Source organism: Zea mays, chromosome 10 (assembly GCF_902167145.1).
Source record: "Zea mays cultivar B73 chromosome 10, Zm-B73-REFERENCE-NAM-5.0, whole genome shotgun sequence".
Lineage (NCBI taxonomy): Eukaryota > Viridiplantae > Streptophyta > Magnoliopsida > Poales > Poaceae > Zea > Zea mays.
The window spans coordinates 75,801,181-75,872,720 of record NC_050105.1 but is presented as its reverse complement, the minus strand read 5'-3'; the positions used below and the strand labels follow the sequence as shown (position 1 = coordinate 75,872,720).

Below are 71,540 nucleotides of genomic sequence, written 5' to 3'. Positions count from 1 at the left end.
CTTCGTCAGCGAGGTACTGTCCGAAACCAAGATCCGCTACCCACAAGTTCAGAAGCTGCTGTACGCGGTGATCCTAACGCGGCGGAAGCTGCGACACTACTTCGAGTCTCATCCGGTAACTGTGGTGTCATCCTTCCCCCTGGGGGAGATCATCCAGTGCCGAGAGGCCTCGGGTAGAATTGCAAAGTGGGAGGTGGAAATCATGGGCGAGACAATCTCGTTCGCTCCTCGAAAGGCCATCAAGTCCCAGGTCTTGGCGGACTTCGTAGCTAAATGGGTCGACACCCAGCTACCGACGGCTCCGATCCAACCGGAGCTCTGGACCATGTTCTTCGACGGGTCGCTGATGAAGACAGGAGCCGGCGCAGGCCTACTCTTCATCTCGCCCCTCGGGAAGCACATACGCTATGTGCTACGCCTCCATTTCCCGGCATCCAACAATGTGGCTGAGTATGAAGCTCTGGTCAACGGGTTGCGGATCGCCATCGAGCTAGGGGTCCGACGCCTCGACGCTCGCGGTGACTCGCAGCTCGTCATCGACCAAGTCATGAAGAACTCCCACTACCGCGACCCAAAGATGGAGGCCTACTACGATGAGGTTCGGCACCTGGAAGACAAGTTCTACGGGCTCGAGCTCAACCACATCGCTCGGCGCTACAACGAGACTGCGGACGAGCTGGCTAAAGTAGCCTCAGGGCGAACGACGGTTCCCCCGGACGTCTTCTCCCGGGATCTGCATCAACCCTCCGTCAAGATCGATGACACGCCCGAGCCCGAGGCACCCTCGGCCCAGCCCGAGGCACCCTCGGCCCAGCCCGAGGTACCCTCGGCTCAGTCCGAGGCACCCTCGGCTCGGCCCGAGGCATCCTCGGTTCAGCCCGAGGTACCCTCGGCCCCCGAGGGCGAGACGCTGCATGTCGAGGGGGAGCAAAGCGGGGTCACGCCTGATCAAAACTGGCAGACCCCGTACCTGCAATATCTCCACCGAGGAGAGCTACCCCTCGACCGAGCCGAGGCTCGGCGGGTGGCGCGGCGCGCCAAGTCGTTCATCTTGCTGGGTGATGAGAAGGAGCTCTACCGCCGCAGCCCCTCTGGCATCCTCCAGCGATGCATCTCCATCGCCGAAGGTCAGGAACTCCTGCGAGAGATACACTCGGGGGCTTGCGGCCATCACGCAGCTCCTCGAGCCCTTGTCGGGAATGCTTTCCGACAAGGCTTCTACTGGCCGACGGCGGTGGCCGACGCCACTAGAATTGTCCGCACCTGCGAAGGGTGTCAGTTCTACGCAAGGCAGACCCACCTGCCTGCTCAGGCTCTGCAGACGATACCCATCACCTGGCCTTTCGCTGTGTGGGGTCTGGATCTCGTCGGCCCCTTGCAGAAGGCACCCGGGGGCTACACGCACCTGCTGGTCGCCATCGACAAATTCTCCAAGTGGATCGAGGTCCGACCCCTGAACAGCATCAGGTCCGAGCAGGCGGTGGCGTTCTTCACCAACATCATCCATCGCTTCGGGGTCCCGAACTCCATCATCACCGACAACGGCACCCAGTTCACCGGCAGAAAGTTCCTGGACTTCTGCGAGGATCACCACATCCGGGTGGACTGGGCCGCCGTGGCTCATCCCATGACGAATGGGCAGGTAGAGCGTGCCAACGACATGATTCTACAAGGGCTCAAGCCTCGGATCTACAACGACCTCAACAAGTTCGGCAAGCGGTGGATGAAGGAACTCCCCTCGGTGGTCTGGAGTCTGAGGACGACGCCGAGCCGAGCCATGGGCTTCACGTCGTTCTTTCTAGTCTATGGGGCCGAAGCCATCTTGCCCATAGACTTAGAATACGGTTTCCCGAGGACGAGGGCCTACACTGACCAAAGCAACCAAGCTAGCCGAGAAGACTCACTGGACCAGCTGCAGGAGGCTCGGGACAAGGTCTTACTACACTCGGCGCGGTACCAGCAGTCCCTGCGACGCTACCACGCCCGAGGGGTCCGGTCCCGAGACCTCTAGGTGGGCGACCTGGTGCTTTGGCTGTGACAAGACGCCCGAGGGCGGCACAAGCTCACGCCCCCCTGGGAGGGGCCGTTCGTCATCGCCAAAGTTCTGAAGCCCGGAACGTACAAGCTGGCCAACAGTCAAGGCGAGGTCTACGACAACGCTTGGAACATCCAACAGCTACGTCGCTTCTACCCTTAAGATGTTTTTAAGTTGATCATATACCTCGCACCCACGCAAAGTTTAGTCATCAAGGAAGGGTCGGCCTCGCCTTGGCAAAGCCCGACCCTCCCTCGGGGGCTAAAAGGGGGGAACCCCCTCTGCGTCGAAATTTTCCTCGAAAAATGATCTTTTCTGCCAGAATGTCTTTCGTGCTTTTTGACTACTTCGAAAGTGGATCCTGAAAACGACGGAGTACACGTAAGCAGCCAAGGCTGACCGAGCCGAGGGACTCCTACGCCTCCGGGATACACATACCTCACTCATCACCTTCTGCGATAAGTAACTCACGTTCGGATAAGTGATTCCGCGGACCGAACAAGTCTACACGTTCGGAAGCTCTTCTGCCGAAGCGGTCCTCCGAGCCTCCTCGACTGCGTCGGTGACAGAGCCCCATGGACGGGTAAGAGTGCGCGTAAGCGGCAAGGCCGACCGAGCCGAGGGACTCCTACACCTCCGGGATAAGGATACCCCACTCATCACCTTCCACGAGAAGCAACTCTCGCTCGCACAAACATTTCTGTTACCAACAAAAAAGTCCAGATACTCGAAGCAAGAGGAAAAGAGACACAGCTTTACAACACGGTGAGGGTGTGTTTTGGCCTCGGCGGCCGCAGGAAACACACGCTACAAGACAATCCGATCCTGCAGGCTCGGGTCTTAACGCTGGAAGGGAGCAGCAGCACCCTCGACATCAACAACACCTTCGGCGAGGTCCGACCTAGCCTCGGACGACGACGCGGTCCGAAGGTCTCCACTCTGAAGGACGACGTCATTGCCACGCCCGGGCCATCGCTGCCAGGGTCTTCTCCGGGAATCCGGCCCGAGCAGGCGGCTCGGCCGGTCACCCCGGGGCCTCGGCCAGCTGTCCTCCAAGGACGTCAGCCCGACCCGAGGCCTCGGCTGGTCAATTCCGGCGTCGGTCCCGCTAACGGACGACCCGGCTAGGCTCCAGCCAACCAGGTTTTCTTTTTGAGCCAACTCCGCCTCTGTTCATGCTGACACCGCTACCCCTGGCCTCGGCTCATCGGAGAGCGGCCGAGGGGTTCCTTTAACTAAGCTAGAGAAGCCTCGGACAACAAGGCCGACCGAGTCGAGGGACTCCTACGCCTCTGGGATACGGATACCTCACTCGTCACCTTTACACGGGGCGACTCACGCTTGGTGAAGCGGTTCAGACAACCAACAGGCGAGTCTTAGCGCTCGAAAATGAGGAAAAAACACGGCTCCGTGCCAAAATTACATACATGTTCAGGCCTCGACAGCCACAATGAACAAAAACACTGGCATTCAAAGTTCCGTTACAAACGGAACTCCGGTTCCGTCCCCGCGGGTATGGACAACCTCCGCGCCGGGGAAGCCCGTGGAGCGACAAGCTCTGGGCAAATCACCAGCAAACGCGGGTCGCCCCAAAGCGCACCGACAGGTCCTCACTCCTGTCCTCGCCACGCAAGCGAGGAAGAGGACGGAATGTTGCATCCTAGCTGGACAGCAACAGCCCGCCTCCCCCAGCATGGCTGGAGGATGTCTCCTCTGCAGAACTGGAGGATGGTCTCCACCACCAGAAGCTGGAAGAGGAGGTGGTCGGCCGACCCGCGCGGGGGGCAGAGCACCGGCTCAGCCCGGCCCCCGCCCCAGCGAGGATGATGAAGACCAGCTAGGGGCGGGGCCAAGATCACAGCCCAGCTTGCTCCTCCCCACCCAAGGGCTGGTGGTCACCGTCTTGGGTGACCGCCGGCGAGGGGGAGCAGCCGGGCTGGCTGATGAAAATCCTTGAAGCCGAACGATGGCTGAAAGGTACCAACTCCCACGGAGTTGCGTTCTTCCAACAACAAGGCGAAAAGACGGCGGATATCCCCCATCCGGGCGCTTGGAAGGTGGAAAGACACGATGCATAAGGGAGCGCGAAGACATGGTCGCCTTCCAAGGGGGTTACCCTCCTTTTAAAGGCGGCTCTCCCTACTTGCGTCCCCAGCCGTCATGGGCTGAGTCTTCTCCAACACACTCCAAGGTCCTCCCCTACGGCGTGGGGGCTGGGTCCCACACGTCATGCAAGCCGGCTCAGAGCAGAAGAAGCCAAACCGCCGTGCACGGTGCGTACAACCGCCCAGCGGTTACAAGCGACTCTCCACTTTTGCCCAGACTAGCGGGCGAAAGGGCGGGCAGCCATGCAGGCGGCATGTAACCGCGCCAAGTGGGCGCATTTATCCGACTCCCAACACGCCCGGCATGGGGGCCCAGGCCCACGCGTCATGCAACCGGCGCGCCAAATGCTTCGTGCATGCAACTGCACCGCCACTTGCGCCACTACCGCGCCTCCTCGACTGCGGAACCAATACCGCGACTCGAGGCGACCCAGCGCGCGACCCAGCAGCGCCAGCCTGGCGCGACGATCAATGCGGCCAAAAATGGGCCGGCAGTAATGGCGGTGGCAGGCGGGCAGGAGCAGCGGCCCCGTCGTCAGCCAAGCTCACGTCCCATCCGGGGACAGCAAGAGAACCCTCTCTCACGGCGTGAAGACAACGCGCCCGTGCTCCGTTCCTCGAACGGCTCGCGCACGCGCAACGGCCGCCCCGCCAACCACTCGCCCCGTCGCATTAACTCCGCGGCGGGACAGGCGGTGCCTCTGGCAGGAGAAGCGGGCGACGCTTCGCCTTCGCCATAATGACCGCGTCAAAAAAGGTACGCCGCGTCGTTCGATTTCGTATCCTTTTCCTTTTTTCCTCTTTCTCTCTCTTGCAACAGGGACCGGGAAAGGGGGATACCCCGAAAAGGATCCTTCCCCGTGAAGGAACCAGGCTCCGAGCCCCCCTACTGATCAGAGGTTCGAAGGCTGGCCCCCCGGAAGGGTTCGACAGCCGCCTCAGATCGCGTGGGCCCTACACCCACTACTGGTCAGAGGTTAGAAGGCCGGCCCCTCGGAAGGGTTCCACGGCCACCTCAGGCTACTCGGGCTCCGCGCCCATTACTGATCAGGGGTTCGAAGGCTGGCCCCCGAAGGGTTCACAGCCGCCTCAGACGCCGAGCGAGGGATGACCATGGGTACGTTCGATACATAACCAAGGCTCGGGCTGCGCTCCCGAGGTACCCTAGGACATTTCCGAGACCAGCGGGAACGATCTTGTAACGGAATCCCATCGGAGGGTGGCATCGAGCCCTCGGACCCCGTCGCCAGGGGACAGGGTCCGACAGATCACCCGCAGGTACTTTTGGGCGTGCCTCTGGGCCCCTAGCCGACCCCCAACGAACGGGGCACAGACGTCCACTCGGATTACCCGCTTGCAGCTCACCGGAGACACCATGTTCGGCGCCCATCGAGGGCAACATGGCGCTTTCCCCCCTCCTCCTTGCGGAAAGGCGACGTAGGGGCATATGTAAAAAAGTCGAGTCTGTCCCTGATCGCCCTCTCGCCCCGTGCAGAGGCTCGGGGGCTGCTCTCGCAAACCCGGCTCCGGCCGAACCGTTGACAGCGTCAACATACCAGCCCGAGAACTTGGGACCCGACCGTGCACCCGGGCTACGGCCAGCTCGCTTGAGGGACGACCAGACCAGCCGAAGCATTACGCGAGGCATTAAGACCTCGGAGGAGTGAAACCACTCCTCCGAGGCCTCGGGGGCTACACCCGGCGGGTGCGCTCGCGCGCACCCACCGGAACAAAACACAACCGAGAAAGGCTGGTCCCCTTGCAAAAAAGTGCGACGAAAGCCTCCAAGCGAGTGCTCACACTCCCTTCGAGGCTCGGGGGCTACTGTCGGGGACCATAATTAGGGGTACCCTCAAGGCTCCTAATTCTCAGCTGGTAACCCCCATCATCATAAAGCTGTAAAGGCCTGATGGGTGCGATTAAGTCAGGGATCGGTCCATACGAGGGACTCGATCACGCCTCGCCCGAGCCTGGCCTCGGACAAGGGCAGCCGACCCCGGAGGATCTCCGTCTCGCCCGAGGCCCCCCCTCCAGCGGTGAACGTGTTCCCGGCTCGCCCGAGGCCCTGTCTTCGCCAAGAAGCAACCCTGACCAAATCGCCGCGCCGACCGACCAAGCCGCACGAGCATTTAATGCAAAGGTGGCCTGACACCTTTATCCTGACGCGCGCCCCCCAGCCGACAGAGCCGAAGTGACTGCCGTCACTTCGCCGCTCCACTGACCGGCCTGACAGAAAGACAGTGCCGCCTGTGCCGCTTCGACTGCGGTGCCACTCGACAGAGTGAGGCTGACAGGCAGTCAGGCCCGGTCGAAGGCACCATAGGAAGCTCCGCTTCGCCCGACCCAGGGCTCGGACTCGGGCTAAGTCCCGGAAGACGGCGAACTCCGCTCCGCCCGACCCAGGGCTCGGACTCGGGCTAAGTCTCGGAAGACGGCGAACTCCGCTCCGCCCGACCCAGGGCTCGGACTTGGGCTAAGTCCCGGAAGACGGCGAACTCTGCTCCGCCCGACCTAGGGCTCGGACTCGGGCTAAGGGGAAGACGGCGAACTCCGCCTGACCCAGGGCTTGGACTCGGGCTAAGTCCCGGAAGACGGCGAACTCCGCTCCGCCCGACCCAGGGCTCGAACTCGGGCTAAGTCCCAGAAGACGGCGAACTCCGCCCGACCCAGGGCTCGGACTCGGGCTAAAGTCCCGGAAGACGGCGAACTCCGCTCCGCCCGACCCAGGGCTCGGACTCGGGCTAAGTCCCGGAAGACGACGAACTCCGCTCCGCCTGACCCAGGGCTCAGACTTGGGCTCAGCCCCAGAAGACAACGAACTCCGCGCCGCCCGACCCAGGGCTCGGACTTGGGCTCAGCCCCAGAAGACGACGAACTCTGCTCCGCCCGACCCCAGGGCTCGGACTACGCCCCGACCGCAGACGACAGTCTCCACCTCGCCCGACCCAGGGGTTCGGACTCAACCTCGGCCACAGAAGACAGACTCGACCTCGGCTTCGGAGGAGCTTCCACATCGCCCAACCTAGGGCGCAGACCAGCCACGTCAGCAGGAGGCGCCATCATCACCCTGCCCCGAGCTGACTCGGGCCGCAGGGAATAAGACCGGCGTCCCATCTGGGTCGCTCCGCCAGATAGGCAATGATGGCGCCCCGCATACTCTGTGATGACGGCGGCTCTCAGCCCCCTTACGGAAGCAGGAGGACGTCAGCAAGGACTCAACCGCTCCGATAGCTAACCCTCCGTCAGGCTCCAGCACTCCTCCGACGGCCCCGACATCACACCAGCAGGGTGCCAAAATCTCTCCGGCTGCCACGACGGCATGTACTTAGGGCGCTAGCTCTCCTCCGCTAGACACGTAGCACTCTGCTATACCCCCCGTTGTACACCTGGATCCTCTCCTTACGCCTATAAAAGGAAGGACCAGGGCCCTCTTAGAGAGGGTTGGCCGCGCGGGGACGAGGACGAGACAGGCGCTCGCTTGAAGCCGCTCGCTCCCTCTCCCGCGTGGACGCTTGTAACCCCCTACTGCAAGCGCACCCGACCTGGGCGCGGGACGAACACGAAGGCCGCGGGATTCCCACCTCTCTCATGCCGGTCTCCGGCCGCCTCGCTCTCCCCCCTTCACGCTCGCCCTCGCGCTCGACCCATCTGGGCTGGGGCACGCGGCGACATTCACTCGTCGGCTCAGGGACCCCCCCCGGTCTCAGAACGCCGACAGGTGGTACACCGGACAGTCTGGTGAATTATAGCGAAGCGCCTCTGAGAATTCCCGAAGGTGTGGAGTTCAGCTTGGAGTCCCCTGGTGCACCGGACAGTCCGGTGCGCCAGACCAGGGCACCCTTCGGTTATCCCTTGCTCTTTTTGTTGAACCCTTTTCTTTGTCTTTTTATTGGCTTTTTGTGAACCTTTGGCACCTGTATAACTTATAGACTAGAGCAAACTAGTTAGTCCAATTATTTGTGTTGGGCAATTCAACCACCAAAATCATTTAGGAAATAGGTGTAAGCCTAATTCCCTTTCACAAATAGTATCAAAACCCCTCTTTAAAAGCATACCAAGTTCTTACAAATGCAAACTAGACCTCGCCGTGCGCTGGGCAGCCTCAACGGATAGCACCTCGGTCGTGGCTGAAATGGAAATGTGCCATTGGGCCATTTCTAGTTGTTTTGGTGATTAAGTGCTCAACACACCACCTTGAACTAACAATCTTAATGTGAGCATGAAAACATGTGGTTAGAAAGCAAATTGAAGCTATCAAGTCCAAATGAGTTGGATTACAAGACCAAAAAAGTGCAACCTTAGGCAAAACCAAAAAAACAGGAGGTTTAAGTGTTTAAATAACATGCACTTACTTTATGTTATGTTTCTTGCACTTCTATTTGGCTACTAACTTCGTGGTGCAAGTAAAGTGGCATTTCGGCTTGAGTTTAGGCATATTGCAAATCCTTATGGAAATGAATGAAAAAGGTATGATTCTAGCACTTAGCTAATTGTTTTGTGTGCTAACTATGTTTGTCTAAGTGCTAAGGATCATATCAAGTTGAGCCAAAAGAAGCCGAAGAAGTTTGGCACAAAAGAGAAGGAAGTGGGATGGTCTGGACAGCACCGGACAGTCCGGTGCCACCCGCCGGATAGTCCGATGTGCACTGGACAGTCCGGCGGCTATACGACCGAACTGCCTAGCCTCGGCCTTGGCTGGGCCTCAGCTTGCGCTCTCTTCTTTGCGTTTGTGCATGTTGTTGTTGTGTTGTGATCTTATGTGTGTATTCTAATCCCTCCCCTTACTCCGATTTTAATTATGATCACTTGTGTAAGGCGTGAGAGACTCCAATATGTGGAGATTCCTCACATACGGGAATGAGTTATAAAAAGACATACGTGACACTCAAGTTTGATCTTTGGATCACTTGAGAGGGGTTGAGTGCAACCCTTGACCAAAGGAGGTCACCACAATGTGGAGTAGGCATTGGCCGAACCACGGTTAAAATTGTTGTGTCTCTTGTCTCTTTACTTTATTACAATTATTGTCTTCTTGAGTTCTCATATTCAATTGGAATATTTTTCTTAGTTTAATACTCATCCCAAGAGAGCAATCAAGTGAAGAGTTCTCATCTCTCTTCCTCTGTACTCTCAAACTTGGTTTGAATTCACTCTAACTCATATTTTAGACCAAGTTTGTGATGTTTGAGTTAAGTTTTGTAGGATCACATATTCACTCCCTCTGAGTGCTTTCATTGGCCCAGACAGCAGGCACCCGGGACTCTATCGGAGTAGCAGTAGCATTCACGGGCTCTGGCACCACCGCACTAGAGGTAACCCTAGCCTCCGCATCATACAAAGTCCTTGCCAAATCAAGACAACCATAAGCATAAGAGATCATTCGAGCAAGCCTAACAAAAACAACAATATTTACCTGCTCTAGCTTCACCGTGAGGGTTGCTGTGTGACTTTGACGTCATAAGGGCTCCACATGTGGTCAAGCATCTCTTCTGCAGCTTCGCTTGCAACCACGCTAACCTCGCTGTAAACATCACGGTTATAACAAAGTCTTCCGAGGTCACGCATACCACACATGGTTGCATCCCTCGCGAATCAATGCCTCAAAAATGCTCTTGTAGGTAATGAGGGAAGAGAAGGTCATCAATCCGTAGATGACGTCGGGAAGCCCTTGCATCTCAGTCCGTAGCTAGTTAGTCCAACATTCGAAGAGGTCGTCGCCTTCGAACTCCAGCAGATAGTTGACTGCCCCAATGACTCGTACACTCGGCGAAAGTCTTCGAAGACTATCCGAGTGTCCGTTTGCACACTTTGCTCGAAGCCCTCCGAGCGAAGACGTTGGATGGATAGTTCCTTCAAAACGGAGTCCTTCTACGACTTCAAATGGTCCACCTCCTTCCAAAGAAATTCAACCTCAGCCTCAGCAGACTTTGCTTTCTTTCGCTCGGCTTTGGTCTTCCTTAACGCCAGCCTCCTCCTGCCCTCCACACACTCTGCCTTGGCAATAGTTGCTTCCTCCCGGACTCTTGAATTGGGGCTAGCGCCTCTGCAACAACAGCAAGCTAGCAGTGAATCAACCTCGTTATCACAACTGAGACAAAAGATGGTGACTAAAAACAAAAATACTCATTGCCCAAAGGTGTGAAGTGGTGCCCCTCAAGGCACTCTCTAAGATGTCAGAGTCGTCAGCCCGACCCTTTGCTTGGACGGAGGCATATGTGGCCTCCCAAGCCCTCGGTATTTGATCCCTCCGCAATCAAAGACACGTGGGCATCCATTGCTCCCCTGCGTATTGCAACATACGTTGATAAAAAATATAATAATAATAATAACAACAACAATAGCAACAACAACAACAACAATAACAACAACAACAACAACCTGCCGGCGATCAATTCTTGGCGATCTCAGCACCAAGTCAATGCTGGAGATATCGTAGTCCTCGATCAAAAGTGGCGGAGGGTTGACACCCACCGAGATCAGGGCCACCATCCTCGCCTCGACTGTGTCACAGCCGCCATTTTAATGACACGAGCTTTCATTTTTCTTTGACCGTGCCATCATGTCCACAACACCATAGACCAGGACATGTGCCTTCCCCTTCAGATCCATTATGTCTACAACGACATCTCGAATGTTATGCGAGTATGGATATATAATTAAATCTCTCGCTATTCTAGCTAGCATATCATCCTCACACCCGCACAAAAAGGCATATCCCTAAAAACTCATCGTTTAGCACTCCCCGAGCCAACGTTCATCAGAAACATCTCCTTTCCCAACTTACCCTTGGTAATATTCTTGGAGTAGTCCACCATGGCCCTAGATTCCACGTCAGACATCGAGCCCATGGGTAGATCACAAGTCTCTGCCAGCTCAATGGTGAAGGCTGCGGATGCGAACCCTGCATCCACCTCTCTCGAGCCGACTGACGCAGTATCCATCGACATCTTAGACTAGGCAGGAACCCAATCAACATTTTACTTGTCCTCCTCTTGAGGTGCACCTTATGCTCCTCATACACCAACCCCATTTGACTAAGAACACAATTTAGGCTGACTTTGCCTCCGCGTAGCTCAATGCCCTTCTCAACCTCATGTTCTGACACTGGACCAACCAAATCTTTCGCTTCCTTTTCAACTTCTGCCATGAATATATCCCTTGGACGGTCACCCAATGTGACAGAACCTCCCAAGTCATTAGGCCCACCAACAGTTGTCATTGTCCAACGGACCTCAGACAACCCATTGCGTGTTATCTTATTCTGGTATTAGTCTGCCCGAGGCAAAGCTTACCCATGATGAGGCATGTGACCAGTTAAAGGGTCCTCGATCATCAAGCCTACATCGAGAAGGTCCTTAATCAGCTCAGACAGAGACACTACACTGAGACTCTCTTCTCGTGCAAGTCACCCGCCCGGTCTCAGCTTTATCATTTCACCCAAAGTCTGGTATCTGGCAGAGGTACATCTTTTCCGATGTTGAACCCATCATGGCCATGATGGATCCACCATCAAATTTTGTTTTCGAAAACATCCCACCCACTTTGAAGCAATCATATTTTGTCAAAACAAAATGTTTTGTTTTCTAAAGCAAAGCTAAGCATAAGAAAAACCTTTTTATAACTCAGGGATTAAGGAGAAGTAATCAAGTCCAAGGAAGGAAATGCAGCAACTGGTTTAGCACACAACTCCTATCACATAATGCATCAAGTAAGTGAGAAAGATTTCAAAATAACAAGGGGGTGGCAAATGCACCGGGCTTGCCTTGTGTGATAGGTTAATCAGGCTCTGCTCCGTAGATATCAAAGTAAAAGCAGTTTCCTGCCTGAGGTTCTTCAGGTGGTGGTGGTGAAGTCCTCGCTTCTTCAACTTCTATTTCCTCCTTGCTTTCTAGATATAACCATATATAATCATGAATGCCCATGTAATGCTCATGAAAATGCAAAGATAATAAAAGTATATTATCTAATGTCTTGAATATAACTTTCCTTCACGGATCTCTGGGAAACTAGGGTTTTCGGAGTCTATAGTGAAGTTCATAGGGCATGGGGGGCTAGGGTTTTGGGTTCTAAGTACCAAACATGGTCCAAATCATACCAAACCTTACCCAAGGCTTCTAAATATTACTTAAAGCTTGTTTAAAAAGTTTGGTGATTTTTGGGATTATAAATTACTTTCTAAAATTCCAGAAGCATGGATTTTGGCTATTTTAAATGTCCCAAAATTACCTATTGGAACTAAAAATCATGAAACTATTTTTATTAAATACTATAGAAAATTAGGAGCCTAGTAAAATTGGTCTGGTATTTTTAGCATTTTTCTACAGTTTTCTAGAAATTCTTTAACCCTGGCAGAAAAAGAAAAGGAAAAACAATGAACAGTTCTGGACCGGAACTGGCCCAAGCTGGCCCATCTACAGGCAGAAGAGCGCGCGCCCGCGCCCGCGGTATTGACTTTGCGAATAGGCCCCCGACATTTTGAATAACTGGAAGCGGGGTCGCAGTACTATTCCTAGAGTCACTGACACTTTACAAAAACATCCCCTTAGTTCTATTTCTTCACAGACCGAAGTCCACGACGGCGAACAGCGCAGGGCCGAGCTCCGGTGAGCCTACACCGGCCGATTCACGCAATGTCCGGTGCTCTACATCGGCGCAGACCTAATTCAAGCCCTAACAAGCGTTTCCCCTCAACTAATTTCACTAATGTCGCTCTAACCTGCTCTATCCACGGTGACCGTATGATCAACGGACATTCTAATGCGTTCCCGGCGATCTAAGGTAGCGTAGCTCAATCGAGTTGGTCGAGGAGTATCAGGGGCACACAAGAACACTAAAACGAGAGGGCAGAGGGTATGAGCGGACCTGAGATGAGCTGGCCACGGCGAGGTCACATCGCTCGGTGTTCTTGAGTGATTTGGGGGAAATCCCAAATTAGGGAGCTCTAGTGGATGATTCGAGGCATGGTTTGCTTCACTGGTTGCACAACTACTTAGCAGAGTAGGTGGGGTCGGCAATTTATAGGCTCCCACAGCGGTGGCCGGTGAATTTGAGGGAGACGCGTGGCGACTGGAGGAAGAGGGGGTCACTGGCGCGCGCGATTGGTGGCAATTACCGTGGCAAGCTCCCCGGCGACCACCAGACGGGCTAACGTGAGTCACGGCAATGAGGTTAACGTGCCAAGGCACGTGGCACAAGGTTGCGAAGTGGCTATCTCCGGCGAACCTATCCAAATCAACCGTGGTCTGCTCGAGTACGGTGGCCAGAGTAAAATAGTGGCCGGAGTGTATCCACAGCGTGATATTTTCTTACCCTGGTGCTATCCAACTGATCCGAGCGTGAATCACGACGGCGAGCGCAAATCCGAATGCATGGCTCACCGGCGGCGAGGGGATCTGAACCTGATCCTATCTGTTTACTGTACCATGGAGTTCCTATTAAGTGCGCCTGACAGCCCAACTTGCAAGGCCTGGATCTCAATTTTCCATGTAGCGACTTACTAATCCATCTTTAAGAAAGTTTTTGTTCTACTATTCCGCTTCAATCTTGCTATAGCAATCACTCCCAAATTCTTACTAAATCGTGCTCGAGTCCTAGCTCAAAGATTGCTCAATCACACTGTCAGTCTGAATTCAGACTTAAGGAAGTCTGACAGCCTGACTTTGAGCTCATTTTTCTCCAAATTTTTCATGTGACCATGGTTTAACCCCTATAGAAAAGTTGTTCTCCTTTAGTATCTCTACAAACTTGATGTGTTGATTCTAAGCAAATTCTTAATGCTTTTGGATCTACAGAGCCCTAAAGTCAGCTCTATTTCACTGTTTTCAGACTTAACCAATTGAGCACTAGGGTGGCCTTTTGCAAATAAGACCAAAACTTATGGTTTAATTTGCAAATCCTTTCACATGTGAACCATATGAGTTAAGGTACCCTAATTCCATTATTTTTGCACTTAGGTCCAAAATGTGCACACTTTTACAGATAAACCCCCTAGGGTTTTAGTCCAGAGTTTTCTAGGGGTCTATTAGGATTTCTGGTACTTCTAGGGTTTGGATATCACTTATGTTCATTAATGGTGACATTTTATGTCTATGTCTAATGAGTTTTGAAGTTTCCTCTTATTAGGCTTTGTTTACTCTTTTAAGCCCAGTCTAGGGTTAAGCACTGTACCCTAGGGTTTCACTTATAACATGTCCCATCAATACAACTTGTTTGAACTTTTTACCTAGGGAATGCATTCTAAGTATAACAAACACATGATATGGCAATGCTTATGATGTTATGCTCAAGTTTTAGTGGCAGTAACACCAGGGGTGTTACACCCAAGTCCACATTAAAAGCTATATTTAGATTTTGCTTGAAGAAACCCGCGGAGTCCCTTCAAGTCACAAGTCCAACAGACCACCCCAACTTAATGGCCACACTCCACAGACCAAGTACTCCTCAACCAAGTCCTGACCACTACTCGTTATCGCAACAAAGCTGAAGACCTAGTCATCTCGATCTTTCTCTGCAACCTCATACCACAGAAATGCTTCATAATTGAACGAGGGACATTGCGCTCGGGCAAGGCCAACCTTCGCCATCAAGGCAACGCACATAAAACCAGTTATCTGTCCACCCATGCCACTTATTCTTGGCGCATGTAACTATCTCAACAACCTTCCTCATAGTCTTCCCCATCTTCGGGGTGAAAGTGTAGCTACCAGACTAGTCAATAAACCCATCCACATGCATCCCTCTTCTGCCAATGTAAACAGTAATGCTTAGCGAAGACCTCGACTGACGGAGTCCGCACAAAAGTGGTAGTAGCCCACACAAACTTGCTTAAGGAAACCATGACATTCAAAGTCAGATGGTGGAGTTAGACTCCAAACTTCTCTAATACCCTCAGCAAGAAATCATGGCATAGCAGCCGAAGCCCATCACTGAAAAAACTTTCGAAGACCACTACCTTGCCTACTGGCACCAGTGTAGTCTCCGCACGTGCGGCCATGTTGGTCCCAACCAAGAAATAACCAAGTGACTCCATCTGCATGACAATTCGCTTAGGTCCCGTTTGTTTCCTTTCATTTGAGGAATTGGAATCTTACTAATGGAATAGGCATTTTTTTAGAATGTGATATTCCACTACTGTTGGCGTTTCGACCCCGGGGGGTCCCTAGACCGATGAGTAAATTGTCGCTGCGTGTCCCAGCCCAGATGGGTCGGCGCGAGACAGGACACAAAGGGGGGAGAACAGTAAAGGGGAACCCGCGGCCTTCGTGTTGTCCTGCGCCCAGGGCTGATGGATGCGCTTGCAGTAGGGGGTTACAAGCGTTCGCGTGGGAGAGAGAGAGCCTTATGCGTCGGCCCGTTCTCCCGCGCGGCCAACCTTCTCGTACGAGAGCCCTGTACCTTCCTTTTATAGGCGTAAGGAGAGGTCCAGGTGTACAATGGGGGGTGTAGCAGTGTGCTAATGTGTCTAGCAGAGAGGAGCTAGAGCCCTAAGTACATGCCGTCGTGGCAGTCGGAGAGGTTTTGGCACCCTGTTCATGTGATGTCGTGGCCATCGGAGGAGAGCTGGAGCCCTGCGGAAGGACAGCTGTCGGGGCTGTTGAATCCTTGCTGACGTCTCCTTGATTCCGTAAGGGGCTGAGAGCCGCCGTCGTCATGGAGCACGCGGAGCGCCATCATTATTTGTTTACTGGGGCGAGCCAGATGGGACGCCAGTCTTGTTCCCCGTAGCCTGAGCTAGCTAGAGGCAGGGTAATGATGGCCCCCCTGGTGATGTGCCCGGTCCGGACCCGAGTTTGGGCGAGGTGGCGATTCCTCTGAGGTCGAGGTTGAGTCCGAGCCCTGGGGTCGGGCGAGGCGGAGTCCATCGTCTTCCGGAGCCGAGGCTGAGTCCGAGCCCTGGGGTCGGGCGAGGTGGAGTTCGTCGTCTTCCGGAGCCGAGGCTGAGTCCGAGCCCTGGGGTCGGGCGAGGCGGAGTTCGTCATCTTCTAAGTCGTGGTTGAGTCTGAGCCCTGGGGTCGGGCGAGGCGGAGTCTGTCGTCCAGCGTCGAGGTTGAGCCCGAGCCCTGGGGTCGGGCAAGGCGGAGCTTCCTATGGCGCCCGAGGCTGGACTTAGCTGCTGTCAGCCTCACTTTGTCGAGTGGCACAGCAGTCGGAGCGACACAGGCGGCGCTGTTTTCTTGTCAGGTCAGTCAGTGGAGCGGCGAAGTGACTGCGGTCACTTCGGCTCTGTCGACTGAAGAGCGCGCGTCAGGATAAGGTGTCAGGCGATCCTTGCATTAAATGCTCCTGCGATACGGTCGGTTGGCGTGGCGATCTGGCCAAGGTTGCTTCTCTGCGAAGACTGGGCCTCGGGCGAGCCGAAGGTGTGTCCGTTGCTTGAGGGGGCCCTCGGGCGAGATGTGAATCCTCCAGGGTCGGCTGCCTTTGCCCGAGGCTAGGCTCAGGCGAGGCGAGATCGTGTCCCTTGAGTGGACTGAGCCTTGACCTTAATCGCGCCCATCAGGCCTTTGCAGCTTTGTGCTGATGGGGGTTACCAGCTGAGATTAGGAGTCTTGGGGGTACCCCTAATTATGGTCCCCGACAGTAGCCCTCGAGCCTCGAAGGGAGTGTTGATACTCGCTTGGAGGCTTTTGTCGCACTTTTTTGCAAGGTGACCGGCCTTTCTCGGTTGCGTTTCGTTTCGGTGGGTGCGCGCGAGCGCACCCGCCGGGTGTAGCCCCCGAGGCCTCGGAGGAGTGGTTTGACTCCTTCGAGGTCTTAGCGCGTTTCGTGATGCTTCAGCCGGTCTGGTTGTTCCCTCATGCGAACTAGTCGTAGCCAGGGTGCATAGTCGAGTCCCAAGTTCTCGGGCTGGTATGTTGACGCTGTCAACGGTTTGGCCGGAGCCGGGTTTGAGAGAGCAGCCCCCGAGCCTCCGCATAGAGCGAGAGGACTGTCAAGGATAGACTCGGTTTTTTTCATACGCCCCTGCGTCGCCTTTCCGCAAGGAGGAGGGGGGAAAGCACCATGTTGCCCTCGGAGGGCGCCGAACATGGTGTCTCCAGTGAGTTGCTAGCGGGTGATCCGAGTGGACGCCCGTGCCCCATTCGTTAGGGGTCGGCTAGTGGCCCGGAGGCACGCTCCAAAAGTAGCTGCGGGTGATTCGCCGGACCCGGTCCCCTTTTGACGAGGTCCTAGGGCTCGATGCCTCCCTCTGGTGGGATTCCGTTACAAAATCATTCCCGTCGGTCTCGGAAATGTCCTAGGGTACCTCGGGAGCGTAGCCCGAGCCTTGGTTATGTATCGAACGTACCCAGGGTCATCCCTCGCTCTGCGTGCTCTGAAGCGGCTGTCGAACCCTTCAGGGGCCAGCCTACGAACCCCTGATCAGTAGTGGGCGCGGAGCCCGAGTGGCCTGAGGCGGCTGTTGAACCCTTCCGAGGGGCCAGCCTTCGAACCTCTGACCAATAATGGACGCGGAGCCCGAGTGCTCTGAGGCGACTGTTGAACCCTTCCGAGGGGCCAGCCTTCGAACCTCTGATCAGTAGGGGGGCTCGGGGCCCGCTTCCTTCACGGAGAAGGATCCCTTTCGGAGTATCCCCTTTCCCGGTCCCTGTGGCAAGAGAGAGAAAAAGGAAGTGGAAAAGGATACGAAATCGAATGACGTGGCGCACCTTTTTTGACGCGGTCATTATGGCGGAGGTGAAGCGTCGCCTGCTTTGCCTGCCAAAGGTGTCGTCTGTCCAGCCGCAGAGTTAACGCGATGGGACGAGTGGTTCGCGGGGCGGCCGTTGTGCGTGCGCGAGCCGTTCGAGGAATGGAACACGGGCGCGTCGTCTTCACGCCGTGGGAGAGGGTTCTCTCGCTGTCCTAGGAGGGGGCGTGAGCTTGCTGACAACTTGACTGCTGCTTCCGCCCGCCTGCCACCGCCATTACTGCCGGCCCATTTCGGGCCGTATCGACCGTCGCGCCTTCTCCCGCGGCTGACTGACCCGTGACCGATGTGCTCGGTTGGCACTGTCGGGTCATGCGCAGGGTCGCCTCGAGTTGCGGCACCGGTTCTGCAGTCGAGGAGACGCGGTACTGGCGCGAGTGGCGGTGCAGTTTCTCGCACGTAGTAACCGGCGCGCCGGTTACATGACGTGTGGGCCTGGGCCTACATGCTGGACGCGTCGAAGTCGAAAGGGTGTGCCCCTTGGTGCGGTTGCATGCCGCCTGCATGGCGGTCCGCCTTTTCACCCGCTGGTCCGGGCGATAGTGGAGGAAGGCTTGTAACTGCTGGGCAGTTGTGCGCACCGCGCGCGCCGGTTTTGGCTCCTTCTGTCCTGGGCCATCTTGCATGACGCGTGGGACCCAACCCCCTGTCGTAGGGGGAGGACCTTGGAGCGTGTTGGAGAAGACTCAGTCCACGCCGGCTGAGGACGCAAGTGGGGATAGTCGCCTTTAAAAGGAGGGTGACCCCCTTGGATGGCAACCATGTCTTCGTACTCCATGTATCGCGTCCTTCCACCTTCCGAGCCCTCGGATTGGGAGCACTCGAGTTGCTTTCGTCTTGTCGTCGTTGGAGGAACGCAACTTCGCGGAAGTTGGTACCTTTCAGCCATCGTTCGGCTTCAAGGATTTTTATCAGGCAGCCCGGCTGCATCCCCTCGCCGATGGTCACCCAAGACGGTGACCACCAGTTCGAGGGTGGGGAGAAGCAAGCCGGGCTGCGGCCTCTGCCCCTCCCTCAGCTTCAAGGATGTTCATCATCAGTGCTAGGGAGGGGAGTGCGCTGAGTTGGGGCCTGTCTCCGCGCGGGCAACGGCCCGCTCCTTCCCTCAGTGATTGAGGGGAAGGGTGTTCGCCGTTTGTGGCGCTGGCAGCTGCCGCGTGTCTGGCTCTCTGGCCTGAGCGACTTCGGCGCTGCTTCTGGTGCCACCTCCCACCGAGGCAACCGGAAGAGGTTTCTTTGCTGACGAGATAGCCGGAGTCACCCGCGGACTGACCTCCGACTCCACGGCCTTGGTAGCTTGTCCTCGCCCCTCGAGTGGGGTCGTGGGCGAGGGCCTTGTCACAGTTACGTCTACCCTGAGGTCATCGCTGCTGCTGTTTGGCCGCCCGAAGCGGAGGTCGTTGTCACTGCAGGCCGGGGCGGGCGGCGGTGAGCCACCTGTCGGCGTTTTGTTGTCCCGCAGGCCCTCCAGTGTGGGGGGTTGTTCGTACCTGCAGGGGTGGAACCGGAGTTCCGTTTGTAATGGCACCTTGAGTGCCGGTGTCTATTCATTGTGGCTGTCGGGGCCTGAACATGTATGTATTTTGGCGTGAAGCCGTGTTTCTTCCTTATTTCGAGCACTAGGACTCGCCTGTCGGCTAACTGAACCGCTTAACCAAGTGTAAGTTGCCTCATGCGAAGGTGACGAGTGAGGTATCCGTATCCCGGAGGCGTAGGAGTCCCTCGGCTCGGTCGGCCTTGCCGCCCGAGGCTTCACTTGCTTAGTCGAAGAAACCCTCGGCCGCTCTGCGGTGAGCCGGGGCCGAGGGCAGCGGTGTCAGCGTGGACAGAGGCGAAGTTGGCTCGAAAAAGGAAGCTTCGTCGGCCGGAGCCTGGCCGAGCCGTCCACTGGCGGGACCAGCGCCGGAGTCGGGTTGCCGAGGCCATGAGCCGGGCTGGTGTCCTCGGGGGACAGCTGGCTGAGGCTTCGGGGCGGCCGGCCGAGCCGTCTGCTCGGGCCGGGTTCCTGGAGGAGACCCTGGCGGCGATGGCCCGGGCGTGGTGCTGACGTCGTCCTTTGGAGCGGAGACCCTTCGCCTGTGTTGCCGTCTGAGGCTCGGTCGGACTTCGCTGAAGGTGGAGTTGACGCCGAGGGTGCTGCTGCTCCCCCTCCATCGATGTCTGAGCCTGCAGGATCGGTTCGCCTGTAGTATGCATATGTTTTTTGCGGCCGCCGAGGCCCAAACATACTATCGTCGCGTTGTAAAGCTACGTTTCTTTTCCTCTTGTTTCGAGTATCAGGGCTTGCTCGTCGGTAGCAGAATCGTTTATCCGAGCTAGAGTTACTTCTCATGGAAGGTGATGAGTGAGGTATCTGTATCCCGGAGGCATAGGAATCCCTCGGCTCGGTCGGCCTTACCGCTTACGTGTACTCTTGCTCGTCCGCGGGATTCTATTATCGACGTAGCCGAGAAAACCCGAAAAACCGTTTCGGCAGAAAGTCTTTTGAGCGTTAAGGCTTATTCGGTCAGCAGGATAGCTCATCCGAACGCGAGTTACTTCTCGTAGAAGGCGATGAGTGAGGTATCCGTATCCCGGAGGCATAGGAGTCCCTCGGCTCGGTCGGCCTTGCCTGCTTATGTGTACTCCATCGTTTTCATGATCCCACTACCAAAGTAGTCGAAAAGCACGAAAGATATTCTGGCAGAAAGACTTTTTCCGAGGAAAGCCCCCGAGGGAGGGTCGGGCTTTGCCGAGGCAAGGCTGACCCTTCCTTGATGGTTAGACTTCATATGTAAACGAGGTATATGAACGGCTTGAAAACATCTTAAGGGTAGAAGCGACGTAGCTGTCGGATGTTCCAAGCGTTGCTGTAGACCTCGCCTTGACTGTTGGCCAGCTTGTACGTCCCGGGCTTCAAAACCTTGGCGATGACGAACGGCCCTTCCCAGGGAGGCGTGAACTTATGCCGCCCTCAGGCATATTGTCACAGCCGAAGCACCAAGTTGCCCACCTGGAGGTCTCGGGACCGAACCCCTCGGGCGTGGTAGCGTCGCAGGGACTGCTGATACCGCGCCGAGTGTAGTAAGGCCATGTCCCGAGCCTCTTCCAGCTGGTCCAGTGAGTCTTCTCAGTTGGTCTGGTTGCGTCGGTCGTCGTAGGCCCTCGTCCTTGGGGAACCGTATTCTAAGTCTGTGGGCAAGATGGCCTCGACCCCATAGACTAGGAAGAACAGCGTGAAACCCATGGCTCGACTTGGCGTCGTCCTCAGGCTCCAGACCACCGAGGGGAGTTCCTTCATCCATCACCTGCCGAACTTGTGGAGGTCGTTGTAGATCCTCGGCTTGAGTCCTTGCAGAATCATGTCGTTGGCACGTTCTACCTGCCCATTCGTCATGGGGTGAGCCACGGTGGCCCAGTCCACCCGGATATGGTGATCCTCGCAGAAGTCCAGGAACTTTCTGCCGGTGAACTGGGTGCCGTTGTCGGTGATGATGGAGTTCGGGACCCCAAAGCGATGGATGATGTTGGTGAAGAACGCCACCGCCTGTTCGGACCTGATGCTGTTTAGGGGTCGGACCTCGATCCACTTGGAGAATTTGTCGATGGTGACCAGCAGGTGCGTGTAGCCCCCGGGTGCCTTCTACAAGGGACCGACGAGGTCCAGACCCCACACAGCAAACGACCAGGTGATGAGTATTGTTTGCAGAGCCTGAGCGGGTAGGTGCGTCTGCCTTGCGTAGAATTGACACCCTTGGTAGGTGCGGACAATTCTAGTGGCGTCGGCCACCGCGGTCGGCCAGTAGAAACCTTGTCGGAAAGCGTTTCCAACAAGGGCTCGAGGCGCTGCGTGATGACCGCAAGCCCTCGAGTGTATTTCTTGTAAGAGCTCCTGGCCTTCGGCGATGGATATGCATCGCTGGAGGATGCCGGAGGGGCTGCGGTGGTAGAGCTCCTTCCCGTCACCCAGCAAGACGAATGACTTGGCGCGCTGCGCCAGTTGCCGAGCTTTGGCTCTGTCGAGGGGTAGCTCTCCTCGGTGGAGATATTGCAGGTACGGGGTCTGCCAGTTTCGATTAGGCGTGACCCCATTCCGCTCTTCCTCGACGCGCAGTGCCTCACCGTCGGGGGCCGAGGGTGCCTCGGGCTGAGTCGAGGGCGCCTCGGGCTGGTCCGAGGGCACCTCGGGCAGGGCCGAGACCTTCTCGGGCTCGGGCGTGTCGTCGGTCTTGACTGAGGGTTGATGTAGGTCTCAGGAGAAGACGTCCGGGGGAACCGTTGTTCGCGCCGAAGCTATCTTCGCTAGCTCGTCCGCAGTCTCGTTGTACCGCCGGGTGACGTGGTTGACCTCGAGCCCGTAGAACTTGTCCTCCAGGCGCCGAACCTCGTCGCAGTAGGCTTCCATCTTCGGGTCGCGGCGGTGGGAGTTCTTCATGACTTGGTCGATGACAAGCTGCGAGTCACCGCGAGCGTCGAGGCGTCGGACCCCTAGCTCGATGGCGATGCGCAACCCGTTGACCAGAGCCTCGTACTCAGCCACGTTGTTGGACGCCAGGAAATGGAGGCGCAGCACGTAGCGGAGGTGCTTCCCGAGGGGCGAGATGAAGAGCAGGCCCACGCCTGCCCCTGTTTTCATCAGTGACCTGTCAAAAAACATGGTCCAGAGTTCCGGTTGGATCGGAGCTGCCGGGAGCTGGGTGTCGACCCATTCAGCCACAAAGTCTGCCAAGACTTAGGACTTGATGGCCTTCCGAGGGGCGAACGAGATTGTCTCGCCCATGATTTCCACCGCCCACTTTGCAATCCTACCCGAGGCCTCTTGGCACTGGATGATCTCCCCCAGGGGGAAGGATGACACCACAGTCACCGGATGAGACTCGAAGTAGTGTCGCAACTTCCGCCGCGTCAGAATCACCACGTACAGCAGCTTCTGAATTTGTGGGTAGCGGATCTTGGTCTCGGACAGTACCTCACTGATGAAGTAGACCGGCCTCTGGACGGGCAATGCATGCCCTTCTTCTCGTCTCTCAACCACGATCGCGGCGCTGACCACCTGAGTGGTAGCGGCGACGTAGATCAAGAGGGCTTCTCCGGCAGCGGGGGGCACCAAGATGGGCGCGCTAGTAAGGAGCGCCTTCAGGTTCCCGAGGGCTTCCTCGGCCTCGGGGGTCCAAGTGAAGCACTCGGTATTTCTTAAGAGACGGTACAGAGGTAGGCCTCTTTCGCCGAGGCGCGAGATGAAGCGGCTCAGAGCCGCAAGGCATCCCATGACCCTCTGTACTCCTTTCAAGTCCTTGATGGGGCCCATGCTGGTGATGGCCACGATTTTCTCCGGGTTAGCCTCGATGCCCCGCTCGGAGACGGTGAACCCCAGGAGCATGCCTCGGGGGACTCCGAAGACACACTTCTCGGGATTGAGTTTCACACCTTTTGCCTTGAGACACCGGAATGTCGTTTCAAGGTCGGAGAGGAGGTCAGAGGCTTTCCTCGTCTTGACTACGATGTCATCGACGTAAGCCTCGACCGTTCGACCAATGTGCTCTCCGAACACGTGGTTCATTCACCTTTGGTACGTCGCACCCGCATTCCTCAAACCAAATGGCATAGTAACGTAGCAGTACATGCCAAAAGGTGTGATGAAAGAAGTCGCGAGCTGGTCGGACTCTTTCATCTTGATTTGGTGATACCCTGAGTAGGCGTCGAGGAATGACAGGGTTTCACACCCAGCAGTGGAATCCACGATTTGATCGATGCGAGGCAGAGGGTAGGGAACCTTCGGACATGCTTTGTTTAGACCAGTGTAGTCTACACACATCCGCCATTTCCCTACTTTCTTTCTCACAAGCACTGGGTTGGCAAGCCATTCGGGATGGAATACCTCTTTGATGAACCCTGCGGCCATCAGCTTGTGGATCTCCTCGCCTATAGCTCTGTTCTTTTCTTCGTCGAATCGGCGTAGAGGCTGCTTCACGGGTCGGGCTCCAGCTCGGATATCCAGCGAGTGCTCGGCGACATCCCTCGGTATGCCAGGCATGTCCGAGGGACTCCACGCAAAGACTTCGGCGTTCGCGTGGAGAAAGTCGACGAGCACTGCTTCTTATTTGGGGTCGAGCTCGGAGTCAATCCGTATCTGCTTGGAGGCGTCGTTGCTGGGGTCGAGAGGGACGGATTTGACCGTCTCAGCTGGCTCGAAGTTGCCGGTGTGGCGCTTCGCATCTGGCGCCTCCTTGGAGAGGCTCTCTAGGTCGGCGATGAGGGCCTCAGATTCGGCGAGGGCCTTGGCGTATTCCATGCACTCCACGTCGCATTCGTACGCATGTCGGTATGTGGGGCCGATGGTGATGACCCCGTTGGGGCCCGGCATTTTGAGCTTGAGGTAGGTGTAGTTGGGGACGGCCATGAACTTGGCGTAGCATGGCCTCCCCAGTACTGCGTGGTAGGTTCCTCGGAACCCGACCACCTCGAACGTGAGGGTTTCCCTTCGGAAGTTGGAGGGAGTCCCGAAGCAGATGGGCAGACCGAGTTGTCCGAGGGGTTGGACGCGTTTCCTGGGGATGATCCCGTGAAAAGGCGCCGCGCCTGTCCGGATCGAGGACAGATCGATCTGCAGGAGCCCGAGGGTCTCGGCGTAGATGATGTTGAGGCTGCTGCCTCCGTCCATGAGGACCTTGGTGAGCCTGACGTTGCCAATGACGGGGTCGACAACGAGCGGATATTTCCCCAGGCTCGGCACGCGGTCGGGGTGGTCGCCCCGGTCGAAGGTGATGGGCTTGTCAGACCAGTCTAAGTAGACTGGCGCCGCCACCTTTACCGAGCAGACCTCCCGACGCTCTTGCTTGCGGTGCCGAGCCGAGGTGTTCGCCACTTGCCCACCGTAGATCATGAAGCAGTCGTGGACCTCGGCGAACTCCTCTGCCTTGTGATCCTCCTTCTTGTCGTTGTTGTGGGCCCTGCCACCTTTCGCCGGTGGCCCGGCCTTGTGAAAGTGGCGCCGGAGCATGACGCACTCCTCAAGGGTGTGCTTGACGAGCCCCTGATGATAGGGGCATGGCTCCTTGAGCATCTTATCGAAGAGATTGGCACCTCCAGGAGGTTTCCGAGGGTTCTTGTACTCAGCAGCGGCGACAAGGTCCGCGTCGGTGGCGTCGCGTTTCGCTTGCGACTTCTTCTTGCCCTTCTTCCTCGCGCCGCGCTGAGCGGACGCCTCAGGGACGTCTTCCGGCTGGCGGCCCTGGGGCTGCTTGTCCTTCCGGAAGATGGCCTCAACCGCCTCCAGGTCGCGGCAGGTGGTGCCGGCAAGGAACGCGCCGATGACGTCTGAGTCGGTGACGTTGGGCAGCTCAGTGCGTTGCTTCGAGAATCGCCGGATGTAGTCCCGGAGAGACTCTCCCGGCTGCTGGCGGCAGCTTCGGAGATCCCAGGAGTTCCCAGGGCGCACGTACGTGCCCTGGAAGTTGTCGGTGAAGGCTCGGACCAGGTCGTCCCAGTTGGAGATCTACCCCGGAGGCAGATGCTCCAGCCAGGCTCGAGCGGTGTCGGAGAGGAATAGGGGGAGGTTGCGGATGATGAGGTTGTCATCGTCCGTTCCACCCAGCTGGTAGGCCAGTCGGTAGTCCGCGAGCCACAGTTCCGACCTCGTCTTCCCCGAGTACTTTGTGATGGTAGTTGGGGTTCGGAACCGGGTCGGGAACGGCGCCCGTCGTATGGCCCGGCTGAAAGCCTGTGGACCGGGTGGTTCGGGCGAGGGACTCCGATCTTCCCCGCTATCATAGCGTCCCCCACGCCTGGGGTGGTAGCCTCGGCGCACCCTCTCGTCGAGGTGGGCTCGACGGTTGCGGTGGTGGTGCTCGTTGCCGAGACGACCCGGGGCCGCAGGCGCCGTGTTGCGCGTGCGCCCGGTGTGGACCGAGGCTTCCCGCATAAATCGGGAAGTCGCGGCGCGATGCTCCGAGGGGTACCCCTGCCTTCGGGAGGCAGAGCTTTCGGCCCGTCGGACCGCGGCATCCTCCAGGAGATTCTTGAGCTCTCCCTGGATACGCCGCCCTTCGGTGGTCGATGGTTCCGGCATCGCGCGGAGTTGTATTGCTGCTGCGGCCAGGTTCTGGCCGACCCCACTGGAAGCCGGTGGCAGCCTTGCCCTGACGTCGTTGGCAATGCGGTGCTGGATGCCCTGGGGTAGATGATGCGCTTCTCCGGCCGGAGCTTGGTCTGTCCATTCCTGCTCGATGTTCCGCCGGAACTGCTCAAGTGTTCCTGCTCCCTCGTCGAGCCTGGCCTGCATCTCGCGGATTTGCTCGAGCTGTGCGTCCTGACCCCCCGCAGGGACTGGGACCACAGCTAGCTCCGAAGGATGTCAACATGAGGCGCAGGCCTAGGGGATCGCCGTTTTCTGGCATACCAAGATGGTTGCCTTCGCCGGGACCCCCTAGATCGACGTGGAAACATTCACGACTTGGGCCGCAGTCCTCGTCGCCGAAGCTGTGGCTACCATCGGAACAATCGGAGAGGCAGTAGTCGCATGCGGTCATGAAGTCCCGCATGGCACTGGGGTTACCGAGCCCGGAGAAATCCCAACAAAAGTCGGGCTCGTCATCTTCCTCGGAACCCGAGGGTCCGTAGGTCGAGACGGCCGTCAGTCTGTCCCAGGGCGACCGCATATGGTACCCCGGAGGGTTGGTACATGCCTCTATGAAAGCTTCCACCGAAGCGGGATCGCTTGGTGGGTCGAAGCTGAATCCAAAAGGCACGAGATGGGAATCGGTTGGTACCTCTTGGTCGACGGGCGGTGACGAAGTCGCGTCAGGGGTGGACTGCACCGTTGTCTCAGGTACGAGGGCGACGCCCAGCAAGTCCTTCGCGAGAGTGCTGGCGTCGTTCGTCTGCTTGGCGTTGGCGTGTTGCGGGGAAACGGCGCTCGTCTTCGTCTCAGACGCAAGGTCGAAGCCCGATGTGTCCCCCGCTGGGGCGCCGGCGTCGTCGACTTGCTCGACAGCCGACGAGGTGCCGCCTCCTGCTTGGCCTTGATTGCCCCGCCTCCTCCTCCGTCGGTGGGGGAGGTGACGGGACAAACCCGGATGTTGTTCTTCCGCCATGTGGGGAAGACATCGTTGATTCCGCCGCCGGCGGGCGGGCTGACGGTCGCCATTGTCGCTGTCGCGCGGCGGAGGAAGGAGTATCATGTCATAGCTGCCGTCGAGGGACATGAACTCAAGACTCCCGAAACGGAGCATCGTCCCGGGTTGGAAAGGTTGCTGGAGACTACCCATCTGGAGCTTGACGGGAAGCTGTTCGTCAACACGCAGCAGGCCCCTACCTGGCTCGCCAACTATCGGCGTTTCGACTCCGGGGGGTCCCTAGACCGATGAGTAAATTGTCGCTACGTATCCCAGCCCAGATGGGTCAGCGCGAGACGGGACACAAAGGGGGGAGAACAGTAAAGGGGAACTCGCGGCCTTCATGTTGTCCTGCACCCAGGGCGGATGGATGCGCTTGCAGTAGGGGGTTACAAGCGTTCGCGTTGGAGAGAGAGAGAGCCTTATGCGTCGGCCCATTCTCCCGCGCGTCCAACCTTCTCGTACGAGAGCCCTGGACCTTCCTTTTATAGGCGTAAGGAGAGGGTCTAGGTGTACAATGGGGGGTGTAGCAGTGTGCTAACGTGTCTAGCAGAGAGGAGCTAGATCCCTAAGTACATGCCGTCGTGGCAGTCGGAGAGGTTTTGGCACCCTGTTCATGTGATCATGGCCGTCGGAGGAGAGCTGGAGCCCTGCGGAAGGACAGCTGTCGGGGCTGTCGAATCCTTCTTGACGTCTCCTTGCTTCCGTAAGGGGCTGAGAGCCGCCGTCGTCATGGAGCACGCGGAGCGCCATCATTATTTGTTTACTGGGGCGAGCCAGATGGGACGCCAGTCTTGTTCCCCGTAGCCTGAGCTAGCTAGGGGCAGGGTAATGATGGCCCCCCTAGCGACGTGGCCGATCCGGACCCGAGTTTGGGCGAGGTGGCGATTCCTCCGAGGTCGAGGTTGAGTCCGAGCCCTGGGGTCGGGCGAGGCGGAGTGCATCGTCTTCCGGAGCCGAGGCTGAGTCCGAGCCCTGGGGTCGGGCGAGGCGGAGTTCATCGTCTTCCGGAGCCGAGGCTGAGTCCGAGCCCTAGGGTCGGGCGAGGCGAAGTTCGTCGTCTTCTAAGTCGTGGTTGAGTCCGAGGCCTGGGGTCGGGCGAGGCGGAGTCCGTCGTCCAGCGTCGAGGTTGAGCCCGAGCCCTGGGGTCAGGTGAGGCGGAGCTTCCTATGGCGCCCGAGGCTGGACTTAGCTGTTGTCAGCCTCACTATGTCGAGTGGCACAGCAGTCAGAGCGACGCAGGCGACGCTGTTTTCTTGTCAGGTCGGTCAGTGGAGCGGCGAAGTGACTGCGGTCACTTCGGCTCTGTCGACTGAAGAGCGCGCGTCAGGATAAGGTGTCAGGCGATCCTTACATTAAATGCTCCTGCGATACGGTCGGTTGGCGTGGCGATCTGGCCAAGGTTGCTTCTCTGCGAAGACTGGGCCTCGGGCGAGCCGAAGGTGTGTCCGTTGCTTGAGGGGGCCCTTGGGCGAGACGTGAATCCTCTGGGGTCGGCTGCCTTTGCTCGAGGCTGGGCTCGGGCGAGGCGAGATCGTGTCCCTTGAGTGGACTGAGCCTTGACCTTAATCGCGCCCATCAGGCCTTTGCAGCTTTGTGTTGATGGGGTTACCAGCTGAGATTAGGAGTCTTGGGGGTACCCCTAATTATGGTCCCCGACAACTACTTTCCAAAGTTATCATATAAACCTATCTTAAATTATGGAGTGAGAGTTGAAAATTGATTCTATTGATTTACATGCTATTTTTCCAATGCACAACTTAAAGCAGACTCTTCTATTTGCTTCGCTACAATATAAATATATTATATAACTATCTCTCTCATATGATTTATGATAATATACAAATATATTACATATATAATTATATGAACTTAATTAGTTTTGTCTAAATTATAATTATTAAAATAGGATTTAATTCCAACGAAAGAAACGGGCCTTAGTGGTTTTTGACTGGCCCATCTCATAGGTCTTTTGGGCTGGCTCGCTAGAGCGTCCCACCCTCGTAGAAACCAAAGCGTCCCCTGACACAACTACAGCAGTCACGATGATTCCGCTGCTCGACGGTGGTAGCGATGGAGATGCCGCTAGCGACTGGCGGTTTTCAAATGCGAAGATTCTGCTGCTCGACGGTTGCAGGTGAGGAGAGAGAATGTGTTGGTTGTGAAAGCGAAGCAACAGCAGATCATGTCAGTGCACAGTGCTCCACCCGGAGGTGGTTCACCTGATGATCAGGCAACGTTAGGTTCGTCCCAGAGACCCATAAGGATGAACCACTCCCTCGGTGGCTAGTGTTGGGACGGAGGCCGATCCTAACGTTGATGACCTCGATCGACCCTTTGTGAATCCATCTACAGACTAACCATAATTGATTGTAGGGCTAGGCTAAATCAAAGACTTTGTTGGGCTCCCCCAGCAGGGCCTTCTCCGTGGTCTTTACCAACCACGGTACGAAGGCGATAGCTTGACTCCCACTATGGCAGACAAGCGAAGACCTAGACACAAAGAACATAGAGCATGTTTGGTTTGTGGCTAAATGTGTCACACTTTGCCTAAGGTTAGTCGTTCAAATTAAATAACTAACCTTAGGGCAAAAAGTTAGGCAAAATGTGGCAATTGAGGCAACGAACCAAACATGCCTATAGTCACGAACTTCACTGGCCACGACGTCACGAAGGGCCCAGGTGGATTACCCCATGCCTGGTGCAAGGGATCCTAAGAAACTTAGGCTCCACGATAGCGAAGGCCCGAAAGAAAAACCTTTGTCTGGTCGTCGATCCATTATGGGTCACACCGATAGTCCCACCAGTCAGTGTTGTAAGTTGGTAGATATTTGGGTGCATTTGCCCACCGGATGACACCATGCTGTAATTAACCTATGGCACGAAATATTCCTAGGATGTAGCAGGTAACCGCGGGCATAACTGTACTTGGGCTTACCTGCCCCCGCTGCCCCTATAAATATATTTGTCCTATATCGGGATGAGACATACAACTATAGTTCCCTACTTAATGTTTTGTCGTGCATCATACAGTTGTGTCTCTTATCTGTCCCTGAGTGTTTGGGTCCACCTGTCAGGACCCAACACCTATATATAATACTCATAATTAATATTTAAATATTTGATGTGACATGAGCTAAACTTTGGTTAGGAGAATCAAACATATATCCTCTACTATATAAAGCACTAGTTTTCATAGTTCTATAATTTTACGATCGTCGTGCATCACCCCATTTAAATAATAAAAGGATAAAATTATGTGTGTTGACAATGGTAGATCCATGCACTGGCCACCCTAGTCCATTGCATGGGCTCTACATTTGCTAATCCATTAGATTCTACTGTTGCTTTATTATTTTGTTGCGGATATAGCACCATTGATAGACCTACGAAGTGAAGGTGCACATGCTTGTAGAAGCTGCTGGGTTCGCCAGTTGGTTGTTGGCTTCAAACGTAGTAACCTACATTCATACTCACTTAACCAATATAACATACACATCTTTGTGTTTTATATTCCGTACTTAAGAAATCAAGCATAAATGGAAAACATAGCAACGTACGTGTACTTTGCTAGTCATCTTTTTATGTTCCAATTTTTTACCACCCTTTAAAGATTTCATCTCTCTAAGTCCTAGCTCCCGGAGTGGTTCTCTCTGAATACATCCCCTATACATAATACATCATATTCCTAATATATTTTAAATTAGATTCTTTTACATATGTATTTGTAATAGTCTAAAATGGTACATACATATTAATTCTATGTTTAATTCGTAGTTTAGATTATAAAAAATTTAGAGGGGAACGTAAAGAACAACCTAGATTTAGGGGTAGGGAAACATGTCCGTAAATTTAATGTGTTTTGAGGGGCAACCACTGCGGTTTTAGGTGCCTCTAAAGGTTTAGGGATGCTTTAGGGTCATCCCTTGTGGACAGTCTTAGGAGGACCCTGGTTAGAAATAAGAATGCATGTTTAGATTTACCTTGATTTAGGAGAGATTTTTGCAATACTGGCGTCACCATCGTTGTGTTTCGAAGAAAATGATACCATCAACACCTCATTTACCAAAATGGAATTATAATCATTTCTGATGGTTCCTTCTACGTTTAATTTATCTACCATTGTATGTATTTTCATATATATATATATATATACCCGTGCGTTGCAACGGAAACATATAATACCATGATAACTTATATACAAAATGTGTCTTATATTGTTATAAGAAAATATTCCATAATCCATTTGTGATCCTAGCCATACATAAATTTTGTTATTTTAATTTAGTTGTTTCACTACTACATTGCAACCATCAGTATCATGCAGACTTCGATATATGTCATGATTTGCATGGTCTCATCATTGGAGAGCACATGCCACACCTGCCGATAGAAATTCCATCGTACATCGTTAGTCATCAGGCACGCACTACCATACACGCTTGCTTAAAAAAATGCAAGTGTGTGTTTGCGAAGACAATTAAAGGCAGGCCGGCACAAAAGCTACCCCGACGATGGCGAGTGGACATTGTTGTCGGTCCTCCTCTGCTCACCTCCGACGCCGAGATGACGCCACAATCCTTGATATAGTAGTCGTCGAACGCGCGCGACATGGTGAGTACCGATGACTCTTGGCTAGGCTGCCAAATGAAGTGCACCCTGGGCTCATCAGCGAGGTAGTACACCTGGTCGTTGCACCACCGGATGTGCTACTCCTCTACATACATCTTGTTCGAGTACACTCACACAACAACAACAATGGCCGTCAGCCCAGCGCACAAGAATTCATGGCCGGTCAGTAGCGATTTACGTGGCAGGTTGGGCTTCAAGTGGATGATGAGCTAGACGACGTGATGGCGCCGTCATCGGTTGCGGTGCCCAGAACAACCCGAGAGTCGTCGGCATTGGCGACGACCATGAGGTCCCCATGTTTGACGATGGACAGCGCGGTGCAGCCGCTCTCGACCGCATCCAAGCGGCGGCTGCGCCGGAGCTTGCCATACACAGCGGCGCATGGGCCATGTAGGACTGCTTCCAGAGGTCGAACTGGCAGTCGCCAAGTTTCTTCTCGTCGTCGATGAGCAACGCCAACGCGAGTGCCTCGTGTTAGTGGTGTTTGTTCGGGGTTTTCAAGTAAGAAACATGGATTCATCTTTGGTATTGGTTTATGAAAATGACTTATAAGTCAGATCCATGGAAAAATATTACGGAGAATAAATGTCACACATGCAAAAAAAAAGGAATTTAAGTTGAAAACATTATTCAAACAAAAGAAATTGCATGCAAGGCTCTTCTTTAAATACTACTCCCTCAATTCAAAAATATAATTTAATAATCTTGGTGATATTTATCTAATACTACACATTGTGCAAGGGTAGCAGGTGAGTTTCGAGAGAGATGTAGTATATGTTTTTACTATAATAGATATAAACATAAACACACATGTGGTGTAGTGGTAGCTATGAGCATATTTACTTGAGGGGTCGTGGGTTCGAATCCCCTTGGGGCCTATTTTTTTAATTTCATTTTAGCTAGGCGTGGGATGTACGTGGGATTGGGAATGGGCTTTGTGGGGAGTGGAGAATGAGAAAGGAAACATGGAATGGTGACCGACTGTGCGCAGAGGGAATCGGAAAGCCAGAATGGACTGTGCGCGGAGGGGGAATCGGAAAGCCAGAATGGACTGTGCGGGGAGGGGAATGATAATGGCAGAACACGGAATGACAGCCTACCCCTTACTGTCTTAATAAGTGAGTACCCGTGCGTTGCAACGGGAACATATAATAATATAATAACTTATATACAAAATGTGTCTTATATTGTTATAAAAAAATATTTCATAATTCATTTGTAATCCTAGCCATACATAAATTTTGTTATTTTAATTTAGCTGTTTCACTACTACATTGCAACCATCTGTATCATGCAGGCTTCGATATATGCCACGATTTGCATGGTCTCATCGTTGAAGAGCACGTGTCACAACTGCCGGTAGAAGTTCCCTCGTACATTGTCAGTCATCAGGTACGTACCACCATACACGCTTGCTTAAACAAAAAAGCAAGTGTATGTGTTTGCGAAGAGAATTAAAGGCAGGCCGACCGACGATGGCGAGTGGTCATTGTTGTCGGTCCTCCTCTGCGTCACCTCTGGTACCAAGATGACGCCATAGTCCTTGATATATTAGTCGTCGAACGCGCACGACATGGCGAGTACCGATGACTCTTGGCTGGGCTGCCAAACGAAGTGCACCTCGGGCTCATCAGCGAGGTAGTACACCTAGCCGTTGCACCTCCAGATGTGCAACTCCTCTACATAAATCTTGTTCAAGGACACTCACATAACGGCAGCAACAGCCGTCGTCCCAGCGCACAAGAATTCATGGCCGGTCAGTAGTGACTTACGTGGAAGGTTGAGCTTCAGGTGGATGATGAGCTGGACGGTGTGACGGCGCCGTTGTCGGATGCGGTGCCCAGAACAACCCGAGAGTCGCCGGCGTTGGCGACGACCATGATGTCTCCCTATTTGAAGATGGACAACGCGGTGCAGCCGCTCTGGACCACGTTGTCACACCCGGTTTTAGAAGGCAAACCGAATGCGAACCATGTACGTGCCAGGATCAGTTATTCACGTACACAGCAGTTACATAACATGGACATCATCACACAGTGCTCAAAATAGTATTAATAAGGGAAAATAGTAGTCGATTACATCATACGTCTGAGACGTCCATATAGTCCTTACAATAAATCAAAGTGCGGAAAAGAAACGTAGATAACCGCGGCCTTCACAGGCAGCCGACTGGGGGTTGCCGCTAACCCACACCTAGAACTCGTCGTAGTCTTGGAACTCCTGGAAGTCTCCTTCCACAGCTTCATCTTCGCCTGAGCAGTGGTTGCAATGCTGACAACCTGGGGATGGGGGGGTTTGGTGTGTAGAGCAAGAGTGAGTACACATCAACATACTCAGCAAGTATCCTGTTTGGCTGTAGTGGACTAGCTTTATGTGGGGATAAGTCAAGCAGTTGCTTTTAGTTGGTCAGATTATTATTTACTAATAGAAAGCCAGGTTTTAGCATTAACCCAAGTTATTAGCCCGATGTACCCTTTCCAAACGGAAAGAATACCACTTACCAACACCATAGTCATAACCAAAACCATCGATCTCGTAGCCACCTGTACCATAATGTCTCTGATCAAGTACCACTAATCACTGGAGCTCCCTTGGCCGCTCATAACCGCGAGCACGGCTGATATATCAGTTTTCAAACACTCTGCAGAGGTTGTGCACTTTACCCACAAGCCGTGATTCCCTCTTGCCTCGGGCCGATCAAACCCTTAAACACTACTAAGGTGGATAGGCAGGGTCTCACTACGTAGCCTTTACAAAGATTCCCTGGGGCTGTAGCCGCCCGTTAGGTTTCCTAAATGTACCGCACTCCTCCCCAAGGGACAAATCAACCTTGGCAGAGCGAGCCGCATACACCGAGCCCCATTGACGGCACGACGGCGAAGCGAACTACACCCTGGATCCTCTAATTATTCAGCTAAGGGCACCCCATTCCACCCTCATGGTTGCACTGTTTTCCCGGGCGGTCATCCATAGAACAGGTCCTTACGGAGAGGCACTCGAGAAACCGCTCGAGCCCCCTTAAAGCCACAAGTACAACATCATAATAAGAGAAGGGAAAACAGCGTATCATAGATAATCTCATCATGTTCATTGATTAGAGTTAAGCAATAGCATAAAGCTAGACAATAATAATCCAACCCAGATAGGTAAACAAGGACATGGATAACAAAAGCTAGTCAAACCTTAGGTATAAATATGTAAAGCGGGAGGTGAATTAAATAATGAGTAGGACAGAGATAGGTCAAAGGACACTTGCCTCCACCAACTGACTGCTGCTCAGGGGCTTCTCCTGCGGGTTCTTCGGGTTCTCCGACCGGATCGTTCTCTATGCGAGCGCAAACATACATACATCCACATATTTAATACAAAAGAACAGTACACCATTTAATAGAATGCAATAAGTAAACAGACGTTCCACGCGGGCTCGCGAGTACGGTTAAGAGAGAAAGAGGAAAAGACAGTCGAGAAATGATCACGTTACATGATTATAAATTAACCACTCGCTTAATGGAAGGAAATTTAATGTAGACACTATGTTTAGCGTAAAGTAAAGTCATGTTTCATGTCTAGTCATTATAAGCAGGTGGAGATAAATAAAAAGGATGGTCGCGCGGCGAGACGCGCGACATAGCACTCTAAAACAAATTAAGAAGTTAACGACTCGTCGCGCGACCGGGCACGCAACGAGACACTTCGCCTTGGTTATGAGGAGACGTTAAGCATCGCGCGACGAAATGCACGACGGCATACGTCGACTAAACTGAGTCCAAAGTGGAACGTCGCGTGAATACACACGCGGCGTTACACCTTAAACAACCTGAAATTAAAATGGATCGCCGCGCGACGAAGCGCACGACGCAACACACAGATAGAATCTGAAATTAGACAATCCGTCGCGTGGCAAAGCGCGCGACGCAGCACGCTAACTAACAGAGTTTGACATTAACTATCGACTAACAAATAATCATCGCGAGCGCGGGCGAGCGAGGATACGGTCGGGCGAGGCCGAGACGGGGGCGGGGCGACCGGGCCGGGGCTGTTGAACCGGGGGGGGTTGAACCGGCCAGGGGCGGCCGGGTCGGCCGGGGCCGCGTCGGGGGCCGCGCACCGGCGAGCAGGGGCGGGGGCCGCACTGCGCGCGAGCAGGGGAGGGGCGGGGCGAGCGGGCGCCGCCACGGGGAGGGGCAGGGGGCAGGCGCCGCCGCGCCGGGGAGGGGGCGGGGAGCGCCGCGCGGGCGGGGAGCGCCGCCGCGGGCCGGGGGAGGGGCGGGGGGCGCCGCCGCGGACGGGCAGGGGCGGGGAGCGTCGCCGCGGGGCCGGGGGAGGGGCAGGGGGCGCCGCCGCGCGGGCCGTGCTGGGGCGGGGAGCGCCACCGCGGCCGGGGGAGGGGCGGGCGAGTGCCGCCGCCGGCGAGCAGGGGCGGGCAGGGGCGCGCGCGAGCAGGAGGAAAAAAAAGTGGCACGCGCGGGGGAGAGAAGAGGAGGGAGAGGGAGAGAGAGAGGAGAAGGGGAGGGGAGCTCACCTCGGGGTCCAAAATCCGGTGATCGCCGTCTCCAAATCCTAGGGCACCACGGGGAGAGAGAGGTGGAAGAGGGAGAGGAGAGGTTGTTGCGCGGGAGATCCAAATGAGAGAGAGAGGGAGAAGGGGGGGGGGGCGCATGGGGGTTTTGGGCGCCAGGGGCGCGCAGGGCTGGGCAGGGCTGGGCTGGGCTGGGCCGGGCTACTTCGCGGATCGAAAACCCACGACGCGCGCGGACCACTAAACGGAATTAAATCGCGAATCGAAATCTGGAACGGAACGAGACGAACATTCAACATCAGACAAAGAAATGTGCTTCGGCATGATGCAACACCCATGACACTTAGGTTTTGGTTTATACATGACACGAACACCTGTCACTATACTGGTTTGAAATTGGGAAGAATGAGCAAAACGGGGAAAGAGAAAAGAGAGTAACGCCCGAATTTGGTGAGAGAAAAGAAGAAAAAAATCTACCCCCAAATTCAGGGCGTTACAAACCTATCCCCTTTAAAAGAATCTCGCCCTCGAGATTCAGGGTTGGCTAGCAAAGAGCTCAGGGTATCTAGCCATCAGATCATCTTCACGCTCTCAGGTTGCTTCTTCCTCAGAGTGGTGATCCCATCTGACTTTGCACATTCTGATGGTCTTCCTTCGGGTGACTCTGTCTGCAATCCTCAAGGATTTGCACTGGCTTCTCAACGTAGGTCAAGTCCTCTTGGACTTCAAGACCTTCCACTGGCAACTGCTCTTCTGGCACACGCAAGCACTTCTTCAACTGAGACACATGAAAGACATCGTGCACAGCAGACAAATTCTCTGGCAAACTGAGCTGATAGGCCACTTCTCCTCGTCTAGCAAGAATCTGATACGGACCAATGTAGCGGGGTGCTAGCTTGCCTTTCACTCCGAACCTTCTGACTCCTCTGATCGGTGACACTTTCAGATAGACAAAGTCTCCGACTTCGAAACTCAGCTCTCTTCTCCTTGTGTCTGCATAGCTTCGCTGCCTCGATTGCGCTATCTTCATATTCTCTCGGACCATCTTGATGTTTTCTTCGGCTTCAAGCAAAATGTCTGGCCCAAACACTTGCTTTTCTCCAGGCTGATCCCATTGCAACGGAGTTCTGCAACTCCTTCCATAGAGCGCCTGAAATGGTGACATCTTCAAACTGGCCTGGTAACTGTTGTTATAGGAAAACTCTGCATAAGGCAATCGCTTGTCCCATCCGGACTGATCTTGCAACACACAGGCTCTCAACATGTCTTCAAGAATTTGATTAGTCCTTTCGGTCTGGCCATCTGTCTGCGGATGATATGCTGAACTGAAATTCAGATGCGTGCCCAAGGCTTCATGCAACTGCTGCCAGAAATGGGAGGTGAACTACGTTCCTCTGTCTGACACTATCTTCTTTGGCACACCATGAAGACAAACGATCCGAGACATATACAACTCTGCCAATACTGCACTGCTGTAGTTGGTCTTGACAGGTATGAAGTGGGCTGACTTGGTCAAGCGGTCCACTACTACCCAAATGGAATCGTAGCCGGCTCGGGTGCGAGGCAATCCGACTATGAAATCCATACCAATTTCGTCCCATTTCCACTGAGGGATCTACAACGGTTGCAACAATCCAGCTGGTCTCTGGTGCTCTGCCTTAATTCTTCGACAACTATCACACATAGCCACATGCTCTGCGATTTCCCTCTTCATTCCGTACCACCAGAATTTCTTCTTCAGATCCTGATACATCTTCTCACTGCCAGGGTGAATCTAATAGGCTGTCTCATGAGCTTCCTTGAGAATCAACTCCCGAATGGACTGGACATTGGGAACACACAAGCGGTCTTTGAACCATATCACGCCTTCTGCATCTTCTCGAAAGTCTTTGCCTCTGCCATCTAGAATCAGTCGCCGGATCTCACTGATTTTCTCATCATTCTTCTGCGCTTCTTTGATTTCGCGCTCTAAGGTAGGTTCCAACTCAACTGTGACTCCTCACGAATTGTTCAGAAATCCGAGACTCAACCTGTCGAACTCCTTGGCCAACTCATAAGGCATCGGACGAGCGACCATCAGATTGACTTGACTCTTTCTGCTCAAAGCATCTGCCACTACGTTTGCTTTGCCTGGATGATAATGAATCTCCAACTCTTGATCAACTCTAACCATCTTCGTTGCCTCATGTTCAACTCTGACTGAGTGAATATGTACTTCAGACTCTTGTGGTCTGTGTAAACATCGCATTTCTGTCCATACAAATAGTGCCTCCATGTCTTCAGTGCGTGAACCACTGCTGCCAACTCTAGATCATGGATTGGGTAATTCTTCTCATGAACCTTCAGCTGTCGGGACGAGTAAGCCACAACTCTTCCCTCTTGCATCAACACACATCCCAAACCTGTGTAACAAGCATCGCAATACACCGAGAAGGGCTTGTGCACATCAGGCAAGACTAGGACAGGCGTTGTAGTCAACTTCTCTTTCAGCGCTTCAAAGGCCTCTTGGCATTTCTGGGTCCACTTAAACTCAACTTTGTTGCCTAGCAACGCTGTCATTGGTTTCGCAATCTTCGAAAACCCTTCAATGAATCGCCGATAGTATCCGGCCATTCCAATGAAACTCTTGATTCCTCTAGCATCTATTGGCGCCTTCCAGTTCAAAATGTCTGCCACTTTCTTCGGATCCACAGCCAATCCTTCTTTGTTGATTATGTGACCCAAGAACAGGACTTCACTGATCCAGAACTCACACTTGCTCAACTTTGCATACAGCTGGTGCTCTCGCAATCTCTGCAATACCATCTTCAAATGATCTGCGTGCTCTTCTTCGCTTTGAGAATAAACCAGAATATCATCAATGAATACCACCACAAACTTATCAAGGTAATCCATGAATACACTGTTCATCAAGTTCATGAAGAACGCCGGCGCATTGGTCAAACCAAAAGACATCATTGTGAACTCATACAACCCATACTTGGTAATGAATGCCGTCTTCGGAATGTCCAAAGGTCGGATCCTGAGCTGATGATAACCTGACCTCAGGTCAATCTTGGAGAACACACTGGCTCCTCTCAACTGGTCGAACAGATCTTCAATTCTGGGCAAAGGGTACTTGTTCTTGATCGTGACCTCATTCAAAGCTCGATAATCAATACACATCCTCTTGGTGCCATCTTTCTTCTCCACAAATAGGACAGGGGCGGCCCAAGGCGAGGTGGTTGGCCGAATGTAACCTTTCTCTGATAGCTCATCAATCTGCTTCTTAAGCTCAACCAACTCTGGTCCAGATATTATGTAAGCTCTCTTGAAGATAGGGGCGGTTCCAGGAAGAAGCTCTATAGCAAACTCAACCTTCCGCTCGGGTGGCATACCCGGTAAGTCCTTTGGAAACACATCTGGGAACTCAGACACAACCCTGATACTCTCAATTGGGTCTGCCTCACTGCTATCGACAGCTATCTGATAACAACTTCCTTTCTTTGGCTCAGGCGGGACTAACTCGGTCACCACTTCCTCTCCTAGTGGAGACACCAACTTGATTGTCCTCTTATCACAACTGATAACTGCCTGATACTTATCTAGCCAATTCATCCCTAGGATGACATCTATTCCCTGAGTACCCATTACTATAAGGTTGGTGGGAAACGCTATCCCCCTTATCTCCACACTTATATTCAAACAAATGCTATCGGCTCGAATTCTACCACCAGCTGAGTCAATTTGAATGGGGTTGACATGGTAGTAATTGGAAGATTATGTGCTTCTACCCATGATGCAGTAATGAAAGAATGTGTTGCTCCAGTATCAAATAACACTTCTGTAATATGGGAGTCGACTGGGAACATACCTACTATCATGCCGGGGGTCTCCTGAACTGCTTCAGCCTCCAAGTGATTCAGCCTTCCATGATTGTAGCGTGGCTGAGAGCGGTTGCCTGCTCCAGGCTGAGGCACATTCTGCTTTGCTGGGGCATTGGGGCCTGATTGCTGCTGGGCTGCCTTCTTCGGACATTGCATCACCCAGTGGCCTTGCTCTCCACAGTGGAAACATGCTCTGTTTCCAACCTGAGCTGGTGCTGCCTGATTGTTCTGCTGGTTTGCTGGGGCAGGAAGGCGAGGTGTTTGCTGATTCTGCCTCTGAAACTGACCTCCTGACTAATTGCTCTGACGGTTCTGGTACTGGTGCTGAGGATACTGCCTTTGGAACTGCTGATGCTGCTGAGGTGGACGCTGGTTCTGCCTGAACTGCTGAGGTTGATTGCCTGAGAAACGAGGACGATTGCTGCTTCCAGGCTGGGGTCCACTGATCTTGCGCTTACGATCCTCCATCTCCTTACGCTTCCTCTCTGTCATGATTGCTCTGTCAATCAGGTGCTGAAATGTCGGGAAGGTGTGATTCATCAGCTGATACTGAAGAGGGTCAACCAAGCCTCTCAGGAAACGGTACTGTCGCTTGGCGTCGGTGTTGACATCTTCAGGAGCATAGCGAGACAATTGCAGAAACCTGTCCCGGTACTCACTGACAGACAATGGCCCTTGCTTGAGGGCCAAGAACTCCTCCTTCTTCACTGTCATCAGACCTATAGGAACATGGTACTGACAAAAGCTACCTCTGAACTCTTCCCAGGTGATGGCGTCAGGGTGGGCATGGGTGGCGAGGTAAGACTCCCACCATGATTGGGCTGCTCCTCTCAACAGACGGGGACCATACAGGAATTTCTCCCTGTCATCGCACTGAGTGGTATGCAACTCCCGCTCCACAGTGCGCAGCCAGTCTTCAGCATCCATGGGGTTAGAAGAATGAGCGAACGTTGGTGGATGACCTCTCATGAATTCAGCACGCTTGTCTCTGGGCATCTGAGGCATCTGAGGCTGAGGTGGGGCCTGCTGCTGTTGCTGCTGCTGCTGCTGAATGGCGGCCAAAGTCTGACCGATGGCTTGAACTGCCTGAGTCTGCATCAGAAACATCTGCTCGATCGACATCGGGGGCGGGGGCGGCAGATGCTGCTGCTGGGGCGCCTCCTCCTGTTGAGCGGCTCGCTCCTGCTGAGCACGCCTTCCTCCTCTGCGCCTGTTCTCTGACATCTGCAGAATGCAACCACACATCAGAACTGATCTAGCAAATCTTGCAGCATAAGAAAAGAGTATAGAATTCTTCAACAGCACTGAACAGATGAGCATCTTCACTGATCTCCAACACAGACCACACAGCTTCTCAGATAAAGAGGAAAGTGGAATAAAAGGTTTCCTAACTATATAACTAACTCCATTAACATAATAGGTAAACCAAAATGCAGGAGATACCCACACTCTGGTGACAGTCATTACAAAGATCCAAACCAAACATAGTTCATCATAACAAGCATAAATGCACAGGATATAGCAAACTACCCTGTCTAACTAAGACCAACTAAGACCGAGACTAACGCTAAGACTGAAGCTTCTATGTATATATATTTCGTATTAATTACAAGATCCAACTCTAACGAGCTATGGTTCTAGAGTTATCTTGGTCTTGCAGTCGGGATTGCCATAAGACTGGTGTCCACGCTGAGGTGAGCGGTACGGGTGCTGAGTCCCGACGGGAGCGGGGGAACCATCATCCAGGTGACGACGTTCCGCGCGCTCAGCCCGCAACAGGGCGATCTCAGCACGAGCCCTACTCAGCTCGTCTAGTGCATGGTCCAGCTCCGTGTTTAGCACGGCGGCTAGGTTGACTGTGCTGCTCAACCTAGGATTGCCCTCACCGACAGGTGAGACAATCACGCCTCCTGTGCTGCCAGATGGACGGCGGGGGTAATACTTCAGGTCAAGACCGTCAGCTACCCCACCGAAAACCGAGCAGTAGTGCGAAAGCGCACGCCGTGCAGCATCTTGCATGGCTGCCTCAGCTGAGTCCCGCTCAGAGATAGAATAGTGCTCTGAGCAGGCCTCCGCACCCTGGAGACTGTTCTCCGGACGGCGCACCAAGCAGGTTGCCTCCCAGCGGTCCGGGTAGACCCCGCGACTATGCTGGTAGACCACACAGTGATACTAGATGGACCAGGTACGCCGGTTAAGTGCCCGACGTAGCAGGGTGTCGAGCGCATCGTGGAAGTGACACCCGCGAGCAGCGTCGCGAGTGATGGGTCGAGCAACCCATCCTTCCGGCTCATGGTTAGCAGAAAGGTCGGTGTCGTGGCTCGAGCTGTCGTCGCCACCTCTGTCGTCTGGGTCTCCTCCAGCAGCTACTCCAGAAGCTGGGGCGCCCATTGGTGGTGCAGGGGGCGCCTCCAGAGGAAGCACGGGGGAGCAGCTCCTCACAGACTCTATCTCCTGTTGGAGCGAGAAAGAAGAGCCCTGCTGCTCCTGTCGTCGACGTTCCTGCTCCTCATGCAGGCGGTGGTGTAGTCTCTCCAAGTGGCTGGACTGTCCGGCCACGGGACGGCGAAGCGGACGCTCAGCAAGGCGGGAGGGTAAGAAGGGGATGACGGACTTTCGTGCAGTGTGTCTAAGTCGAGCCATCTACAAAAGACATCGCAAGCTAAAGGGTGAGAACAGAATCAATATGACCAGCAAGTAATGAATCATAAGTAAATGAAGGATTAGAATAAAACACAATTTTCAGCAAGGTATATTATATAGTAGAACATAGGTTTGGTCGGTATGACCAACTTTTGAAGGGATATCAAAGTCAAGGCAGAGACAGAGGTCTATAGTCCTTAGAACGACCATTCTATTCTAGGTTAGCGGTCCTACAGTCAGCATGGCTTTGATACCACTTATGTCACACCCGGTTTTAGAAGGCAAACCGAATGCGAACCATGTACGTGCCAGGATCAGTTATTCACGTACACAGCAGTTACATAACATGGACATCATCACACAGTGCTCAAAATAGTATTAATAAGGGAAAATAGTAGTCGATTACATCATACGTCTGAGACGTCCATATAGTCCTTACAATAAATCAAAGTGCGGAAAAGAAACGTAGATAACCGCGTCCTTCACAGGCAGCCGACTGGGGGTTGCCGCTAACCCATACCTAGAACTCGTCGCAGTCTTGGAACACCTGGAAGTCTCCTTCCACAGCTTCATCTTCGCCTGAGTAGTGGTTGCAATGCTGACAACCTGGGGATGGGGGGGTTTGGTGTGTAGAGCAAGAGTGAGTACACATCAACATACTCAGCAAGTATCATGTTTGGCTGTAGTGGACTAGCTTTATGTGGGGATAAGTCAAGCAGTTGCTTTTAGTTGGTCAGATTATTATTTACTAATAGAAAGCCAGGTTTTAGCATTAACCCAAGTTATTAGCCTGATGTACCCTTTCCAAACGGAAAGAATACCACTTACCAACACCATAGTCATAACCAAAACCATCGATCTCGTAGCCACCTGTACCATAATGTCTCTGATCAAGTACCACTAATCACTGGAGCTCCCTTGGCCGCTCATAACCGCGAGCACGGCTGATATATCAGTTTTCAAACACTCTACAGAGGTTGTGCACTTTACCCACAAGCCATGATTCCCTCTTGCCTCGGGCCGATCAAACCCTTAAACACTACCAAGGTGGATAGGCAGGGTCTCACTACGTAGCCTTTACAAAGATTCCCCGGGGCTGTAGCCGCCCGTTAGGTTTCCTAAATGTACCGCACTCCTCCCCAAGGGACAAATCAACCTTGGCAAAGCGAGCCGCATACACCGAGCCCCATTGACGGCACGACGGCGAAGCGAACTACACCCCGGATCCTCTAATTATTCAGCTAAGGGCACCCCATTCCACCCTCATGGTTGCACTGTTTTCCCGGGCGGTCATCCATAGAACAGGTCCTTACGGAGAGGCACTCGAGAAACCGCTCGAGCCCCCTTAAAGCCATAAGTACAACATCATAATAAGAGAAGGGAAAACAACGTATCATAGATAATCTCATCATGTTCATTGATTAGAGTTAAGCAATAGCATAAAGCTAGACAATAATAATCCAACCCAGATAGGTAAACAAGGACATGGATAACAAAAGCTAGTCAAACCTTAAGTATAAATATGTAAAGCGGGAGGTGAATTAAATAATGAGTAGGACAGAGATAGGTCAAAGGACACTTGCCTCCACCAACCGACTGCTGCTCAGGGGCTTCTCCTACGGGTTCTTCGGGTTCTCCGACCGGATCGTTCTCTATGCGAGCGCAAACATACATACATCCACATATTTAATACAAAAGAACAGTACACCATTCAATAGAATGCAATAAGTAAACAGACGTTCCACGCGGGCTCGCGAGTACGGTTAAGAGAGAAAGAGGAAAAGACAGTCGAGAAACGATCACGTTACATGATTATAAATTAACCACTCACTTAATGGAAGGAAATTTAATGTAGACACTATGTTTAGCGTAAAGTAAAGTCATGTTTCATGTCTAGTCATTATAAGCAGGTGGAGATAAATAAAAAGGATGGTCGCGCGGCGAGACGCGCGACATAGCACTATAAAACAAATTAAGAAGTTAACGACTCGTCGCGCGACCGGGCACGCAACGAGACACTTCGCCTTGGTTATGAGGAGACGTTAAGCATCGCGCGACGAAACGCACGACGGCATACGTCAACTAAACTGAGTCCAAAGTGGAACGTCGCGTGAATACACACGCGGCGTTACACCTTAAACAACCTGAAATTAAAATGGATCGCCGCGCGACGAAGCGCACGACGCAACACACAGATAGAATCTGAAATTAGACAATCCGTCGCGCGGCAAAGCGCGTGACGCAGCACGCTAACTAACGGAGTTTGACATTAACTATCGACTAACAAATAATCATCGCGAGCGCGGGCGAGCGAGGATACGGTCGGGCGAGGCCGGGACGGGGGCGGGGCGACCGGGCCGGGGCTGTTGAACCGGGGGGGCGGTTGAACCGGCCAGGGGCGGCCGGGTCGGCCGGGGCCGCGCCGGGGGCCGGAGGCCGCGCCGGGGGCCGCGCACCGGCGAGCAGGGGCGGGGGCCGCGCTGCGCGCGAGCAGGGGAGGGGCGGGGAGAGCGGGCGCCGCCACGGGGAGGGGCAGGGGGCGGGCGCCGCCGCGCCGGGGAGGGGGCGGGGAGCGTCGCCGCGGGCCGGGGGAGGGGCGGGGGGCACCGCCGCGGACGGGCAGGGGCGGGGAGCGCCGCCGCGGGGCCGGGGGAGGGGCAGGGGGCGCCGCCGCGCGGGCCGGGCTGGGGCGGGGAGCGCCACCGCGGCCGGGGGAGGGGCGGGCGAGCGCCGCCGCCGGCGAGCCGGGGCGGGCAGGGGCGCGCGCGAGCAGGAGGAAAAAAAGGGGCGCGCGCGGGGGAGAGAAGAGGAGGGAGAGGGAGAGAGAGAGGAGAAGGGGAGGGGAGGGGAGCTCACCTCGGGGTCCAAAATCCGGTGATCGCCGTCTCCAAATCCTAGGGCACCACGGGGAGAGAGAGGTGGAAGAGGGAGAGGAGAGGTTGTTGCGCGGGAGATCCAAATGAGAGAGAGAGAGGGAGAAGGGGGGGGGGGGGGGGGGGCGCATGGGGGTTTTGGGCGCCAGGGGCGCGCAGGGCTGGGCAGGGCTGGGCTGGGCTGGGCCGGGCCACTTCGCGGATCGAAAACCCACGACGCGCGCGGACCACTAAACGAAATTAAATCGCGAATCGAAATCCGGAATGGAACGAGACGAACATTCAACATCAGACAAAGAAATGTGCTTCGGCATGATGCAACACCCATGACACTTAGGTTTTGGTTTATACATGACACGAACACCTGTCACTATACTGGTTTGAAATTGGGAAGAATGAGCAAAACAGGGAAAGAGAAAAGAGAGTAACGCCCGAATTTGGTGAGAGAAAAGAAGAAAAAAATCTACCCCCAAATTCAGGGCGTTACACACGTCCAAGCGGCGGCTGCGCCGGAGCTTGCCGAACATAGCGACGCATGCGGCCACGTAGTACTGCTTCCAGAGGTCGAACTGACAGTCGCCAAGCTTCTTCTCATCATCGATGAGCGACGCCAAAGCGAGCGCCTCCTGCCAGTGGTGTTTGTTCAGGGTTTCCAAGTAAGAAACATGGATTCATCTTTAGCGTTGGTTTATGAAAATGACTCACAGGTCAGATCCATGGAAAAATATTACGGAGAATAAATTTTACACATATAAAAAAGAATTTTAATTGAAAACATTATTCAAACAAAAGAAATTGCATGCAAGGCTCTTTTTTCAATACTACTCCCTCCATCCAAAAATATAATTCAGGAATCTCGTTGATAATTATCTACTACTACACATTGTGCAAAGGTAGCAGGTGGGCTTTGGGAGAGATGTAGTAGATATTTTTATTGTAACAGATATTGACATAAACACACATGTGATGTAGTGGTAGCTACGAGCACAGTTGCTTGAGAGGTCGCAGGTTTGAACCCTATTAGGGCCACATTTGTGTTTTTTTAATTTAATTTTAGCTAGGCGTGGGATGCACGTGGGAATGGGAATGAGATTTGCGGGGAGGGGGGAATGAGAAAGACAGTGCGGGGAGAGGGTAATGGGAATGGTAGAACACTGGCAGAACATGAAATGGGAATGGGAATGGACTTTGCGGGAAGGGGAGAATGAGAAAGACAGTGCGGGGAGAGAGAATGGCAGAACACGGAATGACAGCCTACCCCGTGTTTTGTCATTCCCATTCCTCCCTCCCCACAAAGCTCATTCCTAATCCCACGTGCATCCCACGCCTAGCTAAAATTAAATTAAAAAAACACAAATATGGCCCCAATGGGATTCAAACCTGCGACCTCTTAAGCAAATATGCTCGTACCTACCACTACACCACATGTGTGTTTATGTCAATATCTGTTACAGTAAAAATATCTACTACATCTCTCCCAAAGCACACCTGCTACCCTTGCACAATGTGTAGTAGTACATAATTATCAACGATATTCCTGAATTATATTTTTGGATGAAGAGAGTAGTATTTAAAGAAGAGCCTTGCATGCAATTTCTTTTGTTTGAATAATGTTTTCAACTTAAATTTCTTTTTTATATGTGTGACGTTTATTCTCCGTAATATTTTTTCCATGGATTCGACTTGTGAGTCATTTTCATAAACCAACCCCAAAGATGAATCCATGTTTCTTACTTGAAAACCCCGAACAAACACCACTGGCAGGAAGCGCTCGCGTTGGCGTCGCTCATCGACGACGAGAAGTTTGGCGACTGCCAGTTCGACCTCTGGAAGCAGTACTACGTGGCCACATGTGTCGCTGTGTTCGGCAAGCTCCGGCGCAGCCGCTGCTTGGACGCGGTCCAAAGCTGCTGCACCGCGTTGTCCATCTTCAAACAGGGGGACCTCATGGTCATCGCCAACGCCGGTGACTCTCGGGTTGTTCCGGGCGCCGCATCCGACAACGGCGCCGTCACGACGTCCAGCTCATCATCCACCTGAAGCTCAACCTGCCATGTAAGTCACTACTGACCGGCCAGCGGCCATGAATTCTTGTGCGCTGGGACGACGACCGTTGCTGACGTTGTGTGAGTGTCCTCGAACAAGATGTATGTAGAGGAGTAGCACATCCGGTGGTGCAACGACTAGGTGTACTACCTCGCTGATGACCCCGGGGTGCACTTCGTTTGGCAGCCCAGCCAAGAGTCATCGGTACTCGCCATGTCGTGTGCTTCCGACGACTACTATATCAAGGACTATGACGTCATCTTAGCGCCAGAGGTGACGCAAAGGAGGACCGACAACAATGACCACTCGCCATCGTCGGGGTAGCTTTTATGCCGGTCTGCCTTTACTTCTCTTCGCAAACACATACACTTGCCTTTTTTTTTGTTTAAACAAGCGTGTATGGTGGTGCGTACCTGATGACTGACAATGTACGAGGGAACTTCTACCGACAAGTGTGGCACGTGCTCTTCAATGATGAGACCATGCAAATCGTGGCATATATCGAAGTCTGTATAATACCGATGGTTGCAATGTAGTAGTGAAACCGCTAAATTAAAATAACAAAATTTATGTATGGCTAGGATTACAAATGGATTATGAAACATTTTTTATAACAATATAAGACATATTTTATATATAAATTATTATGTTATTATATGTTCCCGTTGCAACGCACGGGCACTCACCTAATATATATATATATATATATATATATATATATATATATATATATATATATATATATATATATATATATATATATATATATATATATATATAATGAATTGCAAAAATGCTCTCAAATAACCTAGTCAAAAAAGGATATTAATAAACACTAATAAGAAAATAAGATTAGATTTCTATTCATCTTAATGTTTCCTATTATTATATATGCCCCTTTATTTAGGGGATTCTATGTCTAATTATTCAAAAAAATTGGATTGATTGATACGAGTTGATTTCCTGTTACAGTGGATGGAAGAAAGAATGGATAGTCTAATAGCTGCTTCAGCAGCTGCAAGGGCTATAACAAAAATTACGAAAATGCCTCCTTTTAATTGGCGACTATCAAATAGATCAGAAAATGTTACGAGCTTTAGATTAATTGAATTCAGTATAAGTTCAAGAGATATTAGAGCTCTAACCATGTTTCGGCTTGTGATCAATCTATAGATACCAATCGAAAATAAATAGACACTCAAAAAAGTACATGCTCAAACAACATTAACTAACTCCTTATCAATCTCGATTCATTTTAATATGAGGACAAGAATTCAACCGATTCAATTAATTAGAATAGAACAATTACGCAACAAAAGAGAAAAGAAGGTATTTGTTGTATTGGCAGTAGATGGGTTTTACTAAATCAAAATTGTGATTCTTTAGTTATTTATTTTATATTTGAAATTATATATATATATAGTGTTTAGAATTATTGTTCAATTTTTTAAAAATATTTTTTATTATTAGTGTCTTTTATAATTTTTTAACACTAATTTTTAGTCATACTAACTTAGCATATTAGCCAAGGTAAGTGCAAATACGTCTAACAGTTTTATTGAATAATATAAATAAGATATGCTAACAAGTAACATATGTTGGGGGAATGCCTATGCTGCAGATCCTCAAAACTAACTAATATTGACCATTCTACGATTTGTTTTAGGAGTCACTAATCTATGTTTGCGAAGGACATTAATACATGTCAAAAACAGTGGAAGAAGCTTCAGTTTAGGTGCTCAAACGAAGCGTGTTACCAGAACTGAAGCAGGCGACCTAGAAACCAAGGAGGAACTATCAACGCGTGCGTCGCCGCTCAGGGAAGAAATGACGATGCTACCTTTAGCAGTTTCCGTAGCTATATATAAGGTTCAAGACTATGGTTGTAATTTTATACAGAGTTGTATATCAGATCGTTCTTATAAACAGAGAAACAATGCCCATGCACATGACACGATTGCTCACATACTCGCGTAGCACGGGTTAACTATGTATACGAAGCTGTATTAACTCCTACCTTTGGACTACTATCTGGACCTCCGAAGGTATAACTATATTCATTTGTAATAAAAGAAAGATAATACAAGAAGCACAACCGTAAAGATTTTCTTTGATTGCACTTCTCCATTCTATTTCTTTTAGAATTATAATTGTAATAACTTTGTTCTTTCAATTTATCTCTCGGATCGAGATAAATTGAAGAGAAAAAGTCATATATTTTTAATTATATTGCCTTGTTTTGATATGCCTCACAAATCAAAACAAATAGTAACCAACATCGTACATATTTATTTGTATTCCAAAGAATACCTGTAATACCCGCTGGCGCAGCCCCTTATTGATCTATTCACCTGAATCTGGATACGCTTTTTTAGAGTTGTACAAATGCAATCACTTAGAGTCTATTTGGAACCACTCAGTTTTTAAAAAATTGGTTTATAGAAAATTTGGAACCACACATTTCTTAAAAACCAAAAAACTAGCTTATTCTAACTAAAAAAATAAAAACTTGTTTTTTAAATCGTTGCTTCCAAACAGACCTTTAATTACACTAGAAAAAATGGCATAAAATCAGGCAACCTATAAACAGTGAGTCCAAACGCATCATACCAGCTTAGCAAATACAGAAGCGATGCAACAGGCTATTTCTCAGTCCAATTTGAGTCACCGGGTTCCTCCGACCTGCGGCATCTGGAACACTGATCCGAACCATCGGGTACATGGGTACACGGAGCAGAAAGTCTGCATCGCCGTCATGAGCAGCAGCACGACGGCGGCGAGCAGAGTCAGGATCCGCCACGACCTGAACACGTACTTCTTCAGCAGCTTCTGCGCCCGCGCCGCCGCCCGCCGGTTCCGGTGCGCGTTCACCTCCCGAATCGCGGCGTCCAGCCGGGGCACCTTGCCCAGCCGCGTCGCCCGGCACATCCCGTTCCACATGTCGGCGGCCTCCTTGTCGCTCTTGAGGCGGTTCACCACCACGCCGCTCCGTCGGAGGATCTTCACGTCCTTGGGCGTGTCGATGATGCCGTTCATCAGCTCCGTGTACCGCGCCAGCACCAGCGGCCCGCGCACGGCCACGGCCTCGTAGGCCACCAGGTTGCGCAGGACCACCTCCGTGTTGCCGTCCAGCGTGATGATGGGCAGGCTCAGCGTCGCCGTCGCGGCGTCGAAGGAGATCCCCACGACGCCCTCGGGCGCCGGCGCGAACCGGACGCCCCACCGCTCCAGGGTCGCCACCGACGGGATCATGATCTCCTGCGCCAGCGGCGAGTTGATGATGCCCCCCAGGTTGACGCCCTTGAGCTGCGCCTCCACGTCGGTGGACGCCATCAGCCTGCTCACCAGCGGCGCCACCGCCGACAGCAGCGGCACCTTGCGCATGATCTTCCCCGGGAGGCTCGACGCCAGGCTCAGCGGCCGGGAGATGAGGTTCTTGCGGACGAACCGGACCGGCGCCACGTCGAGGCTGGACACCTGCATGCACGCCTGCTTCACCTTGTCGTAGTCCGGCAGCTGCTGCGAGGGGTCGAGCATGTCGATGGTGAACTCCTCGGGCACCATCGGCGGCGGCTCCCGGCCGCCGTCGCCGTCTCCGTCGAAGACCGTCGCGTCGGGCACGAGGAAGTGGTAGAGGAGCTCGAGCAGGTGCGCGTGCCTGGCGACGTCGGCGACGACCAGCTCGGCGGTGGTCTTGACGGGGGACACCTCCTTGATGAAGCGGTCGAGCACGGCGTGCAGCGCGGCGGCGGCGGCCTGCTCGGCGTCGGGGTGGCGGAGCGCGAGCGCCTGGGAGAAGAGGAAGAGCGGGATCTGGTTCTCCAGCATCATGGCGTCGCGCACGGTGGCGTTGATCCAGTTGGTCGCCGAGGACACCATGTCGGTGACCTCGTCGCGGTGGTAGCTCTCGAGGAAGTCGAGGAGGAAGCACGTGTCGATGGCCATCATCCATGCCAGCGTTTGGTCGCTCAGCTCCAGGAACCTGTGGGTGGGTGGTGGGTGCACAAATATTCAGTCACTAATGGGCCTGTAGTATCTGGGTTTTGCGTCAGCACAACAGCCCAACAAGCCGCTGAACTGTGGGCCTTGTTTTAATACATGCCCATTTGGGTCAAAGGGCCTATAAAGCCTATATAAGTTTTTTGTTCAAGAAACTGGTAAAGCTATCTTCAATCATCATCCCCTTATCCAACTCCTTCTTAATATACTTTCTGTTATTTCTTAATATCATAAAAGATTCTTCACTTGCATACCGACGAACAGCTTTCTCTATCTATCTCCTCCTATACCAACTAACTTTTATAAGGTGCCGTTTGAATCGAATGCCTTTATTACGAAGGAATTGAAATCCACTTAAGAGAGTAGGCCATTTAATTTGGAATTTGGCATTCCACTTGTTTCCAAATTTCAGATATAAACTTATCTAAAATTGATTTTATATATCTCGAGGCTATATTTATATCTCCTTGTATAGAGTGGAGGGATGAAAATTGATTTTATATATCTCCAGGCTATATTTCTACTGTACAATTTGTAACACGCTCTTCAGCTCGCTCCCATATAGTAGAAATATAGCACATAAATATCACTCTCATATGGCTAACAGTGGTACACAAATATATTCCATTTAAAACCATATTAGCTTAATTGATCTATGCCTCAAACGAGACGTAATTGAATTATTTATAATACCATATATATTAAACGACATGATTGGTTGCCTGAGCTACGGGCGCATGGCTCGACAAAGCCTGACCGGCCGCAAATGCGGTTTCCCTGCTTCTCCATGCATGCAATAAAAATGGCTTCATTTGGCCTTAGCTGCACTCGCACATGCAAGCGTGATCATGCACGTACAGGCATCCAAACATAAATTAGAGGACAGTCAACGCATGAACAGAAGCCGACTGCGGAGAAGCATCCAACCAATCATGAGGTAAATGACTGGACACAGTGCAAAACACGGTGCATCCGGGGGATGGAGCTCAACTGCTCAAGGCATCTATGCAGGAAAACTTCTCTCTCCTCACGAACGGGGACTCTATACTGGGAGCCGCTGGATATAAAAAACGTGTGTTGTAGCAACCGGACGTGTGGTTCGGGGAGCCATTCGGTGAACGTTGGAGAAATTCTTAAGACCATCGCTCCAAAAACTTTCCTTGCAAAATGTTGACTATTACTCCAACAACTTGTCAACTTCACTCAACGAGTAAGCTCATATAGGAAAGCCTGTAACACGTGCTCTTTTGTTTCGTTTCTAGGGGTAGGTACACCAAAACTTTGGCAGCGTCCGGCCTTGTTTTTCAACGCCAAATTTTTATCAAGAAATTCCATCAAAATGCATTAATGCCGTGTTTGGTTCCCAGGAATTGGGGAAAATATTAGAAAGTGAAGCACTTTGTAGATATTAGTTTCAACTAGTTAGTTGCTAATAAATTATTAGTTGAGTGCGAATGACGAGATATGTGATGTGGGGTCAGATAAAAAGTTTTCTCTCTCGATTTTTTCACGCTCATGAATCAGTGACGATGATGGAGGAGGTACTGAACTATAGATTACCAAATAAAATGTGTCTAGCGGGCCGGCCTAAGGCACGACCCATTTAACAGTGCCATGACCTGGCCCGATATAATTTAAAGTGGATCCATATATCGTGTCTGGATCGTCTTCTCGGTCCCTAGTGCCAACCCAATCCGATACCAAACAGATCCATAATCCTATGACTAGTACACTACCTGCACTTTGCAATGGTACACCAATCATATTTGATGGTATAGTGCAATAGGTGAACGACACGTGAGACCAGTGGTAGGTCAGTGTGATGGACCATCCCCACAAAAAATTAAAATTAAAGTGGACATATGACCCATATATCAGATATTAAACTACATATAATGCGCTTTATACTAGCCAAAAGATCGAGAAATATATGCGTTGAAAAGGAGACCTGTCCCCTTTTTATAGCTAACCCGACCACTCGTACTCCTTCAGCTAGCGAGGTGGTACTATCCAGGAGCGTTGCACTGCGTGCCCTTAGTTTCGTGTTGGGGCTAAAGTGTTTTATCACGATGCATCTATGATGTAACCACCCACATCGTCACTTGGTATGTTAGGTGAGAAACGGAGGAGAGGCCCTTCATGTGTGACACGATGTCGAAACTGGTGCCCTATAGGAGTAGAGATTTTATGTGTATTTAGGGATTGGTTGACTCAGCTGAAACCCCATTTGATTCAACCACGATTTTTTAAAAGTAATCGTGGACTGCGAGGTTTAAAATAGCGGGCTATAACGGCGCTATAGCCCAGCTCTAGCTTTTTGGTGGACTTAAAGCTACGATATTTCACTTTTAGGCGTCATTTTAGCTACAACCACTATAGTTCAATTTAACTCTGCTAAATGTCGTAGCTTTAGCGCTAAATACGGACACTATTTCTATTTTTCAGGGCGACCAAAAAATAATGAATGTAATTAAGAATGATGAGGAAGCTCACTGATATTAATGAATGCAATGAAGTTCAACCTGAGCTTCCACCATACGGAAGAAAATAAAGTACATGCTATTGACACGGATCAACATTCCTCAAGTGCTCATTCTTCTGATTCAGACAACTCTATACTTGATGAATAGAGTGCACTAGTAGTCGTTCACTTGCACAATAAGTTGTTTGTTATGTACTGTGTTGCTACCATGTTGGCAAGTTGGTAAGCTGTTTACTACCCTAGTATTTTATAACCAATCAAACCTAGTAATTATCATGTTGTGCAAGTACCTAACAAGTGGCTAACTGTGTTAGTGAAGTGGTAACCACTTCAATTACATGAATCATGAATTGTGTAATTTCAGTCCAAGTATATTTTCTCTCTCTCTCTCTCGGTTCTCTCTCACCTTCCCGCTCCGGCCTAGAACTTGTTGATGCTGGTAATACTCTATGAGATACTTGAGACTTATGTTTGTGAGTGTTGGAGACTTATGTTTGTGAAACTTGTTTGATGTGGTGACATTTGTGAGATATATGGTGTTTGTGATACATGTGTTGATTTTGCGATATATGTGATGTCAACGATATATATCTTTTGTTTGTTTGGATGTAATAATAAAAACAAATAAAAATGGGTTTTTTGGTCACTTTATGTCGTCAAAGAGGTACTTTGCCGAGTGCCATGACTATAGCACTCGACAAAGAAGACACACTTGAGAACCGATAAAGTTTCGTTACCAAGTGCTGTGGCCCAGACACTCGGCAAAGAAGCACACTTTGCCGAGTGTCTCCTAGTGCACTCGACAAAGAGACCGGCAAAAAGGTCTATTAGGGCTCCCTTTGCCGAACGCTAGTCCAGCAGGCACTCCGCAAAGAGGGAGACTTTGCCGAGTGCCTCCCGGAGCACTCAACAAAGGGATTGGCAAAGGGGTCTACTAAAGCCATCTTTACCGAGCGCTAGTCAAACAGACACTCGACAAAGATGGAGCCTTGCGAGTTTCATGGAGGACACTCGGCAAAGGCTCCATCACCGTCACTTGGCGTCGTGACGGTGACTTTACTTTGCCGAGTAATAGGTGACACTCGACAAAGCCCGATAAAAAATACTTGACAAAGAAACCGTTGCTGATGTATAATTCGACGAGACTTCTTTGTCGAATGTTATACTTGACAAATGGTTTGTCGAGTGTTTTCCAGGAGCACTTGACAAAACAATTGTGTCCGGTAGTGTTAGTTCTTAGCTTTTGGTCAAACAAAATTCAGGTTTAAGAGTCCAGAGCTGTCACTGCAGCAGGAAAAAAAACGTGATGTTAGCTAGGCCAGCAACCATCTCGAGAGACTGGAGGGCCGCAGGATGCATTAGTCTAGGCCAGCAGTAGAGACTAGAGAGCACCGCGCAATGTTTCGTCAACTGGAAGGAGAAGCAAGGAAAATTAGATGAGAGCGCATGGTGACGACGCGCGAGTGGACGTACGGCGTACACACGTACCTGTGGTAGGGCGCCCGAATCCTGTCCTGGGCCAGGAGCAGCTGCTGCACGAGGTGGTCGAACCTGCGGCCCCCGGCGAAGAGCTTCTCGGCGCGCTTGGCAGCGGCGAGCTTGTATCGCTCCATGTCCCTGAGCTCGGGGCGGCTGGAGTGGTAGGGCCCCAGCGCGAAGTGCTGCGGCAGGTACGCCTCGGGGCGCGTGGCCCTGAGCACGCGCGGCACGTCCAGCACCTTGGCCGCCGCGCCCAGCGCCTCGGCGGCCTCCCGCTCCAGGCTCTGCCGCACCCGGCTCAGCCACCGCTCCTCGTCGAAGCGCAGCCCCGCGCCCGCAGCCGCCGACTGCACGAACCACGCCCGCGCCTGGAGCTCCGACAGCGCCATGCGTGGTGGCCGCCTAGCTAGCTAGCTCACGGCGGCGGCGGACGGGCGATCTGGATCTCGTTGGTCGTCGACTGCGGCTCTCGTCGTGTTGGTCCGCTGGCTGAGCTCGCTGCTGTGCGGTGTGTGGTGCAGTGTGCACCCGTTTGTTCGCTCCAAGTTGCTTCGTCTTCGATGGCCCTCTCGCTGCTTTCTATAGAGAAAATGGAGCAGCTGGCTGGTCAGGTCACGCCATGGGGTGCGATGAGACTGTGGTGTGATGTTTAAGCGCAAGTGGGTGGTTACGAGATGGTAAAAGGGATTAGTTTGTAGGCATGCGTGAAACGTGACTGGGGAATAATGCGATATAGTATAGTCGATGCGTGCGTAAAGGTAAAGCTGGTCGTCGTCGTCGAGTGAAGAAAGCGGGAACGATAGAACAGAACTATACTATATTATTATTGCAATGATGAACTTGTGGTAACATGTCCAGAGTTTCCATTATGATGATGTGATCAATGCCTAATGAATATTACGTATCGTACTATACTATACTGTTGAGCTATAGCTAGCTAGCGCTAGGAGATGGGAGCATGCACACTGCCACAACAGGCTTCGTGGATAGACACTGCAGACGTGGAGGGGGCGCCGGGGCCCGGCAGGGGATGATCGGCATTGCTATGGATTGACGGTCGATTAGAGCAAGTGTGGAGGGCATGATGACGGCATGCCAAGGTCCCGCTCGGTCAAAAAAAGACGAATTCTGTACTCGCATGAAGAACCATTTTTCTCTAGTCCTTATATTTCTTTCTAATCAAATATATGGTCCACTATCGTCAAGTGACGTGGGATGTTATCTCATGGGTCGTGAGAAAACACTTAAGTCCAATACGACATTATGCTGCATGTAGCATAGCACTCCTGTATAGTACCGCCTCAATAGCTAAAGGGAGGACGTGTTGTCGAGTTAGCTATAAAAGGGCCGGCTATCCTTTACAACTCACAACTGTCTTGGTCTTTTGGCTAAGATAAAGTGCACTATCTACAATTTAATATCTAGTATATGGATCATGTCCACTTTAATTTAAAATTTATATTTTTTTGGTGAGGGTCCACTTTAATTTTAACTTTATTTTTTGTGGGAGGGTCCATCACACTGGCTTGCCATTAGACCATTGTGTATCGTATAATCGTTGCACCATACCATCAAATATAATTGATGTGTCATGGCAACATATGTGCATTGTACTAGTAGAGCATTATTAGCCAGGGTTTCCACCGTTTCCACGATTTCCATCATTGTCGTGCTCCTCCATATTTGAAAGATAAAAAGCTAAAATTATGCACAAATAGGGATTCGAACGAGGGTTATTAGCTCCAAACCCATATCCACAGCCACCTAACTAACAGAACATATATGTCTTTTGTCACACCCGGTTTTGGATGACAAACCGAATGTGAACCATGTACGTGCTAGGATCAGAACTCACGTACACAACGATTCAATAATTGGACATCATCACACAATGCTCAAAGTAAATAGCGGAAAAGTACTATACTTATATCAAGATGTCCAAGACATATATCCACAGAGTCTAATACATAGCCATAGTCTTCAACATTAATATCAAAGTGCGAAAATACGAAACGTAGAAGATAAGCCTACACAGGCAGCTGACTAGGGGTTTGCCACTAAGATAAACTAGAACTCATCGTAGTCCTAAAACTCCTCAAAGTCCTCCATGTTGCCAGCATCTCCTCCTGAGCACTGAGTACAGTGGGGACAACCTGGGGGTGGTTTGTAAAGCAAGGGTGAGTACACATCAACGTACTCAGCAAATGTCCCGTTTGACTAAAGTGGACTAGTTGTATGTGGAGTTAAGGTTAAGCAGTTGCTTTTAGTTGGTCAAGTTTTCATTACTATAAGTAGAGCCAAATTTTAGTAATAAACTCAGTTATTACCCAGAAGCACTTCCTCCGAGAGGAAATACCAGAGATCAAAACTATAACCATCATTGCTAACCATCATCATAAGAGTAACCAAAGTTCTTCTAATCAAAGAGGATCCCAAAGCTGCTCTTAACCGTGAGCACGACTGATATACCAGTTTTTAACACTCTGTAGAGGTCGCACACTTTACCCACAAGTCGTGATTCCCTTTCTGCCCGGGGTTCTAGCCTCCCCATTGATCACTACCAAGGTGACCTAGCAGGGTCTCACTATGTAGCCTTTACAAAGATTCCCAGAGGTCATAGTCACCCGTTAGGTTTCTCTAGTTTGATGAACACAGTACATCTCCCCAAAAGAAGGGTGACTAACAAAACCAAATCGAGAACCTCTGCAACTAGCCTCGGCAGAGCAAGTACTGTGCCCGGACCCCATTGATGGCCGTACAGCGAAGCCAATTACTCCTCTGGTTCCTCTAATTAATCAGCTAAGGGCGTCCTATTCCACCCTCATGGTTGCACTGTTATCCCGGTTTATCACTCCCCAAATAGGTCCTTATGGAGAGGTACTCAAGAAATAGCCTAAGTCCCCTAAAGTAATCACAAGAACATCATCGGGATAACATCATCGTATCATAAGTATTCACATCATGTTCATTGATTAAGTTAAAGCAGTAGCATAATGCTAATCATGATAACCCAAAAGGTAAACAAGGATAAGATAAATACATGCTAGTCAATCCTTAAGTTTTCAATAATGTAATGCGGGACAGTGAATTATAAAGTAAAATAGGACATGATAGGTCTGAGCACACTTGCCTTCACCAGGTCATTGCTCAGGAAGATCTTCGGCAACACACTCAGGAACCACAGACTGCTTGTTGTCTAAATAAAGCGATCATACATTCAATACATTTGGAAAGTGCAAATGAACAGCACATCAAATATGTACAAACATTGGAACACATCTCAAAAGGTATAGTATTAATTAAAGAAGGAGATCAAATTATAAAATGAACTAATCTTAATTAGGAGTTGATTACTCTTTAAGTGTTGTCCATGATTACATAATCTGATACTATTCATTTTGTTGAGACCTAAAGGTTAAACCAGAGATTAATTCTTATCTTACACATTATTAAACTCACAAGATTAAACATCCATTTACTCCTAGGGTTCTCCTTCTTATTTATTCTATTAAAGGAATAAATCTACATATACAATAATCTTATATTCTAGGTATAAAATCAAAGTGTACAGACTATAGATAAACATAATTTATTTGGACAGAGAATAATCTTATGAACATTTTGCAATTCGAACCACTAAATTTGGAGTTCATATGAAAAAGATATGAAACAAACTTTCTGAGTATAATCTTAGCTCTTGTTGGGATGCTCCTTGCGTCCTTTTAGCGCGGTCTTGAATCGCTTGATGATGAGGGCCATCTCATCTTCGTTTAGCCCGGCAGCTTCAACTTGCGCCACCTTGCTAGGTAGCGCCTCCCTGCTGCTGCTTGTTGCCTTGAGTGCAACGGGCTAGGGCTCATAGATGGGCATTGGGCCGTTCAATGCATCATCCACATATCTTGCTTCCTTGACCATCATACGCCCGCTAACAAACTTTCCGAGTATCTCTTTGGGAGTCATCTTTGTGTACCTGGGATTTTCACGTATGAGGTTCACAAGATGAGGGTCAATAACAGTGAAAGACCTGAGCATAAGTCGGACGACGTCGTGGTCCGTCCATCTCGTGCTTCCATAGCTCCTGATTTTGTTGACCAGGGTCTTGAGCCTGTTGTAAGTTTGCGTTGGCTCCTCCCCCTGATCATCGCGAACCTTCCCAGCTCGCCTTCCACCAACTCCATTTTGGTGATCATGGTGGCGTCGTTCCCCTCATGCGATATCTTGAGGGTGTCCCATATTTGCTTGGCGTTGTCCAAGCCGCTCACCTTGTTGTATTCATCCCTGCACAATGATGCTAACAAAACAGTGGTAGCTTGTGCATTCTTATGAATTTGTTCGTTAATGAATACAGGGTTATCCATACTATCAAATTGCATTCCATTCTCAACTATCTCCCAAATACTAGGGTGGAGAGAGAAAAGGTGACTACGCATTTTGTGACTCCAAAAAGCGTAGTCCTCTCCATCAAAGTGTGGAGGTTTACCAAGAGGAATAGAAAGCAAATGAGCATTGGAATTATAAGGAATATGAGAATAATTAAATGAAAAATTTGAATGAACCGGTTTCTTTTTCTCGTCGTCGTCGTCTCTTGGGGAAGAAGAAGACTCGTCGCTGTCGTAGTAGACGATCTTCTTGATGCACCTCTTCTTCTTCTCGTCCTTCTTCTTATGACTCGAGCCAGAGTCAGTGGGCTTGTCATCCCTTGGCTCATTGAAGATGGACTCCTTCTCCTTATCGTTGACCACCATCCCCTTTCCCTTAGGATCCATCTCTTCGGGCGATTAGTCCCTTTCGTGAAGAGAACGACTCTGATACCAATTGAGAGCACCTAGAGGGGGGGGTTGAATAGGTGATCCTGTAAAAATCAACACTAATTAGCCACAAAACTTGGTTAAGTGTTAGTACGGCTAAATAGCGAGCTCTTGCAAACACACAAGTAATCACAGAAAAGCAATCACAAGAGACACAATGTTTATCCCGTGGTTAGGCCAAGTATAACACTCGTCTACCTCCACGTTGTGGCGTCCCAATGGACGAGGGTTGCACTCAACCCCTTTCAAGTGATCCAATGATCAACTTGAATACCACGGCTTTTGTTTGCTTATCTCTTTTTCCCGTTTGTGAGGAATCTCCACAAGTTGGAGTCTCTCACCCTTACAACAAAGATCACAGTGAAAGCATTAGAGTAAGGGTGGGAAGTAACACACACAAACCCGCAGCAATACACACGCACACAAGCCAAGACTTGAGCTCAAAATGAAGCACAACGAGTTCACAGCTAGAACGGAGCTCAAATCACTAACACGGTCGATCAAGTGCGCGGAGACGGAGTGTGGAAGACTTAGAATGCTTGAAGTATGCTTGGTTAACTCCTCCATGCGCCTAGGGGTCCCTTTTATAGCCCCAAGGCAGCTAGGAGCCGTTGGAGGCATTCTTGGAAAGCAAATCTTGCCTTCTGTCGGGTGGCGCACCGGACAGTCCGGTGCGCCACCGGACAGTCCCTGTAGCTGTCCGGTGCGCGATCTCCTTCCTTTTCTAGCGCATCCGACCGTTGCAGATTCGTGGCAGTTGGCGCACTGGACACTGTCCGGTGCCCCCTGCCGACCGTTGGCGCGCCCACGCGTCGCGCGCGGATTGCGCGGCCGACCGTTGGCGCAGTCGACCGTTGGATCACCGGACAGTCCGGTGCACCACCGGACAGTCCCGTGAATTTTAGCCGTTCGCCATTGAATGTTTCCCGAGAGCGACGACTTCGCCGCGGACGACTCACCGGACAGTCCGGTGCACCACCGGATAGTCCGGTGATTTATAGCCGTACGCCGCCGTCGAGTCCCGAGAGTGGCCTATTCACGAGACTGGTATGGCGCACCAGACAGGTGTTGGAACTTGCTATTAGCCGCAAGAAGGCCAACAGGGGTGAACAGTGTAGACAGTAGGGTTACGCGTGAGATGGCAAATAGCTCTGTTAACCAGGCCTCTCACGGGCACTGTGCGGGGGTATTTATAGGTACCTGAACGCCCTGCGCCTTGAGTTAAGGACGCATGTGCCCTCAGCTACCTAGGTTATCCCCAGAATATTCCCATAAAGCAGGGTTACAGACTGTAATTACAGGGACGCCTTTACAAATTAGGCCCGTAACACGCGGCAGCTACGCAGGGCCCGTTACAATGGGCCAGATCACACGTGGGCCTCTGAGCTGGACGAGGCCGCACTGTGGGATGCCTTCGTCGCCGGTCTTCGTCTGGTGCCGATCAAGCGAAGGGTGTCCCTGCCTGCTTTGTCTCTGTCAGAGCAGCGGCTAAGCAGCGGAGACTTCGAGCGAAGAGTGGCGTTTCTGCCTTCGCTCCAACATTTGCCCTCCGAGGGACCAGTTCGACAAAGTCACCTGGTGCCGAAGATGTCGCTAGATGGCGGAGACGCTGCCCTCGCTCGAAGTGGTTCCGCGGGGGTTTTTGATGTGACCGTTGATTGACCGCGTACTGTTGGATTGCGGGTTTCCCGAAGCGCCGCGCCCTGTTGGATTACGGGTTTCCCGAAGAGCCGCGCCCTGCCTATAAAAGGGGGTGGGGGCCGGCGCTTTTTGAACTTTACTTTCCGCGCTCCGCGAAAACCCTTAGCCGCCCGCCGTCTTGCTGCTCGTCTGCCCGTCGTGCTCTTGTTCGCCGGAGATCTGGCGCGAGTGAAGCAGACTGCCCGCCGCCGCCGACTGTACGTAGCGATGCCGTCCTCCTCTTCTTCCGCTGCCGCTACGTCGCCGGCCGATTCCTCGCCGCCGGCCGCTGCCTCGTCGGAGGAGACGCTGAGTAGTTTGATGGCGGATTTGCGCGCCGGCGATTCTGTCGATTTCGGCGTGTCGCGCATGTCGTCGGCCCGCGTGGAGGATATGCAGCGGTTGGGCTACTTCGGCGGCGGAGTTGCTCGTGCCCAGGGACAGAGGAAGTCCCCGAGCCGGAGGGCGAGTTGGTTGTTTTCGAGGCGTTCTTCGCCGCCGGTCTCCGCTTGCCTGCACACCGGTTCGTCGGCGAAGTCCTGCGTAGGTTCAACGTTCAAATACATCAGCTGACGCCGAATGCCGTGGTGGCCCTGTCGAAGTATGTCTGGGCGACGACTTCATACGGCGGACAGCCATCGGTTGAAGTTTTTGTGAAGCATTATTGTTTACACTGGCAGAAGAGGATGATTGGGGACGAAGTTGCTCAGTTTGGGTCATGCACTTTCACGCCGAAGACTGACAAGACCACAATGCAAGTAGTGGAGTTGGTTCCATGCGCCCGCAATAAGTGGGGCAACTGGAATGAATTTTGGTTTTACGTTGCTGAGGGTACCGTCGAAGGCCATGAGGGACTCCCCGTGTCCGAGATGTGCTCTCATTTTTACTCAGCGTACCCGCCCTTTGAAGTGGCAGAGGAGGATGTGGATGAAGGGGCCCTTCGGTGTGCCACCGGCCAGAGCAGTGGGCGCGATTTAGTTGAAGAGTTCGTGTCGTACGGGGTGTGGCCCTTGGCGCATGGCTGGGCATTGGGCGAAGTGTGCCCTCGCCAGATGCCTTTTCGCGGTGGAAGGGTGGTGCGGAGTCCTGCCTTCGCACTGAATCTGCGAAACCGCGACCCGGCCGCCTTTGTGCGTGAGGCGGAGGATGGGGCGGTGCGGCTTGTTGGACGTTATGTGCCGAGGACAGAGGGCCAGCGCAGCTGGGAGATCCGCGGGTCGAATGATCGTCTGAACAGGGTCTTCGAATTGAACCAACTGCCATATGACGGCTATCCTGGTCAAGACGATGCGGACCGCCGAGGGAAGAAACCGGTGGTGGAGACGAAAGACGACCCTGCGCCGGCGGCCGCCCCATCCTCTAAGAAGAGGAAACTAGGTACTGCCATGGGAGGACTTGGGGTTTCCGATGGCTTCGCTAGAGAGTTGATGAGGACGTGCGCGGCCCCGGGGGAAAGGATGTCTTCGCCCGAGCTCCGGGAGTCTTCGGCTCGGATGCTGAAGGTTACCGGGGGTTGCTGGCCTAGGAATGTTCCTATCCCCCGCGCGGCCAGCGGGGACATTTTTACATCTCGTATGGTTCGCAAATGGAGAGTTTTTCCTTACGGGCAGAATATTGCTGCTGTTGTGTCGGCAGTGATGGACAAGGATCGCCAGGGGGCTGCGCAAAAGCGCCAGGCGGCTGTCAGGCTTGTTGACGCCAGGCCAAAGAGGCAGCGGGGGTCGGCGAAGGCTGCGGCCCCCGGCGGAGGCAAGCCGCCGCTGGCGGCGAAGTCAGGCGTCCCTGCATCTAGCAAGGCGTCAGAGACGGCGGCAGGCGCCGGAGGCTCCAAACCGGCGAAGGCTGTGCCGCCGCCCAGCAGGGTGGCGGAGGCCGCGAATGCGGCCCGAGCGTTGCCGTCGGCAGGCAAGCGTGTCGCCGACTTCGCCACCGACATTTGTGTGGAGGACTATCTTGGTGGTAAGTCGCTGGCTCCCCCTCTCTTTTTTTAATGTGTTATTATTTTTTCGTTGATACGTTGCAGGGTCGGACGAAGGCCAACTTGTTATGGTTGCGCCTGCCGCGGCGACAGCGGTTGCTGCCGCAACGCCGAAGGCGAAGGGCGGGGCTCTTAGCGCCGGAGGTGAGGTGGCGGCCCTCGCGGCTGTGAAGGATGAGGCGGGCGCTGCGTCCCGCCGGCTGAAGGAGGTGGTGGAGTCGTTAAGTCAGGTCCGCTGAGCGAAGGGTTTTTTTTAAATGGGGTCGTGGTCTTATGCGTGTTGTGCAGGTGGCTGACTTTGCCAACCGCACGGCGTCGGGGGCCCTCACGGCGGTTGTGTCTGCCGAAGTCGAGAGACTTCGGACACAACATGCTGACGCCGTCCGAGAGAAATCGGCCGCCGACAGCAAGTGCCGCAAGCTGGCGGACAAGGTGGCCACGCTGGAGGGGGAGAAGGCTGACCTTCGGCGCCAACTGGAGGGGGAGAGGAGGGAGACCAACGAGGCCCCGCCAAGGCGCAAGCTTCGCAGGCGGAGGCCAAGCTGGCCCGAGCGGAGGGAAATATTGCCAGGGAGCGCGCCGAGCAGCTGCAGGAGCGGCTCATCGCCCTGGAGAGCCGCGTGGAGCAGGCCGAGGCCGCGATGCGAGCGGAGGCCGAACGGACGCGCACACAGCTTGTGAGCACATATCGTGAGCTGGGTGCGCGGACCGGTGACTTCGAAGTGCCGGACCGAGAGTCCGGGCTTCGCTGTCTGGAATGGGTGCAGGAAGAACTGTAGGAACTCCCCGCTGTCGTGGGGGGGTTCATGTCGTATGCCTCCCTGGTCACCTGCGAGGGGGCGATGAACGCGCTCTCCCGCGAAGGGTGCCGGCACTTCGAGGTCTTCGACCAGGCGGATGAAGACTTTGATCGAGATGTCTATAAGGTTGAAGACCTCATGGTGAAGGATTCTCCCGGGGCCCTCTACGACCGGATGTGGGGTCCGCACGGTCGCGAAGTGGTCAGGGAGCGGGCGGAGACGGCGATGGCTTAGGTAACATTTTCGTTTGTTTGGCGTTTGTTGGATGTGGGGTGCGCGTGTGTTTGCTGAATTTTGCGTGTTTTGGCTTAGGCGTTGCGTGGCGAGCGGGTGGACGACCTCGGGGCGTTGAACAGCGCGCTGCCTGACCTGGAGCCGACCCCTGCGGAGGCCGTGTCCGGGGTCGCCCTGGAGCCAACCCCGGAGGCCGCGGAAGACGCACCGGATGCTCTCACATCCGCAGCGGCTGGCGAAGACCTGCCCCCGAAGGTGGTCGAAGGCGCACCTGATGCCCCCGCGGCTGCTGCGCCGAGTGCTGAAGATCCCGCGGCGGTGGCGGCGGAAACAACAGTGGAAGCAGCGGCGGAGCCAATGGCGGAGGCTTCCGCAGCGCCAGGGCCTTCGCAGGTGGCGTAGTGGGTGTAATAGGGTTGGGGAATTTTGGATATGTTGCTGAACTTTGGTTGCTGCGCAGGTTCAAGATTTTGGGCCTGCGCACGCAACCGCTACTACTGAATTTTTGGCGGCTTCGACCGCGGGAGGTGGTAATGAATATGGTGGATCTGCATATGAGTTTTTTGATTTTACTGACTCTGGGAGCTCGGTTGAGTGGACTGAGGAGTCGTCGGAGGAGGACTTGGACTATTTTGCGGCCTTGGACGTGGCTGCGGCGGAGGCCTCGCCACATGCCGCGGACGCGCAAGATGTGCCAGGTCCTAGCACCGGGCGCCGACGGCGAAGGGCAATTGCAAAGCGTAGAGTTAGCACGGAGGAAAGGGCTCGGCTTCGTGTGAGTAGGGCTGGTCGGCAGGAACTGTTGTCTTTGCCCACCGCCGCGGGTACAGGGGAAGGGGAACTGCGAAGTCTTTTTGCGGGTGAGGAGCTTAGGATAATGTTATTTAATTATAGGGAGATGGGAATTATTCCTAAGGTTGAGCCGACGTAGAGTGTGGCGCCCTCACTTGTATATGTGTAAAGGCTTGTACGATGAGGTCGTGTGCCCTCGCTTGCCTGTGCCTGCGAAGGCGTTGTGTACTTTGTCTGGTATGCTTTGTTATGCTGTGCTGGTGTGATTATAGTCGGTCTTAGCGCGGACAGTTTGATGCTGTCGTTTCTGCTGTTGTTGTACTGGTTCGGCTGCGCCCTTAGGCGGCTTCTGCGTGGATAGTCTTCGCGATAGACTTCGGGTTTTTTCGCACTTGTTGTGCTAGTCCGGCTGCACCCTTAGGCGACTTCTGCACGGATAGTCTTTGATAGACTTCGGGTTTTTTCGCACTTGTTGTGCTAGTCCGGCTGCACCCTTAGGCGACTTCTGCGCGGATAGTCTTCGATAGACTTCGGGTTTTTTTCGCACTTGTTGTGCTAGTCCGGCTGCACCCTTAGGCGACTTCTGCGCGGATAGTCTTCGATGGTCTTCGGGTTTTTTTCGCACTTGTTGTGCTAGTTCGGCTGCACCCTTAGGCGACTTCTGCGCGGATAGTCTTCGATAGACTTCGGGTTTTTTTCGCACTTGTTGTGCTAGTCCGGCTGCACCCTTAGGCGACTTCTGCGCGGATAGTCTTCGATAGACTTCGGGTTTTTTTCGCACTTGTTGTGCTAGTCCGGCTGCACCCTTAAGCGACTTCTGCGCGGATAGTCTTCGATAGACTTCGGGTTTTTTTCGCACTTGTTGTGCTAGTCCGGCTGCACCCTTAGGCGACTTCTGCGCGGATAGTCTTCGATAGACTTCGGGTTTTTTCGCACTTGTTGTGCTAGTCCGGCTGCACCCTTAGGCGACTTCTGCGCGGATTTGTCGCACGCGAGGGTGGCTAGTGCTTAGCCTCGCGGTGACCTCGAATTGGTCGAATGTCGAAGACCGTCGTCGCGGTCTTTTTTCGACGCATGTTTTTGCGGGGGATTTTTCACACATATATTACATGGCTCCGCCTCGTTAAAAACCTCACCCCCCCCGGGAGGAAAAGAGTGCGGGCCGGTACAAGATTGTTTTTGGCGAATTACGAGGGCAGAATCAGCCCCGATGAGTCAAACAAAAAATTTGCGGAGGTTGTCGATGTTCCAGGAGTGCTCCAGGTCCTCGCCGTTTGGCGTTGTGAGCCTGTAGGCGCTGGAGGAAGCTTTTGTCTTCACTATAAAGGGCCCTCCCACTTGGGCTCCAGCTTGCCCCTGGACTCCGTCCGAGCTGTTTGGACGAGTACGAGGTCCCCTTCGCTGAACTCCCTCGGGATGACTGCGTGGTCGCGCCATGCTTTGGTCTGGGCTTGGTATTTGTTTAGGGCCTGTAGGGCGAAGACCCGGTCTCCGTCAATGAGATCTTTTGAAGTTGGCTCATCCACGTCGGGGACGGCTGACGGAACTGTACGCGGGGACCCATGCTTTATTTCTTGCGGGGTCATGGCCTCCGATCCGTGTAGAAGGCGGAAAGGAGTGAACCCGGTTGCCCTGCACTCAGTTGTGTTTAGCGCCCAGACTGCCTCTGGTAACAAATCGGTCCATCTGCCTTTTTTTCATCGAGGAGCATCTTCTTGACAGCTGTGAAGATCTTCCCATTGGCGCGCTCCACGACCCCGTTGGACTGCGGGTGATAGACTGAAGCGAAGGCAAGCTTGGTGCCGATGGAGAAACAAAAATCCTTGAAATCTTGGCTGTCAAACTGCTTGCCGTTGTCAACTGTTAGCTCGGACGGTACTCCGAAGCGGCAAACAATGTTTTGCCAGAAGAATTTTTGGGCAGTCTTTGATGTTATTGTAGAAACAGCCCTCGCTTCGATCCATTTGGTGAAGTATTCGATGGCTACGAAGGCGAACTTGAGGTTCCCCTGAGCGGTGGGCAGGGGCCCGACAATGTCCAGGCCCCAGCGCTGGAGAGGCCATGTATGGGCAATCAGCTTTGTATACTGCGAGGGGCTGCCTGACCGAGGAGAAAACTTCTGGCAGGCTTCGCAGGACCTTGTGACCCGATTTGCGGCGCAGATCATTGCGGGCCAGTAAAACCCTTGGCGGATCACCTTGGCAGCTAGGGCCCTTGGCCCTGCGTGCGAGCCGCACGTGCCACTGTGGACTTCACGTAGGATCTGCATGCCTTCGGTTTCGGTGACGCACTTAAGCATTGGCTGACTGACCCCTTTCTTGTAGAGTTGGCCCTCAATCAGTGCGAAGTCCCGGCTTCGATGTCTGAGGCGCTTGGCTTCACTGACGTCGGTTGGATGATAGTACCCCTGTAGGAACAGGGTTATTGGTGCCCGCCAGTCTTCGGTCATGATTAGGTTGACTATGCGGTGGCCCTCGCTATCATTAGTTATTTGGAGCCCTTCGGGGCTCCGGACGGCTGGCGTGCCGATGGTGTGAAAGAACACGTCGGAGGGCAAGGGTTCGCCCCTGGCGGCAGCCTTGGCCAATGCATCGGCCTCCTCGTTCTTGGCCCTATCCACATGCTGCAAGGTGAATCCCTTGAACTGTCTCTCGAGACTTCGGATGGCCGCGAGGTATTGCATGAGCGCGGGGTCTTTTGCTGCATAGTCTTTCTCGACCTGGCCGGCAACTATCTTGGAGTCTGTTTTGATGATACATGTGGTGACTCTGAGGGCCCTTAGCTTGCGGAGGCCGAGGATAACCGCTTCATACTCTGCTATATTGTTTGTGCATCTGTCGGATTCCAGAGCGAAGCTGAGGCGTGCTGCATATCTGTGTTTGACTCCGGCTGGTGAGGTGACGACTGCAGCGACGCCTGCCCCCGCATGGCACCATGCGCCGTCGCAATGGATAGTCCAAACCTTCTCTGTGGATGGGTCTGGCTGCGTTATTGGCCCAGTCCAGTCGACGATGAAGTCTGCCAGGACTTGTGACTTGATGGCTGTCCTAGGCTCGAAGCTGATGTGGTAGCCGGATAGTTCGGCTGCCCACTTGGCAATCCTCACCGATGCCTCCGGGTTTCTGAATAGTTCGCCGAGTCCCCTATCTGAGGTGACTCGGACCTTGAATGCTTCAAAGTAATGGCGCAGCTTGCGCGAAGACATAACGACTGCGTAGGCGATCTTCTCCAGCTCTGTCATGTTGCACTTGGACGGTGTCAGTACTTCGGAGACATAGTAAACAGGGCACTGTCTGACCGCACCCTCAACCGTCTGCTCCTGCACTAGTGCCGCGCTGACCGCGTGTGGCGAAGCCACGACATAAAGCAATAGGGGGAGCGAGGAGTCGGGGCTCGTGAGGATGGCCAGCTCCGACAGGTACTGTTTTAGTGAGGCGAAGGCCACTGCTTGCTCTGGTCCCCAGGCGAAGTCTTTTGCACCGCGAAGTGTTTTGAGGAAGGGAAGACTTCGCTCGGCGGACCTGGAAATGAATCTGTTGAGAGCGGCCATCCTTCCTGTCAGACGCTGGACGTCCCTGGCGGACTGCGGAGGCGACATGTCTACGATGGCCTGGATCTTGGTTGGGTTGGCCTCGATGCCGCGGTGTGATACCAGGTAGCCCAATATCTTGCCCTGGCGAACACCGAAGACACACTTTTCCGGGTTTAGGCGGAGTCGTGCATCTCGCATGTTCGCGAATGTCTCGGCGAGGTCGGCGAGGTGGTCCTCCTTATACTTGCTGGCGACGACGATGTTGTCCACATATGTAAATATATTTCTGCCAACCTGCCCTTCGAGTACTGTTTTGGTGAGTCTAGAGAAGGTGGACCCGGCATTCTTGAGTCCCTCCGGCATTCTGATGAAGCAATAAGTGCCGAAGGGTGTTATAAAGCTGGTGCTAGCCTTGTCTTCCTCCTTCATGTATATTTGGTGATAGCCGAAGAAGCAGTCAAGGAGTGACATGACCTCGCATCCGGCCGCGCTATCGACTATTTTGTCGATCCGTGGCAACGGGAAATTGTCCTTTGGGCAGGCCTTATTGAGACTGGTGAAGTCTATGCACATTCGCCATTTCCCGCTTTTTTTCTGCACCATTACAACATTGGAGAGCCATGTGGGGTAAGCCACTGGCTCGATGAATTTAGCCTCTAGGAGGTGGTGCACCTCCGCCTTGGCGGCCTCTGTCTTTTCGTCGGACATTTTGCGAAGCCTTTGCTTTTTTGGTCGCACCGAAGGGTCAATTCCCAAACTGTGCTCAATTATGGATCGACTGACTCCGACCAGGTCGAGGGTGGACCAGGCGAAGACATCTTTATTCTTGGCCAGGCAGCAGAGAAGCTTCTCTTCTTCGTGTGAGGTAAGGTCTTCGCTGATAATGACTGTCTGCTTGGGCGTGGCCTGATCGAGGGGGGTAGTCTTGGTCCCGTCCTGGCTCTGCAGCTGTGCCTTGTCGTGCTGTTTATCGGTTGGGCTGGCGGGCGCAGGGACCTCGCGCTGGGTCGTGAGACAGTGCACGTTCCTCTGGCCAGGCACGAAGTCCCGCTCTATGTTGCACGCCGTCTGCTGGTTGCCGTAGACCGTAATAGCGCCTAGCGGACCTGGTATCTTCATACATAGGTACAGTCCGTGGATGGCAGCTTCGAACTTATTGATGGAGCCCTGGCCCATGATGGCGTTGTATGGATATACCATGTCCACGATATCAAAGGTTACTTGCTCACTTCGGGCATTGGGTGCTACACCGAAGGAGAGGGGCAACTCTATCTTGCCAACGGGAAAGGTGCCCTTGCCGCCGAAGCCATACAACGGGTTGTTCGAAGGCTTGAGCAGGCTGTGGCTTATACCCATGCGGTCGAAGGCGTGGAGGAAGATGATGTCCGCCTGACTGCCGTTGTCGACTAGGACTTTGTGTAAGTCCCAGCCTGCCACGCTGCAATTGATGACCATGGCGTCGATGTGGGGGGCGCTACGCAGGTCGACGTCTCGTGCGTCGAAGGTTAGTGGTATGTGGGACCACTTTGTCTGCACGACTGGGCCAGTGACGGCGACATGGTTGATGCTGCGGTAGTGGTCCCGCTTCTGCCGCTTGGTGTCGAAGTCAGTGCTTGACCCCCCTGTTATCATGTGAATGACTCCGCGATATGGTTGATCGGCGAAGTCTTCCTGCTTTGGGGCATGGGGGATGTTTTGATGTTGCTGGTGTGGAGGTGGGGGTGGAGGAGGTACGATTTGTACTTCCTGATGGTGTTGGTAAGCGTGGTGCGGTGGATGCGGAGCGGGGGCGTGGATATATGGTGGAGGAGGTTGCTGGTAATTGTGCGCGACAATTTTGGGGTTGTCGGCTGGCTGCGCCCGTGCCATTCTGTCTCTGGTGGCCTTCGTTTCGGGGCAGTCTTTGGTTTGGTGGGTGCAGTCTTCGCCGTGAAAAAGGCAGTAGAATCGGCGTGGCGGCTGTGCGCGCCCTCGGCCCCTGCCACGAGTTCCATTTCCGCGGCCTTGGGGGGGATATTCCTGGCGGTGAGGGGGATCAGCAGCGGGATGCTGGTTGGCGATGTTGTGCACTTGCTGCTGACTGCGGCCGTCTCGACCGGAGTCTGGCTGCGGAGTCCTCGTCCATGTGCGGCTGGACTGCGGGGCATCTTTGGGTTTCCGCTGTGACTCAACCTTCCGCTGGTGGAGCTCTTCTGATTTGGCATATTTTTCAAAGAGCTGATATAGCTCCTGGAGGTTCTTGGGTGGATCTCTGA

At 52.9% G+C, this 71,540-nt stretch overlaps 1 protein-coding gene and 1 non-coding gene across 2 annotated transcripts; one reads left to right on the top strand and one right to left on the bottom strand.

Annotated features, from left to right (window-relative positions):
* Positions 1 to 50,049: 50,049 nt before the first annotated feature.
* LOC100382923 (Putative UPF0481 protein) lies at positions 50,050 to 56,034 on the bottom strand. The gene is made up of 2 exons (NM_001175610.1): positions 55,471 to 56,034; positions 50,050 to 51,483 (listed from the first exon to the last, which is right to left on the bottom strand). The coding sequence occupies exons 1-2, from the start codon at positions 55,848 to 55,850 to the stop codon at positions 50,166 to 50,168; spliced, it is 1,698 nt and encodes a 565-aa protein (NP_001169081.1). The 5' UTR covers positions 55,851 to 56,034; the 3' UTR covers positions 50,050 to 50,165.
* A 794-nt stretch (positions 56,035 to 56,828) lies between these two features.
* LOC111590325 (U2 spliceosomal RNA) lies at positions 56,829 to 57,033 on the top strand. The gene has a single exon (XR_004853456.1). It is a non-coding gene; the product is annotated as a U2 spliceosomal RNA (small nuclear RNA).
* Positions 57,034 to 71,540: the final 14,507 nt, after the last annotated feature.

Bases quoted from the DNA above. Each gene is read 5' to 3' on its own strand.
- LOC100382923 (NM_001175610.1), bottom strand. From the start codon at position 55,850: ATGGCGCTGTCGGAGCTCCAGGCGCGGGCGTGGTTCGTGCAGTCGGCG. The intron at 51,484-55,470 runs GTACGTGTGTAC...ACCCACCCACAG, and splicing joins ATTCGGGCGCCCTACCACAG to GTTCCTGGAGCTGAGCGACC.